Raw genomic sequence first — 72,089 nt, forward strand, 5'->3', positions numbered from 1 at the left:
GCAACACAGGAAAAAATAGATAAATGGGGCCTCATAAAGTTTAAATTTTTAGCTCTCAAAGGATTTTATCATAGAAATGAAATGACAACAACTTACACAATGGGAAAAAAATATTTGGAAAAATATTTGGAAACCACATTGTTAGAGGTTTGCAATATTAACAAGCTGTAGCTCAGTTTCCCCTGACATGCATTGGGAAAAAGGCAACCCCCTCCTCCATGTCTGAGGGTACTTCCCCACAGGTTAAAGAAAGGAACCTCAAAGAGTCAGGAGTAGAGGGAGATAGAGACCTTCACCATCTGCCTGTCAGAGAGAGATGGAGATCTTTACTACTCTAGCCAAATATCAGAGGGAGACTGAAAACGTTCACTGTTTACATACCAGAGGGAAATAAAGAAACCCTTGAAAACCCTACAGATCAAAAGAAACATGTGCTCCTGCAGCATTCCAAGAGACCCTGAACTCTCTATTCATTATCAGGAAAATTTTCACCTCTAAAGCTCCCTATTGGTCCCTGCACCTCACTCAGAACCTCAACCCCCTCCCACTAACTATCACTTTCCCACCTAGGAAAGTTCTGTATAAATTCAAGGCCCCCCTTCCAGGAGTGGCTGAAGTCTCTCTTCAGAACCCCATCATGCTGGTGAGGGGGACTGAAGTCTGTTCTTCAGACCTCTTCATTGGGAGAGCTTCTCAATAAATTCTTTTTCTGCCTGTGGTCAATCAGTCTCCATGTCCCAGTGAACACCATTTTTCTCCAACACACATATTTGATAAAGTTTAATATTTAGAATTTATAAACAAATCCTTTGACTTAACAACAGAGGAAGGACACCACCAAAAGTATAAAACAAGGAAAAGAGTTGACATCTTTCCAAAGAACATATAAAAATGGCTAAAATACACATAAAAAGATATTCAACATCATTAAATATAGGGAAATGCAAATCAAAACTACAGTGACATACATCATCTCACACCTATTAGAGTGACTGCTATTAAAAATTAACAAAATTACCTGTGTTTGGGAGGTTGCAGAGCAATAGGAATACTCATTCAATGCTGGTGGGATTATAAAATGGTTCAGCCACTGTGGGAGTCAGTTTGACAGTTCCTCATAAAGTTAAGTATAGAATTACCATATGACCCCTCAGTCTCCCTTGTAGGGAGCGCTGCAAAGCAGGGTCCCCAGAAACCTGCAAAGCAGCCTCCAAAGTTCACAGGAAGAATGTAGATAAAGAAGGAGGTGCCCCTGGGCAAAGTTATGTGCTGAACAAAATATGCTCTGTGTGGATAAGAATTCTAGGAGGACTGTTATCAGAGGGCTATTGAAAAGAAGAATAACTATTGTATTTGTAGTGGCCTAGAAACAAGAGCTTCCCATGAGAACTGCTGAATGTGCTGATGTCACTTAAGCTATAAAATAACATGCCTGATTAAACTGGGTACCCGAGGTAGCTGCAAGCTCCTGCAATCTCCTCATGGTCCACCTGGTTCCCACTATTTTGTGTCTTTCATTTCTTCATCCTCTCACCCCCTCCTTGCAACTGTGCAGACCCTGTTCAGCTGCGACTGCACTGCGGGGGTCGCAGCATTCACTAAGGAAATACCCAAAGAGATATTTGCACACAGCTATTCATAGCAGCATTATTCCTAATTGCCCTAATTCCAATATTATTTCTAATATTAAGCAACCAAAGTGCCCAACAATGGATGGATAAACAAAATATATACATACAATGGAATATTTTCTCAAGATTTATTATCATTGTTTTTATACCCCCCATACCACTTGCACTTGCTGTCAGCTCTCTGTGTCCATTTGCTGCACGTTCTTCTATGTCTGTCTTCTCAGCTTGTCCTCTCTTCTCCTCTTTTCTTTAGGAGGCACCAGGAACCAATCCCAGGACCTCTGATGTGGGAGAGAGGCATCCAATTGCTTGAGCCACCCCAGCTTCCTGATTTTGTCTCTCATTGTCTTTTCCTCTGTGTCTCCTTTCTTTGCTGTTGTTGTTGTGTCATCTTGTGTCATGTCTCCACACGGGCCAGCTCCACCACACAGGGCAACTCACCTTCACCAGGAGGCCCTGAGAACTGAATCCAGGATCTCCCATATGGTAGATGGGAGCCCAATCACTTGAGCCACACTCACTTCTCTATGATGGAAGAGCTTTAAATTTTAAAAACGAATGAAGTTCTGACACATGCAATAGCATGGATGAAACTTGAATACATCTCGTTGAGTGAAATAGCCAGACACAAAAGGACAAATATTGTAGGTTTTCACTGATATGAAATAATCAGAATAAGCAAACTTATAGAGTCAGAATCTAGAATAGCAGATAGGGCAGTGATAGGGAATGGGAAGTCAAGACTAAAAATGTACAGAGTTCCTAATTGGAATGGTAGGAATATATGGTAATAGATGGTGCTGAAGGGAGCACTACCTTGTGATCATAATTAAAAGCATTGAAGTATATATATATGAATGTGGCTAAAGGGGAATTATTAGATTGTACCTGTGGTAACAAATTTAAAAAAATGAACATGGAACTGCACTACAGAGAAAGTGAAGCTTAAGGTAAACCATGGGCTATAGTTAACAGTACAATTATAAATCTGTTTTCATCAGCTATAACAAATGCTGCATATCAATGCAAGCTGTTAACAATAGGGTGGTATATGGGAATCCTCTACTTCATGCAAGATTGGTCTGTAAACACACACCTTCTCTAATAAAGTTTAAAAAAATGGTTATTGACATGTGATGGGAGAAAAAAATTCATGGAAAATCAAGTAATTAATTTTAAAAAGTAGCAACAATATGATTATCAGCCTCACATCATTAATAATATGAGCAATTGGAGCTGTGCACAACTACCACTAGCTGCCCCAGAAAGCAGCGAGAGCCTTCTCGGTCTACAATGTGTATGAGCCCTGCAGTGCTGCAGGCACAAGTGTTACCCTACCACAGGCAGACAATGGTTGCTATTTCGCTGGGAACTGGTCCACATTAAAGCTTCTGGATTCTTGTTTTAGTGAAATGTTTTCCTTTATAGGAACCAATTGCATATTTACATCTTAAAATATTTATATTAACTAGAAAAAGAACAAACTTATCCCAAAGGAAGAAGAAAGTAGGGAATAACAAAGATTAGAGCAGAACAAAATGAAATTGAGAATTAAAAGCAAAAAACAAAAAACACAAAAAAAACCAACACTAGAAAAATTAGCCAAAAGCTGGTTTTTTGAGATTAATAAAATTGATATTCTAGATGAACTAAAGAAAAATGAGAGAGGATGCAAATAAATAAAATAAAAACCAAGAGAGGGACTATCATCACTGATCCCACAGAATTAAAGAGTATCATTAAAGAGGATACTTTGAAAAACTGTATGCCAATAAGATGGATAACTTAGATGAAATGGATAAATTTCTAGAAACACACAAGCATCCTACACTGACAAAAGAATAAATAGAAGAAATCAAGAGACCAAAATTGAATTGGCCATAAAAAATCACACCAAATCAAAAAAGCCAAGCACCAGTGACTTCCTGGGTGAATTCTACCATTATTCCAGGAAAATCTAAAACCTATTCTGCTTAAACCCTTCCCAAAAATTGAAGTGGAGGAACATTATCTAGCTTATTCTTTGATGTCAAAATTACTCTAATACCAAAGCAACATAAAGACCCCACAAGGAAAGACAACTGCGGATCAATCTCTCTAATGAGCTAAAATCCTCCAAAAGACGTTAATAATCCTATTTAACAACACATCAAACAAGCTACACACCATGAGCAAGTGGATTTTTAGAAAAGATTTATTTATTTACTTATTTTCCCCCTTCCCCTTCTCTCACCCGCTGGGTTTTTTGTTTCTTTGTTTTGTTTGTTTTTTGCTGTCTCTGTTGTCTTCTCTTCTCCCCTATCTCCTCTAGGATTCTATCCTGGAGACCTCTGATGGGTAGAGAGGTTCCCTGTCAATTGCACCACCTCAGTTCCTGGTTTGTGCTGCATTTCTCCTTGACTCTCCCCTTGTCTCTCTTTTGATGCATCATCATCTTGCTGCATGACTCACTTGTGCAGGGCACTGGCTCACCATATGGGCATTCCTGTGGGCACTCGTGTGGGCACTAGATCACCAGGCAGGCACTTGCTCTGGCACTGGCTTGCCACGTGGGCATGCTTTCACTTCTTCTTTTTACCGGGAGGCCCCAGGGATCTGCCCCACATCCTCCCTTATAGTAGGTGGAAACTCTATCACTTGAGCCACTTCCGCTTCCCATGATCAAGGCGAATTTATCCCTAGTATGCAAGGGTAGTTTAACGTAAGAAAATTAATCAAATTAATACACCACAGTAACAGATCCATAGAAAAAACTACAAAAATCATCTCTATTGTCACAGAAAAGGCATTTGACAAGGCACAGATCCTTTTTGGATAAAAAACACTTGGAATTATAGGAATAGAAGGAAACTTCCTAGACATGATGAATATATATGAAAAACCCACAATTAACATCATATTCAATGGTGAAATGAAAAAGACTTTTCCTCTAAGATCTGGAACAAAACTAGGACACCCACTGTCACTGCTCTAATTTAACATTTTTTATTAGAAGTGCTTGCAAGCATTTAGCCAAGAAAAAGAAATAAAAGTCATATAAATTGGAAAAGAAATAAAGCTTTCACTATTTGCTGATGACATGATATTGTATGTACAAAGCTGAATAAACACTGCAATCAAGTTGTTAAGAGCGTGTAAACAAGTTTAATAAAGTGGCAGGATAGAAGATCAAAACATAAAAATCAGTAGATTTTGTACGCTAAAAATGTGCAATCTGAGGTACCAGTCAAGAAAGAAAAATCCACTTAACAATAGCAACCTAAAAGAATCAAGTAGCCACCAGTAAGCTTATAAATGTAAAGGCCTTGTACACAGCAATCTCCACAACAGCATGAAAGGAAGTCGGGGTGCTCAGGAGGGCTGGGAAAACCCCTCCCTCCAGGGTGGGGCTCTGGGCCTTCCCCCTGCAGGACAGGTGGGGAGGAGAGCTCTGGGTGGGTCCCTGGCACCCTGGGGAGAAGGGGAGAAAGGGGTCTCAGGGCCAGCCCTTGAGGGCCCATCCCCTCCACAGCCCATTCCCAGCTCTGTTTGCCCACCTAGTCCTCTCCACCCCACAATCATGGTCCCAAAAGGGAGGTGTGATGAGTGGCCCACTCACAAATCCAGGCAGGGGACTAGCTGCATTAGGGCTGAGCAAGGCTTTCTCCCCACCTATTGGGAGATTATCATCAGTGGGCAGGGACACCTACACATGGTTATCAGAATAACACAGTACGAGGGAGCTGGGCAGGGGATGGGGAGACTGGGGGGCAGGACCCAGGAAGAGCCTCAGAAGCTGCTGTTGTCCAGAAGCTAAGAGAGAGGAAGCTCAGACCACGCCTCCAGGGACTGCAGCCTGGGGTGGTTCCTGGGGGTGTTTGGGCTGCTCAAGGCTGTGGGGTGTTCTGTGCTTTGAAGGGCAGAGGGATGGCCGTCATGGGGGTGAATGTTTCTCCTCTTCCAGCTCCGCACCAGGTCCAGAGCCAGACCTACAGCCAGACCTGGAGCTGGACTTCCCTGTAGCACCACCGCTGCCACCAGCTCCAGCTCCAGGTGCAGCTTCTGGGTTGAAGGTACCTCAAAATTCAGAGGCAGCTCCAGCAGCTGCTCAAGAGCTCAAGACTGAGGGGGTTTGGCCCCCTCTAAACCAAGCCCTCCCTGGAGAGATGAGAGGGAGACCCTCTTCCAGTGAGGGAGCAGGGCTCAGCATGGACCTATCGATAAGCTCAGGCCCTACAAGTTCCAAGGACAATGCTTCCTGGATTTAGGAGAGAAGACACAGGAATTAGTGGGGATGGAGGATTTGGGGGAGAAGTGGGAGGGCAACTGATTTCTGTATAAAAGTCAAAATAAATACTAACCACGTGGGTAGGGACATGATGAGTTTTATAAATAGCAAATTCTTGACCAGAATATGACATTAAATTTCTGTTTCTAGGATAGCCTGGAGGTGCAGTTTGGTTCTTCATTTCCTGTGTTAATTAAAGTGAGATACAGACTCATTCTTTCCTCCTTCAATCAAGTCTGAGGGGTGTCAGCTTTTTAACATGTGGCAAGTTCAAGGGCATCCATCCTTCTCTGGTGCTGAAGGACACACACAAGTCTCCCTGCAGCAGAGCGATGTGCATTTTACTACCGTCAAACTGGGCAAGGAGCAAGAGAGCCCATCAGAACCCCCGGGGTGAGGGGTGAGGGGTGAGGGGCATTCACCAGGCACCACAACCACCTCTGAAAAGTGGGTGTCTCAAAAACCCCATGTTCAAGGGCCGTGTCCTGAAGCATGGCAGTGCCTTCTTTCTGTTTGGAGAAAGAGGGAATCTGCTTCTCATGCTGAGGTTTCTTTTCACCTCTGCTTAGGAACCCTCAGTCTTCATGGTGAACTCTGGAGCCCATCAGCACTACATGGGGGAAATGTACAATGACCGAGACTTCCCACGTGGAGGGACAGGACTGGGGAAGCCTGATCACTGGCACATGGGCTGTGTGGGCAGGACTGCGCACCCTTGGCTCCCTCTGGAGTGAGGAGTTCTTAGGCTGCCTCCTCCTGGATCCTGGCCCCTGACCTCCGAATGTTGACCTGGTTGGGTGGACCCAGGGCAGACACTTGGGCACCTTCATGGCTCCAGCTGGGCCTCCTTTCATGAGCATCAGTGCTCCTGTGAACTGGCATTTGACTGGGGGGTGCAGGGAATTGGTGTCCTGGTCTAATGAGTGCAGTTTCTATGGGGTGATAGAAAAATCTGGTAGTGTATGTCAGTGACAATATTGTGTACACAAATGAACATCACTGAATTGTATATTTGAAAAAAAATAAATGGGAAATTTTAGGTTGTACGTATCTTACCATAATAAAAATTTCAAACATAGAACTGTACAACACAAACAGAGCCCTAAAGCAAACTACAGACTACACATAACAGGATAATTCTAGTAATATTGTTTCATTAGCTATAACAAAAATACAGCATTAAAGCAAAGAATTAATAATAGAGAAAACTGCCTGTGAGAGGGTTATATGGAACTCTGTAATTTAAGCATGATTTTTCTGAAAACCTTAAACTTCTCTAATAAAATATTTTAAAAAATAAAATGGAATTAAGATGCAAAGTAACAAGCAACATTAATTCATCAAGCAATGAATACTGTGGGGAAGTGGATGTGGCTCAAGTGATTGGGCTTCCACCTACCATACAGGAGGACCTGGGTTCCATCCCTGGGGCCTCCAGGTTAAGAAAAAAAAGCATGCTTGTGTGGCAGGCCAGTGTCCATGCAGTGAGCCAAGTGACCTTGCACTGAGCTGAGTGCCTGTCTGGTGAATCAAGTCCCCAGGCAGCAAGTCAGTTCCTATGCAAGGGAGACATGAAGCAAGATGATCACACAACAAAAGAGAAACAAGGGGAGAGTCAGGGTGAGACATAACAGAAACCAGGAATTTAGGTGGCGCAAGTGACAGGGAGACTCTCTCTACAGCAGAGGTCCCCAGGATGGGAATCCAAGAGGAGAAAAAAGGGAAGAGAAGACAAAAAGAGAAATAGATACAGAAGATCACACAGCAAAGGGACACAGCAAAAACAGCAGGGCTGGGGGAGGGGGAAGGAAAGGGGAAAAAAGGAATATTGTGGCCATGCCGTTTGCTGCAGATAAATCATTTGACACAACCCAATACCTTTTCATAACGAAATACAAAGACACAAGCCAGCAAAATGAAGGCTAAGTAACTAGCATCATTCTCGATGGTGAAAGACTGAGTTTTGCCAATAACATCAAGGCCCAATCCATGATGCTGTTTTTGCCACTGCTATTCCTCACTGTCAAGGATGTCCTAGCCAGAGTAATTAGGCAAGAAAAAGGAGGTAAAGGCATCCAAGTTGAAAAGGAAGAACAAAACTATCTCTATTTAGAAAGGACAGGATTTATATATAAAAATCCCTCTAGGACTCACAAAATACTGTTATAGCTAATAATGCCAGAAAGCTGCACAAAAGTCTGTTGTATTCCTATAACATTGAAGCAAACAATCTGAAAAGAAAGTTAATAAAGCAATTTCTTTTACAAGAGCATCAGAAAGAATAAAATACTTAGGAAGAAATTTAACCAAGGAGGTACAAGGTTTGTTACCTGAAAACTCCAAACCATTGATGAGACACATTCAGTGAGGGGGACCTGGGAAGCCATTTTAGGAATTAACATGAATGAAAACTTATTAATGAAGCTTTTGACTCATTATGGACAGGGCAAGAGTTGTCCCACGGCCACCGGAGCTTCCCAAGACAGTCCTGCAGAATGAAGCACTTGTCCACATGGGACAGGGCAACCAGGTCTCAGGGCCCACAGGGAGGCCTCTCCACTGGGTCTGAGGTTCAGTCAGGTCAAAATGATGGCTCAGTTGTCCTAAATGGTATTGCAGGGACAGATGGTGGACATAGTATGTCCTGCCATAACCCACTGAATGGACTGGGGAGAGTGTAAACTACAATGTAAACCATGATCTGTGTGGTGCAGCAGTGCTCCAAACTGTATTCACCAAATGCAATGAGTGTGTCACAATGATGAAAGAGGTGGTCAAGGTGGGAGGAGTGGGGTGAGGGGGAATGGGGTTATAGGGGAACCTCATATTTTTTTAATGTAACTTTTTTATGATCTAAGTATCTTAAAAAATACAGTTAAAATTGATGGGGTTGGGGAGTGGGGTATATGGGAACCTCACGTTTTTTAATGCAATGTTTTGTGTGGTCTCTTAACTTTAAAATAAAATAATTTTTAAAAAAAGATCCTCAGGAACCTCTCCTGGCAGCCAGGGTGCAGGAAAGGAACTGCTTGAGCTCACTGTTCAGCTGCGCACATGCGCCTCATTCAGGCTACCAACAGAATCTCAGAAATTAAATTTTTATAAATTTGCTATAAATTTGGAAGTTCAAAGAAAATGGAGCTAACTATCCAGTGCCTTGATGAGACTGCATGGAGATAACAAGAAGCAAAGTACTAGGTAAGTATACAAAAATCAATAGATTTCTCCTTCCCTGCAGTGAACAATGAAATAAAAAACAAACAAATCCATTTATACTTATAAAACCACATAATAAATTCCTTTGCTCAAACCTAAGAAAATAAGTACGTATTTTTCTCTCATAACCTATAAAAACTTGCAAGTAGTAAAAAGTTAAATAAATGGAGAAATATTCCTGTTTCATGGTAGGTAGAGTCGATATTTTTAAGATCTTATACAAAATCATAGAAAAATATTTTGTATATATTTTTGAACTTTTTCTGCTCCTACAAGAGCATGCAAAATGTTTAAGAAAACAAAACTGAGCAGTCCATACTGCCTGGTTCCAGTTCTTATTATAAATCTACAATAAGTAATACAGTTTGACTTTGGTACACAGAAAAAAATGGGGGAAAAAATAGAGCCCATATGTAGACCCATTAATATATACTCAAGTGAACATAATCCTATCAAAATATGGAAATGGAACAACTGGATGGCCATACTGAAAATAAAGAAAGACATAAATTTTACACCTTACACACAGATTCACCTAAAGTAGTTTATATGTTAATGTCTAAGAAGCAAAATGATTTAAAAAAATAAAATAAAAGTGTGGTTCCAACAGAAAAAATGACCTTGTGTTTGCTGATGAGTTTTTAAATGCAGCATCTAAAGAAAGAGTCATAAAAAGAAAAAAATGGTAATGGGACTTTATTTGAAAAATTAAAAGTTCTACTATGTGGAAGACACTGTTGATTGAATGAAGAGACCTCAATCCTGCACTGGGAGAAAGTTTTGTAAAACACATATATTTTGTACCAAAATATACAAAAGACCTATAGAGCTCAATAAAAAGAAAGCAAACCACACAACTAAGAAATTGGAAAATGACTGAACAGAACCCTCACCAAATTAGGTATATAATTGGCAAATAAGCACACATAAAGACACTTAACATCATTTGTCATTGAAAAGTAACTTAAAACAACAATGAGAGACACTATCCACCCACTGGAATGGCTAACATCCAAAGAACAGACAATCCAACTGCTAGCAATGATGTGGGACAACAGGAACTCTCCTTCCTCACTGGAGGGAATGCAAATGGCACAGCCCCTTTGGAAGACATTTTGGCATGATTAATAAAGTAAACATATCTCAGTATGTGACTCATTAATCACACTCCTAGGCATGTACCCATTTGTTGACAACATATGTCCACATAAGAAAAACTAGCACTGATATAGTTATAGCTATTTTTAGTTACAAAGCCACAAGCTAGGAGAAAGCAAGATGTCCTTCACTAAGTGAATGGATAACCAAACTGTGGTACAACTATGCCCATTTAGTTACTCAGCAATAAAAAGGAAAGTGTTATCCTGCCACAGAAGGACATGGATGCATGACAAATTCATATTGTTAAGAGAAAGAGGCTGCTCAGTTAGGGCTACGTAATGCATGATAAGGTCACATCTGCTTGTTGATGGGGTACGGTGTTAGGGACCTCTTTGCATACAACTAAACAATTTGCTCCAAAAGTTGTCAAATTAAAAAATTCAGATATCTGCTGAACTGTCATTTTGTCTTCCTTTAAGATCGGAATTGCAGTGGGGAAAAGAGATGATATTAAGTAGTTCCTCAAATCTCAAATGAGTTAGGCACTGGCCCAGCTGCTAGAGAGGCAAATAGACAGTTGAAGAAACAGAAATATTCTTGCCATCTTGTCTCTTACATTATTGCAAGATAAAGAAATACAAAAAACACTGTGGCAACTAGTTTGAGTTTCTTCAAGTTTCCAGAGTAAGAAAAATTCCAGGACTCTGGCTGGGCCTTTCTTAGTTGAGAAATGTGGGTCCATAGTTCCAAATCCTGTACTTTAATTATAGTACCAGAAGTTAGAAGAACTTGGTAGGGGGTCTTTTTCTTAATGAGGGTCTGTCACATTGATGGAGCATCATAACTTGCCAAAATGTTTCCATCATTCCAAATAGGAATGCTGTCAATTTTAAGCCTTTACTTCTCATTCTGTATACACACCACAGGAATGAATACATTCTGATGCTATGAGATTATTTATTGTATATTTTTCAAAAAGGTGAGACTACAATACTTGTCCTTTGTGTCTGGTTTATTTCACTCAAGAGGATGTCTTCCAAGTTCATCCATATTGTCATGCATATCATGAATTCATTTCTTTGTACAGCTGAATAATATCCATTGTATGTCTATACTGTTATACATTTTATTTCTCCATTCATCTATTGAGGGAAACTTGTGTTGCTTCCATCATTTGGCAATTGTGAATAGTGCTGCTATGAACATTGGTGTCCAAATATCTTTTTGAGATGCTGCTTTCAATTCTTTGGTGTATATACCTAGTAGTCCAGTTGCTGGATCATATGATAATTCTATACTTTGCTTTCAGAGGAGTCATCAATCTATTGTCCACGGTGGCTACACCACTTTGCATTGCTACCAGCAGTGAATGAGGGTTCCTTTTCCTCCACATCCCCTCCAACACTTGTACTTTCCATGGGGTTTAATAAAATAAGAGGTGGCCAATTCAGCTGTAAGAAGGATGCTCCCTGGAGGCTCCCTTCTGACAGCAGCCTAGGGAAGCAAGTGCTGAGAGGGCAGGGCCACATGGGGAAGGAGACTCAGTCATCAGTCACCTCCAGGAGAGACCCCCATCCAGGAAGACTTGGATTAGAGGGGGACCAATGTCTCCACAGGAAATCCATGAAATTTTCAGACACTACCAGTCCTAACAGATTTCCTCCAAGATCCTATGACTGTCATGCAGGTCAATTTGGTGAGATGCTGCAGAAGTCCAGTGCCCCTGCTTGCCTTGAGGAAAGGGGAACCCATGGGGGGGGGAGGTTTCCTGTGATGGCTGCAGCAGGATCCTGCTCCCCAAGGGCAGAAAGAAACACTTAGGAGAATGAGCCCACCAGGCTGTGGGTACAGGAGCCCTCTATTGGCATGACGCCCACCATTGTGCCCTGACATGCTCTGTGCAGGGGAGGGGTGAGGTCAGGGTACCACTTGATCCTCTGGGCTTGCTGTAGGCCCAGGTGGGGCACAGAGAGGCCAGAGCACAGGGGCTGGTCTCCTTTGCCTGACATCAGCCACATCCCTTTCATTAATGCACAGGACAATTAGCACTTTCTATTTATACAAAGAGCAAAGCTAGAGAGCCCTGTTGTATAGAGCCTTGCTGGTCTCCCCCACAACAGCCCAAGGACAGTCTTCCCTGGTGACATCAGGACAGCTTCCCTGAAGACCTCAGTACAGCCTCCTCTGGCTCTCCTTTCAGAGCTATGCTCCTTAGAAACAGTCCCATGCAGCCCCTCTCCAGACTTATTCATCTCTATTTCAGCCCTCTGTTTTTGAACTTGCTGAACCCAGCCAACCACTCCATTGGAACAACTCTCCTATGGGTATTCCAATTACTTTCAAATTCTCACATGCAAAGGCCACTCTTTTTTTTTTTTTTTTATCATTCTTGTACTTTCCTTCCTGATTTTTCAGCAGTTTTACACATTTGATTATGTTCTTCCCCTTCTGCTATCTTGGCTTCACCATATTTCCCTTTTGGGGCTCCATGCTAATTTTCTTTCATACATCTCAGTGTCTTCTTCCTCTGTTAACTGTTTACATGTTGATGTTCCACAAGGTCCAATCTTCTTCTCACTTTCCTTCTCATTCACCATAGTCTATTTCAGTGACCACATCCAAACCTATTGTTTTAAGCAGGATGCCAAGGACTCTTAACTTTTCATATCTAGCCCAGATCTTGTTCCTGAGTCACACATGTGAATTTCTCACTTGTCTTTCATAGATCCCTCAAACTAAGGCTGTTACCCCACAGTTCTACACTATTTTCTTTTTCAATATGAATGTCACCACACCCTGCCCAATTCTCTAAGCCAGAAACTGGACAATTTCCTTTATATTTCCCACTCTATCATTCTTAAATATAATTAGTCTGAAGATGTGTCAATACTACTTCCTAAATATATCTTCTCAATTCCACACCACCTTCCCATTTCTCACTGTAGACTTAGTCCAGTATTTCATCACTGATAGATTGGATTATTGTCACAAGCTTCCAAATATTTTTTCCACTTCTGGTCCAGCCTCCTTCAAATTTGTCTTCTACACTGTGGCTACGACATGTATAAAATTCAAAATACTTATCTAAAACCATTCAATTATTTATATAGTTTGCATAATAAAATTCAAATCCTTCCAGCATTTTAGAATAGAAATCTCCAAACTGGCCATGATCCACCTCTACGACTCATCTGTGAACCACCCAACAGAATTCTCTTACACTAAAGGTCAGCATATTCTAAAGTGTTCCAAGGAGCACTTCTTTCAGATATTAATAAAATTCTGGTCTAATAAGTTTATAAACATGGGGAAATGGACTTAAACACAGTGATGGGCAGATAACGTAAACTACAATGTAAACTATAATACACGTTAGTGGCAATGCTCCAAAATGTGTTCATCAATTGTAACAAATATACCACACCAATGTGGGAAAATGTGGAAAAGGTTGGGAGTGGGACATATCGGAATCCCCTCTATATTTTTTGTAATATTTATGTAGTCTAAGTATCTTTTTTTAAAATTTAAAATTATATTAAAAAAATAAACACAGTAATGGGCATTGGGGATATCTAAATAAAGAACAGAGAAGATAAAGTTTGAGCACTGAACTCCTGTTTTTCACTGAATAGCTACTAACATCTGAAGGCATTCAGTTTGGGAAAAGTTATTGAAAGCATTTGGGAAACCTTAAAGTTCCAACAATATGCTCTACTCTCCTACTTCTTCACCTCTGCCTGGTGAGCCATCCATTCATTCAGTCATTCATTTGCTCATACACTCCAAAACAATCATTGGAAATCAACTAGTATATGCTGTACATTCAGGGGAGAACACGTTCTTGGTGAGCCAGACTTTGTAAACATATGATTAAAACAGTCAGGATAAGTGCTCTGAATATTGGAGCATCATGTAAGGACCTGAGTTTGGGAGATCAATCGACAGCAAGCTTTCCCCCTCCTCCTTGACAGGGCTATCCCTCAGATAGGTGTCATTTTTTTTTTTTTACTTTAAATTGAATCTTAGGTGTTAAATGAGCATATATTTACAGGTGTCATATCTTTCCCTTAGGTTGATCCTTTCACTGTTATGAAATCTCCCTCTCTGTTTGTAGAGGTATAGGTAAAGTATATGTACATGTCATGAAAGTTAAGTTGATATCAAATGAAATATGATTTTATTATTTAGGATGTTGCATTTTAACCCAATGGAAAACACAGGAAAAGGAAATGACAGTATATCCATAAGGAAAAGGAAAGCAATCAATGTGGTACAATTCAAACATCCAATATATATAATAGTAGGAAAAAAGGGCTGTGTTAAAAATGAATTGTTACATTAGGGAAAACCTTCTGGATAGAGTTAAGAAATTCATAATAATAATAATTTGTAAGAGTGGCAGAATAAACTAGGCTGATGGTTCAGAAGTGATTGTGAGATTATTCTAGATAGATATTTTTCATTATGTTCATGTACCTAATCAAGAAAAGTAATATATTTTCATAAAATGCAGATTTCTGGTTCTCCACACTAAATCACAGATAAAAATATCTGGGTATAAGGTATAGAAAATAGTATTTTAAATATGTTCCCTTCAAGATTTTCATGTACAATAAAGATTGAACCTTTCTGTTGGGAGACAGTAATGAATTCAATAATTGAAAGGTTCAGAATCCCTGACATAAGTCATATATATTGGCTTCTTCATTTTTCACTGACCACTAAAATATTACATACCTGGACCACAGTTTAACCTCCTGCCACAATGTCTTTTTCAAGTGATACTTTATAATTATTCTTTTGTTTTTTATTTACCAAGAAAAGGTTTTTATTTGCTAAAAAAAAATTATCTTTATTATTGTTCTTTTTTTATTCATTGTCTCTCATAACAGTTATATGTTATTTAATTACCCCTGTAAAAGCTACCACTTTCAGCATTCTTGCATCAGGAAAACTTTTCTTAAGACTGGTATGTTTCCTTCTTTGTGAAAAACAAATATGTAATTGCTTTTTGGCCTGAGAAACTATTTAACAAAAATGATAAAAGGAGGGCTGCCCCGATGGAAGGGGCTGAGGGTCAGAACTGTGTACTCTCAGTTTCCTCCATGACTCCTGCATTAATTTCCTAGCTGCTGTAATGGATTCCATATAATGGGTTGGCTTACCAACAGGGATTTACAGACTCAAGGTTTCAGAGGCCAGAAGGCTTGCTTCCTCCTAGAGTCAGTACTTAGGACTCACCAGCAATCTTGGTGCTCCTTGGCTTTTCTGTCATGTGCTGATGCATTTGGCTTCCTCTTCTCCTTTCTCTTCTGGGTTCTGTTGATTTCCAGCTTTTGGCTGCTCCCAGAGCTTCCTTTCCACATCCATTTCCTTCACTTATAAGGACTTCAGCCACATTGGATTAAGGCCCATATATTCAAAGGTCCTATTTACAAAAGCGTTCATACCCACAGATAAGAGGTTGGAACCTGAACATACCTTTTGTGGGGGACATTATGCAATCCCCAACACCAATGATACCCTCTGACCACTCACCTTTCCAATGGGACCCAGAAAGCAATAAAAAAATCATTAAGTGAGAAATCACTTTGGAAATCAGTATTTCAAATGCCCACAATTCTCCCTTTGCTCTGAACACTAAGAAATTCAGTCAAATTTAACTCTCTTTGTGAGAATGTTTACTTTTGCCTTCTTTATGGCTTTAACTTCTTTAATGCTTTAGTTTCAAGAGAATTTCTTAATTATTTCTATAAATATGTATTTTGTTCCTATTCTAAAAAACCATTATGGAAAGATGGGGTAGAAATAGTCTGAATACATATGCATTATTATTATCTTTATTAAAATCTTGTGAACTCAAATGGCTTCCATTACTTTATAATTCTTCTGGGAAGATGGTAGACTAGCAAGGCAGAGGACTCTCTTCTCTTCCAGAAAAATAGCTAAAGGACAGGCAGAAATGGCCTGGAAAAAAATCTTTTAGGGTTCAGGATCCCAGGGGAAGGCTGGACACCACCCAGCAGAGAGAGAGGCAATGGAAAAGAACCATGGTGGCAAAACTGTGAGTACATGCTGCAGCTGCCAGTATCCACCCCCACCAAATAGACACTTTGAATTCTCAGGCCTCAGGGCCACTGGTTACAAAGGGGGACCCACCACCCAGAAGTCAGGAGAGAGCAACACAGCCTAAGACTGGCTGCTTTTGACCCACAACTTTGGTCTGCTGTGCCCTTGAGCTCCTGCAGGCTGGGTGGGGCCCTGCTATTGTTTGCCTGGGAGCCAGCACTGGACTAAAGAGATCTAAGACTAAGATCTGATCCTCTCAATTGCCCTCTCTATTGACTAGGACTGACTGTTTGAATTAGGAGGCTCTTAGCCTCCTGGCAGGATCCTCTTTCACAGTGATCTGGTCTGGCAGATGCAAACACACTCTGACCAGGCTTTGAACCAAAGGGCTGACAAAGAGTGCCATCTGCTGGTGGACCAAGAAAAGCATGTGGGGAGCACAGATGTAAATAAGCAAGAAAGGCAGTTTCTGGTGTTTACAGTCAGTCTCCCTCCCCAAGGCCCTAGGAAGCAGGTCTGCAATACATTACTCTGCTCAGGGCCTAGATCTGAGCAACTAATGGGGACAATCCTAAAGACCCAGAACAAGTTGAACCAAGAATCAAAGCCACCAGTAACACACAGCCTCCTGCCACTAAATCCCTATGCAAGGAAAGTGAGCATCTGAGTAAACTCGCCATCCAAATCAGATGCCTAGACATCAGCAAAAGTAACAAGTCACTCTGAGAAAAGAGAAGAAATGATCCAAGAAAAGGAATATATCAAAGTCTCCAGAAGAGACACAGGATTTCAGACAACTAACCAAGGAGATGCACACAAACTTCCAAAATCAAATTAATGAACTGAAAGATGATATGGATCGAAAGATAAAAGATATCAAGAAGACACCAAGTGAGCACAAAGAAGAATTTGAAAACTTGAATAGAAAAGTAACTGAACTCATGGGAATAAAAGACACAATAGTGGGATAAAAAACAAATTAGAGGAGAGCAGTTGTACCTCAAGTGGTTGAGGACCTACTTCCCATGTACAAGGTCCCAGGTTTGATCCCTGGCACCTTCTAAAAACAAACAAATGAAAAAATGAACTCTCACTGCAGAGCAGATGTAGCTTAAGGGTTGGGAACCTGCTTACACTATACAAGGTCCTGGGTTCAATTGCCAGTACCTCCTAAATAGGAAACAAACAAACAAACAAAAACAACAACAAAAAACATTAGAAGCATACAACAGCAAGTTTGAAATGACAGAAGAAACAATAAGTGATGCAGAAGACAGAACAGCAGAAATGGAAGAGAGAAGAGAACAGAAAGAGAAAAGAATGTGAAAAATTGAGCAAGGGCTCAGGGAGTTGAGTGATAACAGAAAACACAACCACATGCATGTCACGTCAGTTCCAGAAGGGGAAGAGAAAGGAAAGGGGCAGAAAGAGTATCTGAGGTAATAAGAGCTGAAAATTTCCCAACCCTCATGAAAGTAATGACCTTGCAGGTCCAGGAAGCACAGTGTACCCCAATCAGAATAAATGTGAATAGACCTACTCTAATAGGTCTATTCAGATTCATAGTAGGTCTAATAGGACTACTCCAACTGTCAAACATCAAAGATAAAGAGAAAATTCTGACAGCAGAACTGAAGAAGCAAATTATCATATACAATGGATGCCCAAAAAGATTTATTGTGGATTTCTCATCAGAACTTGGAGAAGAGAAGACAATTGCATGATATAATTAGGATACTAAAAGAGAAAAACTGCCAGCTGAGAAATCTTTATCCAGCAAAATTGGCCATCAAATATGAAGGTAAGTTTAAAATGCAAAGAAAACAGAAATTAAAAGACTTCATAAAAATGATTCCATTTTGCAGGAAATAATTAAAAGGAAGTCTTACAACCTGACAGAAAAAGACTGGAGACAGAGGTTTGGAGGAGATTATAGAAGAAAGAATAGCGGAAAGGATAAACAAAAGAGCAAAAATACAGACAGAAATATGACAGGACATATGAAAACCAAAGAATAAAGTGATAGAAGTAAATAATGCATTTACCATAATATCATTGAATGTGAATGGATTAAACTCCCCAATCAAAAGATACAGGCTGGGAAATAGACATGGTTCAACTGCTAGAGCATCTGTCTACCACATGGAGGGTCCAGGGCTCAATCCCCATGGCCTCCTGGCCTGTGTGGTAAGCAGGCCCACATGCAGTGCTGCCGTACTCAAGGAGTGCCCTGCTGTGTGGCGTGCCCCCACATAGGGGTGCCCCACATGCAAGGAGTGCACCCCACTAGGAGAGGTGCCCCATGTGAAAAAAAAGTGCAGCTCACCCAGGAGTGGCACTGAACATCGAGAGCTGACACAGCAAGAGGATGCAACAAAAAAAGAGACAATTTCCCTGTGCCACCAGATAATGCAAGCAGATGCAGAAGAATGCACAGCAAATGGATGCAGAGAGCATACAATGGAGGGGGAAGGGAATAGAAATAAAATAAATCTTTAAAAAAAAAAGATATAGCCTGACACAATGAATGGAAAAACATGAGCCATCCATGTGCTGCCTACAAGACACTCATCTTAGTTCCAGGGATAAAAACTGCTTGAAAATGAAATCTTTGAAAAAAATACTCCATGCAAACAGTAAACAAAAAAGATCATGTCCTCTACACAAGTAAAAGAAAAAACTTGCAAACTTTGATGAATGATTCTGCAGTTCTTTGGGATTTGAGGGTTCTATGACAAAGGAAATGAGGCCACTGCCTCTTGTGGTTTAGAAAAGCCTGAGAGAAGAGAGAGAAGAGGCAGGAGCAGGAGGGGGAGGAGAGGGAGCAGGAACGGAGAGAGGAGGGGAGAAATGAGGCATAAAGAATGGCAGGGAAGGTTCATGTGGTCAGAGAGAACCCTGCAAAGGCGCTAATAGAAAAGGGGAAGCTTAAGTGAGCTAGGAGAAAAACCCTCTGACCAGGTTCTGTACTAGAGCAGAAAAGAAAAATGCTTTAATTGGTTCTAGTAATGAAGACTAGCAAGAGACTTGCTCAATTGCAAAATTCCTTTTTCCTCCTAATTGACTCTTGAGTATGTCTGTGTTGGTAACACTTGTTTAACTTAATACCCTAGCTTTTAGCCATTTTTAGAACTAGAGAAACCTATTCCTTGAACAGGAACCAGTCAGGATTTTTGTGGCTTCTTTCCAATGTAGGCACACCTTCTCCTTTTGGATGGCATGGAACTCTACCATCAGCAGGTGACAACTCAGAACTGTGCAGGTGAGAGAGATAGAAGAAAGAAAGTGTTCCTTTCAAGCACCAAAGAGCATTATGATTATGAGAGTTTCTTTTTCCTCCACTTCACAGTATCTACATATTTTTTGTTAGGTGAAAGTGACATAACATAAAATTAACAATTTTAACAGTACATTCTGTGGCATTTAGTACATTCTCTATGTTGTGCATCAAATTTATTTAATTTCAGAACATTTTTATCCATTCTGAAGGAAATCTCATAGACCCAAAAGGAGTTACCCCACCTTCCCCACTCCCCTCAACCTCTGCCAGCCATTAATCATCGTTCTGTCTCCCTTTATTTGCATAGTATGGTGGGGGTGGGGGGTGCAGGAACCTCATATTTTTTAATGTAACATTTTTTTGTGCTCAAGGTAGCTTAAAAAAGGCAATTAAATTAAAAAATTTTTTTAAGTTTCCATTTATATGATAGTTTTTTGACATTACAGGAATAATGTGTTTGGAGTGATTACACAAGTCCTAAAAGATGAATTACTGACAGTTTGTCCCAAGTACTGGTCTAAAATATTCCAAGTGCTGATTCATTTATAACCATAGCATTTCATAGATTTTAATTTCCCTTTAAGATTTTCTGCTTTAAAATTCCTGTGTATCTTGGGAAACTACAACAATTCTGTCCATTTTAACTATTTTTATCATCTTGGGTCCTGGAATCATGACCTGTTAGCTGAAAAGGAGTCAGTAACCATCTGTTTACAATGAGACTCCCCGCTCCCCCCACCCAGCGCACCTCCTGCTGCCCTTTATTGCGCTGCACCCTGCGCTTCAGTCTTCTGTGATGTAGAAGAACATTTAACTCACATCAGGGGGGGAGGCTGGCAGCTTTTCCCGGAGGCGTCCCCACTACTGGCCAGGGGGTAGCCACGTGGCCGCCAGGGTCAGACGCTCCTCCCGGAGGACGCAGGTAGGGGCCCGCGAAGTCGCGCGGGACGGGAGCGCGCAGGAGCCCCAAGTACGCTGGGGCCCGCCTGGGGCCGCGGCGGGGGTGGGGCTCCTGGCAAGGGCAGGGCGGGCGCTCAGCCCCGCCGCTGGCCGCGCAGCCGCTTTCCCCACGGCTCAGCCCCGCCCCTGAGGCCCCGCCCAGCACGCGGCGCGGCGGCTGCACCTTTCAGAACCTCGGGTGTTTGGGTCTGGCCGCTGACCTGGTGCTTGGGCCAGGCCGAGGCGCCGCTCAGGGCCAGCCCCCTGTTTGCGGCCCCCCCGTGTGTGAGCCCACCCCCCTCCCACCCCCCCCGTGCGGGGCCCCCGTGACCCGCGGGGCCCCCGTCTGGCCCGCGGGGCAGCGAGCGCCGGCCCGGAACCCTCAGGCGGAGCGCGCGGCCCCTCCTCAGACGCCCGCCTGCGCCGGGCTCGGAGCCCGGTACTTGTGCAGACCCCACCTGGCGGGCGGGGAGCGCCCGCGGGCCTGTGAGCGGGGCGGGGCGCGGGGCTGCAGGGGCCGCCCGCAGCGCGGAAAAGCGGGCGAGCGGTCGTCCCCGCGCTGCGCTGAGGGCGCACCTGGCCCGCGCAGCCCACGAAGCTACAGCTCGCGGGAAGGTTGTGCGCGGAGCCCCCGCCGGTCCTGCCCTTTCTGCGCGGTTTGGGGCCAGGGGGTTGGGGGCTGCCTTCGCGGGGGGCTCGTGGGCGACAGGGGGCTCCGGGCCTGTTTCAGTCTTTGGCATTTTTCCAGACTCGGGTAACTTGTTTATTCTGTGAAAGTTAGTTGAATGAAATAACCTCGTTAGAGCTGCAGAGCTATTCACGCATGAACCACCTTCTCTTATCCAAGCCCCGGGTGATAGGCATTTGTATTTTTTTTCCAGTTTTGGCGGCCAAGAACTTGCTGTGGGAATCATGGTACAGCAAGTTGTCTTGGATAGATATCTCGGAGTGGAACTAGGAACAATGATGTAAGTTTATATTTTTAAGAAATTGACAAAAGGGTTCCCAAAGTAGCAGCACCATGTGGCATTCTCACTGGAAATGTAATGAGGACTCCAGGTTTTCCACATCTTCTTAAAAGTTGGTATTATTATCTTGATTTTAGCCATTTTACTATGTCTATATGATAAGTCATAGCAGATTTTAATTTGTGTTTCCCTAGTGATGAAAACAATTGAATGTTTCTTCTCCGGTGAAAGTGTTATTTACATAGTTTCCCATTTTTAAGTGCTGTTTGTCATTTTTTTAACAAATTTTTATCGATACGTATCAACAAACAAAGCATACAGTTCACCACACAATCAGTGGTATTGGGCACCATCACATAGTTGTGCATTCATCACCTCAATCTTATTAAAGCATTTTCTTAATTTCAATAATAATAAAAAAAGTAAATCCATCACTCCTCCATCTGTGCTTCCCCTACTGTTCACAGCTCCCATTTTTGGCTATTCTTCCACAAATGCTTTTTTCCTCCTATAAATTAATTTATATTTACATTTTATATAAGTGGAGTCATACAATATGTTATTCAATATATTTAGTTCACAGTAATGTTGTATTTACGGTATTGTCCTTTTGTGTTTGGCTTGCTTCACTCAATATAATGTTCTCCCGGTTCATTGATGTTGTCAAGTGTTTTTTTACTTCATTTCTTTTTTTTTTTAAGATTTATTTTTTATTTATTTCTCCCCCCTTCCCCACCCCACCACCAGTTGTCTGCTCTCTCTGTCCATTCACTGTGTGTTCTCCTTGTGCGAGCTTGTATTTTTCAGCGACACCCAGAATCTGTGTCTCATTTTGTTGCGTCATCTTGCTGCATGGGCTCTCCGTGTGTGTGGCGCCATTCCTGGGCAGACTGTGCTTTTTTCACGCTGGGTGGCTCTCCTTATGGGGTGCACTCTTTGTGCATGGGGCTCCCCTCTGTGGGGGACACCCCTGCATGGCACTTGCAAAAATCAGCACTGTGCATGGGCCAGCTCATCACACCAATCAGGAGGCCCTGGGTTTGAACCTTGGACCTCCCATAAAGTAGGCAGACACCCTATCCATTGGGCCAAATCCACTTGCCCATTTCTTCTTAAGAGCTGCATAATATTCCATCGTGGGAATAAAGCACTGTCCATTTGTCAGTTGATGGACACCTGGGTTGTTTCCAGCTTTTGACATCGTGAATAGAACTGCTATGAACATGGGTGTGCAGATGTATATTTGTTTCACTGCTTTCAGTTCTGGGTGTAGACCCAATAGTGATAGTGCTGGGTCACTGGCAAATCTATACTCAACTTCTTTAGGAACTGCCCAACAGTCCTTCACAGTGGCTGTACCATTTACATTCCCACCAAGTGTGAGTAAGAGTTCTTATCACTCCACATCCTCTCCAACATTTGTAGTTCTCTTTTTAATAGTGGCCATTCTGATAGGTGTGAAATGATATCTCTTAGTTATGATTTGCATTTCCCTAATCATTACTCATATTGAACATTTTTTCATGTGTTTTCTTGCCATGTGTATTTCTTCTTTGGACAAATGTCTATTCATGTCTTTTGCCCATTTTTTAATTGAGTCATTTGTTTTTTTATTATTGAGTTGTAACATCTCTTTACATATCATGGATATTAAACCCTTATTGGACATGTGATTTCCAAGCTTTCCTTCTGCTGAGGCAGCTGCTTTTTCACCATTTGACAAAGTCCTGTGAGGTGCACACATGTTTAATTTTGAGGAGGTCCCATTTATCTCTTTTTTCTTTTGTTTCATGTGCTTTGGGTGTAAGGTCTGAAAAGTCACCATGAACATTTAAGATGTTTCTCTACATTTTCTTCAAGCAGTTTTATGGTCCTTACTTTTATATTTAGGCCTCTGATCCATTTTTTTTTTTTTAATTTTTTTATTTTTTATTGACTTTGTAATAATATTACATTAAAAATATATATGTGAGGTCCCATTCAACCCCACCCCCCCCACCCCCCCTCTCCCCCACCCAACAACACTCGTTCCCACCTCTGATCCATTTTGAGTTGATTCTTGTATAGGATGTAAGATAGGGGTCCTGTTCCATTTTTTTGGTTATAGATATCCAGGTCTCCCAGCACCATTTATTGAAGGGACTTTTTCCCCATTAACATGGACTTGGTAGGTGTCTGAAGAACTAGTTGACCATGGAGGTGAGGGTGTATTTCTGGACTCTAAATTCTATTACACTGATCAATGAGTCTCTCTTTATGCCAGTGCCATGCTGTTTTGACCACAGTAGCTTTGTAATATGTTTCAAGGTCTGGCAGTGAAATTCTTCCCACTTTGCTCTTCTTTTTTAGAATGCTTTTGGTTACTTGGATGCATTTTCCCTTCCAAATGTATTTGGTAATTGCCTTTTCTATTTCTGTCAAGTAGGCTGTTGGAATTTTGATTGGTTTTACATTGAGTCTATAAATCAGTTTAGGTTGGATTGACATCTTTACGATATTTAGTCTTAGAGTACCACTGTTTTGTAGTTTTCCACGTATAGGTCCTGTACTTCTTTGACGAAGTTGCTCCCTACATATTGAGTCTTTTTGTTGCTATTGTAAGTGGAATCTTCCCCTGATTTCTCCTCAGATTGTGCAGTACTACAGTACAAGAACACTGATTTCTGCACATGGATCTTGTATTCTGCCGCTTTGCTGAACTCATTTATTAGCTCAAGTAGCTTTGTTGTAGACATTTCAGAATTTCCTAAATATAGGATCATGTCATCTGCAAATAGCACAAGTTTTATTGTACCCTCTTCCTATTTGGATGCCTTTAATTTTTTCTTCTTCTCTAATTGCTCTAACTAGAACTCGTAGTACAATGTTGAATAGCAATGGTGATAGTGAGCATCCTTGTTTTGTTCCTGATCTTAGATGGAAAGCTTTCAACATTTCCCCACTGAGTACAATGTTGGCTGAGGGTTTAACATATATGCCTTTTATCATATTGTGGCATTTTCCTTCTATTCATACCTTTTGAAGTATTTTTTACCAAGAAAGAATGCTGGATTCTGTCAAATAACTTTTCTGTGTCTATTGTGATCATCATGTGTTTTTTCCCTTCAATTTTTTTTAATGTGGTGTATTATGTTAGTTTTTTTATGTGGAGCTAGCTTTGCATACCAGGAACAAATTCCCCTTGGTCGTGATGTGTAAGTCTTTGATAATGTTGCTGGATTCAGTTTGTCAATATTTTGTTGAGAGAATTTTTGCATCTCTGTGTTCATTGAAGAGATGAGTCTGTACTTTTCTTTCCTTGTAGTGTCTTTCTCTGTCTTTGGTGTTAGGGTGATGTTGGCTTCATAAAAAGAGTGGGGTAATTTTCCCTCCTCTTCATCATGTTGGAAGAGTTTAAAAAGGATTGCTGGTAATTCTTTTTGAAATGCTTGGTAGAATTCATCTCTGAAGTCATCTGGTCCTGAGCTTTTCCTTGTTGGGAGGTGTTTGATGATGGATTTGGTCTCTTTAAACGTGGTTGGTTTGTTAATTCTTGTATTTCTTGTAGTGTCAGTGTAGGTTGGTTGTGCCTTTCTAGGAATTTTCCCATTTCTAGGTTGTCATTGTTGGCATACAGTTTCTCATAGTATCATCTTTTGATTCTTTTTATTTCTGTGGGGTCAGTCATTACTTCCCTCCTTTCATTTCTGATTGTATTTATTTGCCTGTTTTTCTCCTTTGGTAATATTGCTAGCGATTTGTCAATTTTACATATCTTCTCAAAGAACCAGCTTTTGGTTTTGATTTTCTCTATTTTCTTTTTGTTGTTGTTCTCAGTTTCATTTATTTCTGCTCTAATCTTTATTATTTCTTTCCTTCTGCTTGCTTTGAGGATTGGTTTGCTGTTCTTTCTCCAATTTCTCTAGGTGTTCAGTTAAGTCTTTGAGTTTAGCTCTTTCTACTTTTTTAATATAGGTGTTTAGGGCTATAAATTTCCCTCTCAAGACTGGCTTTGCTGTATCCCGTAAGTTTTGGTAATTTGTGTTCTCATTTTCATTTGTCTCAATACATTTACTGATTTCACTTGCAATTTCTTCTTTGATCCACTGATAATTTAAGAGTGTGTTATTTAGGCTCCACACAGTTGCAAAGTTACTTTTTTCCTGTCTGTTCTTGATTTCCAATTTTGTTCCATTATAATCTAAGAAGGTTCTTTGTATAACTTCAGTCTTTTCATATGTACTGAGACCTGCAGTATGCCCTACATGTAGTGTATCCTGGTGAAGGATCCATGGGCACGTGAGAAGAATGTATAACCTGCTGCATTTGGATGCAGCATTCTGTGTGTCTGTTAGGTCTAACTCATTTATTATTCTTTAAGTTCTCTGTTCCCTTGTTGATCTTCTGTCCAGTTGTTCTGTGTCATGATGTGAGTGGTATATTAGAGCCTCCAGTGATTATTGTAGAGATGCCTGTTTCTCCCTTCAGTTTTGACAGAGTTTGTCTTATGTATTTTGGGGCACCCTGGTTAGGTTCATTAATATATTTTCCTGGTGGGTTGTCCTTTTTATTAATATATAATGACTTTCTCTGACTCATAACTTTTTTTCACTTCAAGTCTGTTTTGTCCAATAATAATATAGCTGTCCCTGCTCTTTTTTGGTTACTATTTGCATGGAGTATCTTTTTCCAACCTTTTACTTATAGCTGGTTTGTATCCATGAGTCAGAGATGAGTCTCTTATAAGCAGCATATGGATGGCTCATGTGTTTATTATTCATTACACCTCCACTGAGGCTCAGGGCCCAGCTGACACATGAACTGTCCAGAGATTCAAGTCTTTTGGATGTATACCTACCAATTCCAGCATCAACTATAGGTTCAAATAAAAGAGATAGAAGAGGCATGTGTAGAGAAGTCACATTTGAGTCTAACTCTGTCACACTCAGGAGCACAGACTCCAAAGGAGGACCCAGTGGCCAGGCATCAATCTCTGGAGCTATCTGCCCTGACCATATGAGCTGGGTGTCTCTGAATCCCTCAGGTGTCCCACTATTCATGGTAGCATCTGCTTTGGCAGTCTATGACATCCTGCAGAGACATTTATAAGTGTAGCTCTCTGATGGCCTCCTGGCTTACTTTGAAGTCTCTTAGCCATATCAACTCATGTATCTTTACCTTTTCCCCCTTTAGTTCAAGGTCCTTTTCCAGTTGCATCATCAGCTGGTGCTTGATAGTAATCCCTCAGTGTCAGGGAGGATCATTCCTGGGAGTCATGTCCCACATTGGGGGAGAAGGTAATGCATTTATATGCTGAGTTTGGCTTAGAGAGAGGCCACATTTGAGTAACATGGAGGCTCTCAGGAAGTAACTCTTAAGTATCCTACATCACTAGGCTAAGTTGCAAATTTAAGAGCAAAAACACATAAGCATAGTCATCAATCTCAAGGATATATCAACGGACCATCCTTTTTCACTAGTCATTGCTCCTTGGTGGATTGTTGCTATAGCATTAGAGAATGTGGCAGAGCTCCCAAGGATAGGACTTCAATATTATTTCAGTTGTTATGTTACTCTACCCACTGTGGCAATGCCCCATGAACATTTGAACATATTTATATACCTTGTATATATCCCCAGGTGAGCTTCCTCCCATGTTCCCCCATCATGGACACCCCACACCAATGATCCTCCCCTACCATAGTTGTAACCCTTCTGTGATCTAAAACGTCTTCAAAAATGAAAACAAGAGTATTTTCAAATTCACTTAATAGGAAAATGAAGTCATAATGAAAGGTTTAAACATAAATAAAATACATAATAATTTAAGAAAACTAAAACTAAAAGAAGGTTTAAAAAGGGTATTTAAAATATGAAAAATTAAAAATTAAAAATTTTAAAAATTAAGTTTTGCCTTTCATCACCATAATATATGTTGTCCTATATGTACAGTTACATTTTCTTCCATTACTTCCCCAGTATTATACCTTTTTCATTTTGTCTTCAGAGAAGTTTTAGGTCACAGTAAAGTCACATATAGAATATACAGGACCTCATATATACCCAACATCCTCCCCTTTTTCCCCTTTCCTTGTTAAGAACTTTTTTACATGTGGATGGTACATTTGTTACAACTGATGTACAAGTATTAAAACATAGCTGCAAACTAAGGTCAGTGGTTTCTATTATGGTTTACATTTTAGACCAGATACTTTTATACATTTCTGATGAAATTTAACATGGCCTGTTTCTGTCATTGCAAGATCATACAGAACACTTCCTTTGCCCCCTAAATACCTACTCTTCCATTGATCCTTTCCTCCCTCTCCCTCCCCTCAGGACCCACTCTGATCACCAGGCTTCACTCCTTGAAGGACAAGATTCATAATTCTTGCAACAATGCTGATGGCTTGACACAGTAGTCTGTCCTCCCTTATTAGGAACCACCTGTACTCTCCAGAGACACCCTCCCCTGTGTTTGAGAACATATCAAGGCTCCCCTGTATGGAAGTTCAACTCCTTTCCACTCATTATATGGGTCTCCCTCCACTAATCCAACACACTATGACAACATCATCACTTGCACTTTCTCTAGAAGACTGCCCCAGGTGTGCCCTGTCCTAAATATACCTCCCTTCAACACCCTAAACCAGTAGCCCTTCCTTTTCTTATTGCCAAAACAATTTTCTCAGCATTGTAGTTTCAACCACATACCTACCAATCCCCAGTGTTCACCTGCTACCTTCCCCAACCGTTCCTCCCTTTCCATGGACCAACCAAGCCATCCTCCCTACCTAGCTCCCTGTCAAGCTTGCACCACCCAACCCAATAGTATCTCTACACCCTTGTCATATCCCTTCACTGCACAACTACTCACACCTTATAGATTTCACCCCTATGGGATTGGGTCACAACCTTCTATCCCTTTCTATTTCCTGTAAACCTATCTTCCAGACTCTAGCTCCCTGAGTTGGCTCACATAGCTTAATTCTTATCAAAGAGGTCATGTAATATTTGTCCTTCAATGCCTGGCTTGCTTCACTCAACATAAGGCCCTTCAGATAGATTCATGTTATCCCATGTGTTGTACTGTATTCCTTCTTACAGTTGAATAATATTCCATTGTATGTATAGACTATATTTTGATTATCCATTCATCTCTTAACGGACACTTATATTGATTCCAGTTTTGGCAATAGTGAACAATGCTGCTGTGAACATTGTTGTGCATAATCGGTTCTTGTCTTTGTTTTCAGTTCTTCTGGGTATATACCCAGCAGTGGAATTGATGGGTCTTATGACAGAACTACAGTTCGTTTTTTGAGGAAATCCCAAACTGTCATCCACAATGGCTGGGCCATTCTACATTCCCACTAGCAGTAGATGAGGGTGTCCATTACTCTGCATCCTCTCCAACACCTTAGTCCTCTGATTTCTTTAATGTCTGCCAGTGTAATGGAAGTAAGATGGTATCTCATTGTAGTTTTGATTTCCATTTCCCTAGTAGTGATGTTGAGCATCTTTTCATATGCTTTTTAGCCTTTTGTATTGCTTCTTTGGAGAAATGTCTGTTCAAATCACTTGCCCATTTTTTAAATGGGTTGTTTGTCTTTTTATTTTTGAGGTACAGAATTTCTTTACATGTGCAGGATATTAGGCCCCTGTCAGATATTTTGTTACCAAATACTTTCTACCATTGTTGAGGCTGTCTTTTCACTTTTGTCACAAACTCCTTTCCGGTGTAAATGGTTTTAATTTTGAGGAGGTCCCATTTATCTATGTTTTTCTTTTGTTTCTCATCCTTTGGATTTGAAGTTCATGAAGACATTTCCTATTACAAGGTCTGATAGAAGCTTCCTTACTTACCTTCCAAGGTCTTTATGGTCTTGGCTCTTATAATTAAATCTTTGATCCATCTTTAGTTAGTTTTTGTATAAGGTGTGAGATGGATATTCTTTTGGATGTTCATATCCAGTCTCGAAGCACCGTTTGTTGAAGAGGCCATTCTCTCCCAGTTGAGTGGGCTTGGTGGCTTTGCTGAGGATCAAATGACTGTATATGCCATGATCAATATCAGAACTCTCAGTTTTGTTCCATTAGTTATTAAGTCTGTTCTTGTGCCAGTACCATGCAGTTTTGACCATTGTAGCTTTGTAATACACTTTAAAGTCAGGTAGTGTGATTCCTCCAATTTCATCGTACTTTGTCAATATGTCTTTGAATATTCAGGGACTCTTGCCCTTCCAAATAAATTTCATGGTAAGTCTTTCCAATCCATTTAAAAAATGCTGTGTTGATTTTTATTGGGATTGCATTAAATCTGTAGATTAGTTTGGGTAGGATAGACATCTCAATGATATTTAGTCTTCTTATCCATGAGCAGGGAATATTCTTCCATTTATTTAAGTCTTCTTTGATTTCCTTTAACAATTCTTTGTAGTTGTCTGCGTATGTCATTTAGTTCTTTAGTTAAATTATTCCTAGGTATTTTGATTTTTTAGTTTCTATTGTAAATGGTTTTTTTTTTTAAATTTCCTGATCAGATTGCTCATTATTGGTGTAGAGGAATGCTACTTATTTTTTTCCTGTTGTTCTTATAACCTTTGACTTTACTGAATGCATAAGTTCTAGAAGCTTTGTTTCTGAGGGCTTTCTATGTATAGGACCATGTCATCTGTAAATAGTGAAACTTTTACTTCTTCCTTTCCAATTTTGATGCCTTTTACATCTTTTTCTGGCCTCAGTGATCATGCAAGTACTTGTAACACAGTGCTAAATAGGAGCAGTGACAGTGGGCATCCTTCTCTTGTGTCCAATCTTAGATGGAAAGCTTTTAGGATTTCACCATTGTCTTATGATTTAGCTGTGGGTTTTTCATAAATACCTTATATTATGTTGAGGAAGTTTCCTTCTATTCCTATCTTTTGGAGTGTTTTAATCAGGAAAGGGTGTGTTTTGTCAAATGCTTTTCCTGCATCTGTAGAGATGATCATGTGTTTTTTTCCCTTTGATCTCTTTAGGTGGTATATTTTATTGATTGATTTTCTCATGTTTAATGCTCCTTGCATACCCAGGATGAAAGCCATTTAGTCATGGTGTGTAATTTGCTTGATGTGTTGTTGAATATGATTAGCAAGTATTTTGTTGAAGATTTTAGCATCTGGTTCATTAGAGATTGGTCTGTAGTTTTCCTTTCTTGTAGCATCTTTGTTTGGGTTTGGTATTAGGGTAATGTTGGCATCCGAGACTGAGGTAGGCGATGTTCCTTCTACTTCTATTTTTTGAAAGAGTTTAAGCAGGATTTGTGTTCTTTCTGGAATGTTTGGTAGAATTCACATGTGAAACTGTCAGTTCCTGGGGTCTTCTTAGTTCAGAGGTTTTTGATGGCTGATTCTATCTCTTTACCTGTGATTGGTCTGTTGAGTTCATTTTTCTTCTTTCACCAGTGTAGACTACTTGTGTGTTTCTAGGAATTTGCTTATTTCCTCTAAATTATTCTTTTTGGCATATAATTTTTCAAAGTATCCTCTTATGATACACTTTGTTTCTGTGGGGCCAGTGGTGATTTCCCTCTCCTCATTTCTTATTTTATGTATTTGCATCTTCTTTTGTTTTCTTTGTTAGTGTAGCTAAGGCTTTGTCAATTTTATTGAACTCTAAGAACCAGGTTTTGGTTTTATTTTTTGTAGTCCTTTCTTATTTTCAATTTCATTTAGTTCTGCATTAATCTTCGTTATGTCCTCCATTGTAATTCCTTTGGGGTTAGCTTGTTGTTCATTTTCTAGTTTCTCCAGGTGTGCAGTTACATCTTTGATTTTAGCACTTCTTTTTAATATCCACACTTATGGCTATGAATTTTCCTCTCAGTACAGTTTTTGCTGCATCCCATAGGTTATGCTATGTTGTGTTATTTCATTCATTTCAAGGTAGTTACTGAATTCTTTGCAATTTTCTCTTTGAACCATTGATTGTCTAAGAGTGTATTGTTTGACTTCCATGTCTTTGTGCCTAATCTGCTTCTCTGCTCCTTGCTGATTTCCAGCTTCAGTCCATTGTGGTCAGATAAGTTACTTTGTGTAATTTAAATCTTTCTGAATTCATTGAGAGCTGTTCTGTTGCCTAGCATATAGTCTATCCTGGAAAATGATCCATGTGCTCTCAGAAAGATTGTATATGGCACAGTATTTGAGTGTAATGTTATGTGTATGTCAATTAGGTCCAGATCCTCTAATGTATTATTTAGGGTCATTGCTTCTTTATTGATTCTCATTGAGATGTTCTGCCTAATGGTAATAATGGTGTGTTAAAGTTCCCCAGAGTAATTGTAGAGGCATGTATTTCCCCACTTAGTTATTTCCCTTGTTTGTCTCATGTATTTTGAGGTTCCCTGGTTTGGAGCATAAATGTTTTTGATTGTTCTTTGTTCTTGATAGATTTCTCTCTTTTTTTAATATATAGTGTCATTTTTTTGTCTCTTATAATAGTTTTGCATGTAAAGTGTATTTTGTATGGTTTTTCTATAGCTACTCTCACCTTCTGATTATTGTTTGCATGTACAATTGTTTTCCATTCATTCACTTTCTGTCTCCTTGCATCCCTGGGTCCTTGATGAGTTTATTGTAGGCAGCATATGGATGGCTCATATTTCCTTATCCATTCTGCCAGTCTGTGTGTCTTGACTCTTTGAAAAGTTTAAGCCTTTAACATTAAATGTTATTACTGTCAGGGAATTACTTATATTAGCCACATTTTTTTAGACTTATATATGACATATGTTGTTTTTATTTCTCTTCTTATCTTTTTATTCTTACACCCTCCTCCACCTCTCTCCTTTTTTTTCCCTTTCATCCTAAAGAACTCCCTTTAGTTTTTTTAAAAGATTTATTTTTTATTTTATTTACCCTTTCCCCCCAACCACCCCATAGTCTGGTCTCTGTGTCCATTTGCTGCGTGTTCTTTGTCCACTTCTGTTGTTGTCAGTGGCATGGGAATCTGTGTTTCTTTTCATTGCAACATCTTATTGTATCAGCTCTCTATGTGTATGGTGCCATTCCTGGGCAGACTGCACTTTCTTTCACACTGGGTGGCTCTCCTTATGGGGCACACTCTTTGTGCCTAGGGCTCCCCTATGCAGGGAGCACCCCTGTGTGGCATGGCACTCCTTCCTTGTGTGCATCAGCACTGCATGTGGGCCAGCTCCACATGGGTCAAGGAGGCCCAGGGTTTGAACTGTGGCCCTCCCATGTGGTAGCAGATGCCCTATCCACTGGGCCAAGTTCGCTTCCCTCCTTTTAGTATTTCTTGAATGTCAGGTTTCTTATTGACAAATGCTGTTAATTTCTCTTTATCTGTTAATATATTGCTATCTCCTTCATTTTTTGAATGCCAGATTTGCTGGATAGAGAATTTTTGGCAGGAAGTTTTTTCTTTTAGCACCTTAACTCTGTCATACCACTGCCTTCTTGCCTGTATGGTTTCAGATGGGAAATCAGCACTTAATCTTTTTGAGCTACCCTTGTATGTGATGGATCTCTTTTCTCTTGCTACTTTCTGTCTTTGTCATGAGCTTTGGACAATTTGACAAGTATATGTCTTTGGTAGAGCTGTTCGGATTTATACTTTTTGGGTTGTGCTTTACTTTCTGGACATGTGCGTCCCTCTCCCTCAGTAGGGTTGGGAAGTTATCAGCTATCATTTCCTCCAGCACTGCTTTTGTCCCTTTTTCCTTCTCTTTTCCCTCTGGGATGCCTACAGTGCATATGTTTCTGCGATTCAAATCCTTAGGTCCCTGCTGGGATTTTTCTGTCTTTTCATACTTCTGTTTTGCTATCTGATTTCAGATATACTCCCTTCCTCCTCACTGATTCTTTCCTCTGTCTGTTCACATCTGCTGTTTTGTGGTTTCAGTGTATTTTTGATTTCCTGCATTGTGGCATTAATCAACATCATATCCATTATCTTTTTATGTATGTATGTTTTCAATTTATTCAGTATGTTCTCCCAGTGTCTTTTTTTTTTTAAAGATTTTTAAATTTATTTTTCTCCCATAGGTGTGTCAGTCTCTACATACCTTCTTCACCACTTTTCCTGGCAGTCCTCAAGGTTGTTTTTTTGGGGGAAGCAGGCTTGGCCCAATGAATAGGGCATCAGCCTACTGCATGGGAGGTCCACAGTTCAAACCCCAGGCCTCCTTGCCCCATGTGGTTATGACCCATGTACAGTACTGATACATGCAGGGATTGCCATACCAAGCAGGGGTGTCCCCTAAGTAGGGGAGCCCCATGTGCAGGGAGTGTGCCCCGTAAGGAGAGCTGCCCAGCTTGAAAGAAAGTGCACCTGCCCAAGAATGGTGCTGCACACACGGAGAGCTGACACAACAAGATGATGAATAAAAAAGAAACAGATTCCAGGTGACACTGATAAGGACAGAAGGGGACACAGAAGAACACACAGCAAATGGACACAGAGAGCAGACAACTGGGGGGAGGGGAAGGGGAGAGAAATTTTAAAAATGAATCTTTAAAAAAAGTTTTTCTAATATTTGGTCCTCTAGAATATCCTCTCAGTTGTCTCTGTTCCCTTGAAAAAAATGCTAGCCCATAGGAAAGGAAAGAGATAAGAGAAGAAGAATAGTAATAAAAATGCAGAAAAGGTAAAGAGGAACTGCATAAGAGCTAGGAAACTAATGAATATAAGTAAAAAACCATAAAAAATACAAAGGAATAAGAATAAAAAGAGTTTGAATAGAAAAAATTAAAGAAGAATGAAAATAGAAAAAAAAATAGAATGAATTAAAATGCCAAGCACATCAGAAGAAAGTAGAAGGAAAGAAAAAGGAAAGAGAGAAAAAATTAAGACCAAAGAAGAACTGGTAGAATGAAAGAAAAGCAATGGAAGTCAGAAGGCAGAAAAACAAAAGGAAGAGAAATAAAATAGGTTGAAAAATAAGTTTTTAAAAAAGGAACAAAAAAAGGGAAAAGAGCAAAGAAAACAAAAGAGTAAGAAAGAAGCCACCCCAGAAGAGCAGCCTTCCCTCTTAGGCCCCCAGAGACCTCATAGGCTGCTGGTGTTCATCAGTCAGTCACCTACAGCCTGCCTTCCACAGGTGATGTATTCAGTTTTACCTAGTAAAATAAAGGAAAAAGGAAAAAAAATCCAAGAAACCATTAAAGAAACAATAGAATCTCAGCCTTATGTCCCTATCATGAGGTGCTCGCAGTGTGCCTCCTCTCTCTGGATCCCTTCACTCAGGAGGCACCAGGGCTCGAACCAGGCACCCACATGCAAGGCAGGGGCTTCCCTCTTGTGCTACAGCAGCTCTGTGAGCCAAACAGGCTTTTGGAAGCTTGTCTGGCTCTTCCGGGCCCTGTTTCCCTTCAGAATTGGACTTTCTAACAGTTTTCAGGGGCTGGGCTAGTTGAGTGCCCATCCCTGCCCCTCCTTGATCAAGTTCCTCTCTCCCAGGGTGGCTGGGTGTGACAGCCTGCCTGAGCAGATTCCCTCTATGCTCTCCCCAGGGCCACCCCAGTGCTGGCTGGTGTCCTCCTGGAGATTCAAAGGGGGCTGACTTTTCCAAACTCACAGAAGGGAAACCACTCCCCACCCTGTGCCAGACCCCCTTCCTCCAGGGAATGCTCCCTCCCACTCAGCTGGCCTTTGAGATCCAGGGGGTCTATGGAGGCTATTTTCCTTGAGGGTGGGGCTTGCCCACCACCTTTTCCAACCACAGGGATGAGCACCTCACGGTTTTCCCTTGGGCTCTTTATCTCTTTGCCCAGCTCCCTCCTGAATGATGCCTGCTGCCTCCTGCTCCTTGGATTCCTAAAACAGCTCACTCAAGTTAGGCCCCTGCCCCCTCTCTGCCGTTTTTTTTCAAAAGAGATGAGCAGTACCCACTTCCATTGACACCATTTTCCAGATTAGTGCATCTACAAATTTTTAATGTGCTCAGTGAGTGAAAAGAAAACATGAGAATGATGTGTCCCCAAGTAGAGAATATCAATAAAGGGCTAGAAAGTATTCATTTAGTGGAAATAGAAATTTTGGAGTTGAAAAATAGAATATGAGAACTTCTCTAGAAGTGGTCAACAGGTGTTTCCCTGACTGTCGCAGTGTGGGCTCGCCCGGAGGGCCGCTGCAGGGGCGGTGTGGGCTCGGGTGGAGGGCTGCAACACACGGAGGGGCCTTCCGAGAAGGCGCTCCGGGGCCGGCAAGGTGCGGAGGACACACGGTAGGAAGAAGACTACCGAGGAGACCAGGATCTGTGTGCAAGTCTGACTTATTCAGGAAGTACAGCGGTTAATATAGGGTGAAGATGGGGGAGGGGCAGGGAGCATGGCCGGGGGTGGCAGACGGCTGATAGGTTCATGCAGGGGTGCATCACTGGTTGCGGGCAGAAGACGGGGTAGCCAGGGTTCTCGGCGGCAGCGAGGCAGGGCTGTCATGGCGTGGCGGTGGCCCTCGGGGGAGAGGCGGGGTTAGGCCACCGAGGGGGAAGCGGGTGCAGCTGGGCAGAGGGGCGGGCAGTAACTAACAGTTTCTGGGATGAGATGGGCCACTGCTCCACCCAAATGGGCTCCTCGGTATCCCATTCAAGAGGAGTGGGTGCTGGAGGTGTAATGCGAGCAGTGGCGTATATCATTGGGGGGGGAGCCGTGGATAGAATGGCTCCGCAGTTCAAGAGGACATCCCGGCCCCAGAGGATATTGTCGATGCCGGGCAGGACAAGGGGGCGGAAGGTGCCTTGGCGGCCTTCCTTGTCCTTCCAAATAAGATCTCAGCTGGTTTGGAATGAGGGAGCTGTTCCAGTGGCTCCAATGATGTGGGGGCCGGGGAACACACCCCAGTTGTGTGCGGCTGTTTCTGGGAAGCAGGATATTTCTGCCCCGGTGTACGCCCGAACCCCAAGCAGAGGGCCTTAACGCCCGTTCCCGCCACCCGGGTCTGACTCGCACCGGTGCCTGGAGACGAGCCGACCCTTGCTGTCGCCGTGCTCCCACATGGTGCCACCCTACACCTGACTAAAGATCTAAACAACTCCCTCAGCAGCCTGGAGTGTGCACCTTCCTATTTCAGTCCTTCCTCATCCAGATCATGTGCACTCCTGTGGCTGAGCGTGAGGGTCTCGTCCTCACTCGGGCCCAAGAGTTGGGGGGGCTTGCTCCTGCCAAACCACCGGCGGGGGGTGCCCCAAGAGGGAGCACCGGTTCTCCAGGCGTGGGGAACGCGCGGTTGGGGAAAAACCACGGAGACCGCTTGAGCGCAAGAACAGGTCTGCTTTATTACGGAAGTACACTTGGTTATATAGGGTTGGGTAGAGAGAGGAGTAAGATATAGGGAGGGCTAGCTGAGAGGTTTGGAATAGGGGAGGGGAAAGGGGGAGTGAGAGCTGGCCGGATGTTGGGCTAGGCGGGAGATAGAAAGGGGGAGGGCAGCGCCGGCCAGCTGCTAGCAGCAAAGGCCTAGTCAGGCGTGGTCACCTTATCTAGGCCCAGTGGGCAGAGGCGGTATCACTTCTTGCCGCACCGTTTGCTACTGTGGCAAGCCGGGCGCCCTTCCTCCCACATTTCCCCCTTTGTTTTTATTAAGCTCCTTCGAAAAGCTTGATTTGAGGAGGGAGGGGGACTGTGCCTGTCTTAGGTCGGGATTGCGCCCAGCCGGGCAATGCCCGTGCCACACAGGTGGCCAGTCTTACCCGTCATGGGGAAGCGCGGCAGCAAAAGGCCGTGTCCCTGCCTTAGGTTGACTGGCGGGCCGATCCCGTTGCCCGTCATTGGCTAACCAGTCCAGCACCTCGATGGAATGTTGGCGGCCTTAGATAAACAGGGCGGGGGAGGGGAAAGGATAAGGGTAAGGGGTTAGGATGGGCGGTGAGAAGGGGTAGGGGCAGGGGAGCTGGGGCTTGGGTGCGATGAGAGGCGGCTGGCCATTTGGGGAGGACGGCAATTAATGGAGACTCCTGGTGCGTCTTCGTCGGTGGTGCGGATTCGCTGGTACCGGACCTGGATGGGCTTACTAAGGACAGAGTTAACTTGATTTTTGACAAGCTGGACAGTTCACCTGATGATCCAGGGTCCTAGGGCTAATAGGAGGACAAGGGTGAGGAGCGGGCCTAGAAAGGGGAGAAAGTAAGAAAGGATTCCATTGGGCAGCCCCCAAGGGAAAGACCATCCGGCTTCACGTTCCTGCTTTCTCTTGCGGAGGCCCTCCCTAACTTGTACGAGGTTATCTCGAATGAGGCCAGAGTGGTTAGCATAGAAGCAGCATTCTTCTTCTAACGCTGTGCAGAGCCCCCCTTCTTTTAGGAGGAGGAGGTTTAGGCCCCTGTGGTTTTGGAGAACGACTTTAGACAGGGAGTTGAGAGATGTTTCAAGGTGGGCCATGGAAGTCTCAAGGCGGGCGATGTCTGCATCGACAGTTTGCCTAAGGGTTGAAAAGGAGTTATCTTGGAGGCTGAGAGCTGCAGCTCCAGTGGCTGCGCCGGCAAGACCTAGAAGGGTGGCAATTGTGATGGCGGTGAAGACTTCCTGTTTCTGCTCGTGCTGCGGGGAGCTGAAGTGCTGCCAGGAGTCAAAGAATTGGTTATCAGTATAAAAGAGAACGTGGGGGGCAATGAGTATGAGCACACAGGTGTCGCTGGTGGAGTTAAGGGTTTGAACATTGAGACATGGAGTGAGGCCAGAGGAAGAACATAGCTATTTGGTATTATTAAGGGGAATTAGGAACTTAGCGGCTGCATTAGGGGTGTGAGTTAGGCTACAGAGGGACTGCATGGAGGGGAGAACTTTGCCGCTGATTTTTATTATACAGAGTCCAGTCTGGGAAACTGATCGGAGGGTGAGTCCTCTTTTTTTTGGTTCAAATTGCAAGAGGTACCAGTGGAGTCTGGGGAGGCGAGATAGGCGCTGTTGGTAGCTAAGGCTTCATAGAAGGGAGCCGCGGTGGAGAAGCAGAGCCAGCAACGTTGTGTAAGGTTGGGCTGGGATAAGTTTAAGGAGATAAATGATGCGTTGAGGAGGGCTACAAGAGGGTTGGGGGGTGGCAGGGTTTGGCGGTGGGGAGGATACCTAGTGATGGAAGGATTTAAGGTGGTAGCAGGAGGAGAAGGAGAAACAGAGGGAGGAGGGGGAGGCCGTGTGTGGGGAGGATTGAGAACTTGATTTGGGCCCACGGCGGCGGATTGTGTGTGGATTGAATTTTTCTTTATAATGAAAAAGGCACCGTAATCATAGCTGCTCATGTAAAGTCGGGCTCCCCAGGTGCGGCCCTGTAGCCAGCCTGCATTTTTAGGGTTTCCGACAGTGAGTGTGATGCTGCCCTAGTGACCTTTATCTTTAAAAGAAAAGGAGAGATAGGGGTCCCTATTGGGAGCTCCCGACCATCCGTGGGCCATGGTTTTGCACCCCCAGGAGGGGCAGTAATAGTGCGCTGGGTCATGGCAGCCTCTGGCTGTGGAAGGACAAATATAGAAGCCTGAGACTTCATGATTATAGGGGCCATTAAGGCCTGTAAGTGAGCTGTACCAACACCAGTGAGTATTGTGTGTAATGTCTCGAAGGGAACCACCACTGGCGAAAGGAAGGTTGGCAAGATTACATATGTGCACTGTGAAGGAGGGAGCACCCGCAGTAATGTTATTAGCGAGGAGCTTTTCCTGCTGCCAAAGAGAGAGTGTCCAGTTAAAGGGCTGATGGCTTATACTAGCCTGGTCCGTAGTGGAGGGGAGCAGAGCTAACATGAAAAGCAGGCGAGAGTGTAGATTTTTAGGTTTTTTGTTTGAAGCTAAGGCGCGGACAGCAAGCTGTACTAGCTGTCCAAGGAGGAGGGTGTCATGAGCTAGATCTGCGGCCATATTTAGCCTCTCCATCCGATGGGCGAGTGCTCTCATCATTTGTCCTTGGAACCTGCTGCTGGCCGGTGGCGGGTTTGACGTTTTTTTTTCGGGGATCCAGAGCGGCTGGGAGGCATTTTCTGGAAAGACACAAGCAAACCCTCTGCCTTGGGTGAGAAGGGGACTGGGTCCCTGCCAATTGTTTGTTTCTGGGTCCTTCCAAAACACCATCGGGGCAACTGTTGGTGTGTAGGAGGGGCCCCAATGCTTATGGAGGGGGGAAAGACCGTTTTTATCAAAGGAGAGGAGGTTTATGTGAATGAGGCAGGCAGTGATAATGTCACCTGGTTGACTATGTGGGCGTAGATCCTTCTCTTATTGAATTTGTAGATCCTTCTCTTATTGAATTTGCACTTTGAGCTGGCGGTGGATGCATTCTACTATAGCCTGCCCCTGGGGGTTGTATGGAATGCCGAAGTGGTGAGTAATGTTGTAGAGCTGGAGAAATGCAGCGAATGAGGAGTTGCGATACTCAGGCCTATTATTGGTTTTTAAATCCCATGGGACTCTCATGAATAAGATGGCTTGCCGCAATGCTTTAATGCAATGCTTGGCTGTTTCCCCGGTAAGGGGACAGCGTAGCAAAGGTGAGAAAAGGTGTTGACTGTGACATGGACATACTTGAGGCGCCCAAATGACTGCACATGGGTGACGTCTATTTGCCATCGGGAGTTTGGCTTGAGGCCGCGGGGGTTGACCCCTTGTGGCTGCAACGGTTCAAGCGGCAAGAAGGGGGCGCATGTTTTACAGGCGCGCACCAAATGCTTGCAAGTTTCTTTGGGGAGGCCCGGCAAAAGATGTTGAAGTGAGGCCGCTGAAAAGTGGAACTTAGAATGGAGAAGTTTGGCTTGATTGACCAAGTCTCCGACAGTGGCTATTGTATGGGTGGAGACAGTTTGGTCGGCAGCAGAGTTACCTGCGGCTAGAGGCCCGGGCAGCCCTGAATGGCTGCGAATATGAGAAATGTACTATGGCTGTGTGCGGAGCTTGAGCTCTCGCTGCAAGGCATGGAGTGCTTGATCAATGGGCGTGTCATGTGGAAAGAAAACAGCGTGGGCAATAACTGAACAAACTTGCAGGGCGTACTATCAGTGAAGATGTTGATGGGCTCATTGCCGTGGTGTTGGAAGGCAGTGAGGATGGCTAGTAGCTCGCCCACCTGAACCGATCCGGGATGGGTTTGGCAGTAAACGGTTGGCAAGTCACGGCTGGGAGAGTAGGCAATATAAGTAAACTTGGTCTTAGAGGCATCTGTGAAGACAGTAGTGGAGTTGGAGAGAGGCTTGGAGCCAGGGAAAGGGTGGTATAGTGGGGAGAGGGGGAGCCTTGTGAGGCCCTGGGGCAACTTGTGTGTGTGTGGGGTAATGGCAGTCAAAGGTCCCGTGGAAGATTTCTAGAAGAATTTGAGCACGGGGGTTTTCGGAGAAAAGGGCAGTAGTGTGCTTGTCAGTAAGGCATACATATTCAGAATCAGAGACAATATTCAAGGACTCTTAAAACATTTGTAAAACTTTAATGATGGCTCAAAGCTCTGTGCATTGAGCAGATGAATAAGGAGTTGGCCAAACCTGTTCTTTTTGGAAAGTAACACATGCTGTTTTTTTTTTTTTATGCTGCTTTTTCATTACTATTACTATCAGTAAATACTGTACAAGATGGTTGGGCTATGCACATAGCCTTGAAAAGCACTGCAAAAGTTTATTGTTGGGTTCTTTACAGATAAAGGAATGCAGCTGGCTTGATTTGTCCAAGAAGACATTAAAGAAAGTCTTAGGAAGTTTTAAAACAAAGTGATAGCCATACAGCTGGACTTTAACTTTTTGCAACAAACTAGCAGTATTTGGGATTGCTGCATACTACAGAGTTGTTACTTTAATCTATGATAAGAGGTTGTTTCTGTGACACATACTCTTTTATAATAATTAAAACTATAATTAACCACATTGTACTTTTTTTTTAATATTATGCTGAAATATTGGTAACTTTATACACTTTTAAGCATTCATAGAAACCTTTTATCCATACGACTTTAATTAATAGAGGGTTTAAGGGAAGAAAAAGTTGTTAATTTTATAACACTGTAAAACACCTTTATTTGGCTTATAACATATTAAATGAACTTAATTATTACTTTAATTTTTCTTTCAAGGTAAAAGAACAAATCTGCTACAATTAGTTTGGAACAAAAGGCCACTGTTCAGGATTAGGTCTTGAGAAAGCAGTTTTGAACGTTATGTTCCTTTAAGAGATAAAGCTTTCCTTCTTGGAACACCGAGGAAACGATAAGCACAAGAAACATAAGACAGACTCTCTTTGTATACTGACTGAGGATAAGAACTTTTATCAAAACAGATTAATGGTGAGAGGCCTTGAGAAAGAACAAAAAAATTAACTTTGCATCAGCTTACTACTCGAAGACTCATTAAATTTTATTTAACTTTAACTGTAAAAATTCCTTTTCCACCAACTTTCTGCAGTTTCAGCATTCACTCAGGTTCCGTCTTATACTCTACTTTTTCCAATAGTCAATTATTTTATTTCAGGACAAAATTATTTTCTGTTTCCTTAATAATAAAAACACATTCCATATAGCCTACATCAAAGTTATCAAGCAAACCTCTTATAACAATACTGTGAACATTAAACAAGCTTGTTAAAATAATGAACTTTTCTTTAAATACTTAGTAGCATGCAATATTAGAAACAGTTTCCTAGAAGTAAGTTGGCAGGGGAGGCTGGTTGCTGCCAATCTTTCCTGTTATAAAATTACCTTTTATTATTATCATCATCAATTCAGTTTTATATATATTTAAGAATGACCTTTTGGAATTAGCCATTTAATACTTTAATGTAAACAATGCTTTATTAAACCTTTTATTTATAACCATATAGACTATTGAAGACAAATTTTATGTTTATAGAACACATTCCCTTACTTAAAGTTATCACAATACCTTTTACAGCTTGCTATCTGCAAATTAAGTTTCAAGAGTTTATGAAAATTAGCCATCCTACTTTAGGACAAAATACACCTTTTTGCAAAACTTATTACATTTCAGTTAGCATTTTCACAAACTTTTAACCTTTTTTAATATTCATTTAAGCTTTACATTCTTTATATTATCCTGTGAAGAAAAATAAGTTATTCATTTTAATCTGGGCAAGAACAACCTTTTATGAACACGTACAGTTAATCTTGTCAATCAAGACTTACAATTTCTATTATTGTAGATATCTTATTAACATTTAAGCTCATGTATTGATATAATAAACTTAAGTATTAATATAAGCGCTTATTTAATTTTTGGCCATTTGGATAGAGCTCTTTTATAAATTTTTATTAATTTATATTCACCATCCGGAGGTATCAAAATATACACTGACATTGAACGAACAGACAAACACAGAACAATCACAACACAGTAACAGAAACATACAGTTTACAATTAACTCATAATTCTTACTTTCTTGGTATAGCTGCTTTTAAGTTCTTATTAAGATTTCCTCTGGAATCTATGTTGCCTGTAACATGCAAGCTTGTGCTCGGAAACATTCCTCTCAGTTATCAGCAATCAGCTAAAATAACCCGAGCAGCAGTTAGGCAGACCATTAGCACACATTTTTGGATAATTACTGTAAGACTATACTGAGACTTGAAGTTCTGGAGATAATTATTGATTTAAAACTGAAAATTCCTTTTAGACCTTGATAAAAATTTTGTACTCATTTTATTATCTTGGTTAAATAAGTCTAATTAGAATTAGCATGGAAATAAAACAAACACAAATGTTGCCACGTTTTTCTCTCATAGCTACATTGTCATGTAGATAGTAGGGAGCTTGAGGAGTTGTGAAAAGGGTGGGCGGGCATTTGTTGGAACAGAGTTGATTGCCTTATAAGCTTGTGTGGATTTTCGGGCTTGTGGCTGGCCTTGTTGATAGGCGGGGCCAATTTCAGATAGGTATCAGGGTCCGAGAGATTGGCAGTGAAAGCCAGGGGTTGAAGGGGGCTAGTAGATCCTAGTAAGCCTGGAGCTGCTGCCCGAAACTTTGCATTGGTGGCAGGCTAGTAGGCCAGCAAGCGCCCAAACTTGCGGGGCCTGCTGGCTGGAGAAAGAGACTCCCATTTAGAAGAGTAGAAAGGGGAGGGGGAGAGCGAATAGGAACGCGAGGAAAAGGACGAAAGTGACTAGAGGGCGGGAACTGCCGAAGAGGAGAGCTAGGAACAACACGCAGAGAGGTGAGAGAAGGAGACAGGGGAAAAGCTGGCTGGGGTTCATGGGTGTCTGGTCTACCAGAGTTGACATGTGGCGAGCCATGGATTAAAAGGGAGCAAGAGGTCCCAGTATTTTTGGAGCTGCCGCAGGGAAACGCGGACTCCATTGGTATCGAGCAGGGCAGCAAGGGCCCTGACTTGTGGCGCCTGACGCGTTGATAAAGAGGCACCCGTGTCGGGATAGGAGTGGGACGACGGCGAGGGGTCCCTACCTGGAGAACGAGGATGGGCCGTCCGATTCACAGCAGCAGCAGCAGCAGCAGAGAAGGGCCGGGGGAGGAGCTTCCACGTTGGGTGCCAGTTGTGGCTGAGCGTGAGGGTCTCGTCCTCACTCGGGCCCAAGAGTCGGGGGGGCTTGCTCCTGCCAAACCACCGGCGGGGGGTGCCCCAAGAGGGAGCACCGGTTCTCCAGGTGTGGGGAACGCGCGGTTGGGGAAAAACCACGGAGACCGCTTGAGCGCAAGAACAGGTCTGCTTTATTACGGAAGTACACTTGGTTATATAGGGTTGGGTAGAGGGAGGAGTAAGATATAGGGAGGGCTAGCTGAGAGGTTTGGAATAGGGGAGGGGAAAGGGGGAGTGAGAGCTGGCCGGATGTTGGGCTAGGCGGGAGATAGAAAGGGGGAGGGCAGCGCCGGCCAGCCGCTAGCAGCAAAGGCCTAGTCAGGCGTGGTCACCTTATCTAGGCCCAGTGGGCAGAGGCGGTATCACTTCTTGCCGCACCGTTTGCTACTGTGGCAAGCCGGGTGCCCTTCCTCCCACACACTCCAAAAGATGTAGCAGTGAGACCTCGTTTTCTTATTAATTTTACTGGTCACTAGTGATGTTGGGTGAATTTTCATACCCTTGCTCATGCTTAACTCACTGCAGATCCTGTGATTTAGGGTATAAAGAGGAGGGGACTTGATCAATTATTGTGTTTTCAGAGACCTCTGCTTCCTTCTGAGAACCAAAAAATGCTCCCAGCCTAAATGAAAATACAACAATGGAGAAACAGCTCCATACTCAAAGATATTCCACATCCTGGCCTCTGCATCCCCATGAGATTTACAGGGAATATTGCCCTCCATTAACAGGGAGAATTACAACTCAAATTTCTCCAAACCCCAATATCCCTCAGAGAATCCCACATATTCCTACCCAAGTCAGCCAGATCTCAATGAAAGCCCTCCTCATGTTATATAAATTAGTCTACTCCAGTCTCACAAGGGAGAAAGGTGATTGTTTCCTCTATTAAAAACACTTATTGAAGCCATTTAAATTGGAGAATTGGTTTTTCCATTTCTGTAAACAAAAATGGCTGCTGGGATTTTTATAACTATTATATTGAATTTGTAGTTCCCTGTGGGTAGTATTGATATTAGAACAATACAGTCTTATCATCGTTGAACAATAAATGTCTTGCCATATGTTTAGGTCTTGTTTAGTTTCATTCAGTTATGTTTTGCTAGTGTTCATGTGTTTTATCCTTTTATTAAATTTATTTTAGCTATTTTATTTGTTAGCAGCTGATATTGAGTGGACTAATTTTTTTGTTGTGCTGCATAAATAAAATTGACTTTGTGTATTTATCTCCTATGATGCAAGTTTGCTTAATGCCTTTATTGTTTCATTAGTGTTGTTGTGGCTTCTTTGGAATTATGTATTTAAAGGAGTATGTCATCTATAGGGATAGCTTTCCTTCTTCCATTCCAATATGGATGACTTTATTTCTTTTTCTTATCCAATTGCTCTGGCTTGAACTTCTAGTACAATATTGAAAATCAGTGATGAAAGTGAGTTAACTCATCTTGTTCATGAACTGTTGGGAAGGATTTTCAGTATTTCACTATTGCGTGTGATGTTAGCTGTGGATTTTTTAAATGCAGCTGTGAACAGAGTAGAATGACTTCCACAAATGACCATCCATGTAGTGAGCAGCAGAAAGTCCCCATATTATATCCTGTGAGTGCATTTCTGAAATCCTGGAATGTGAGTTATTTGTAGAATACCTACATTTTTGTGGTTTGAAGAACTTAGTTCTCACTAATGTCCATATGTTCAAGGTTTAATAATAAGATCATGATAGACTATGCCTGAAATATTTTCATGTGTTCTTAAATTTTAAAAATTCAATAAACCCTATTAAATGAATTTTTCTTTCTATGGGTTATTTATAAAATAGTATTTTAATTGGAGTAAGAACAAGTATTAGCCAGAATCCTTGAGGACATGTGTGTGTCTGATGATAGGTATCAAGTCATATGGTGGTAATATTGTAGTCCAGATAGAAATGATGCTGAACCTATTTGATTATGAATCTAAACCAATAAAAAATTTTCTAAATTTGCTGAATATGAACCATGATTGCTAACACCAAATATGTATGAAAATAGATTGATTTAAAACTAAATAGAAAATAACTGTAGTCATAAAGTATAAGAAACTAAAATCTAATGATTGTAGGAATACAATGCATTAAATATACAAAAACAAGATAATTCAGAAATGAAATATAGCATAACTTATTGAAATGACATACATATTGTTTTTGAATATATATAGACTTTTATAGATCATTGATTTTGGAAATCTATAGACGTATAGAGAATGACTAGATTTTGGCAACATGGTAATGTTTCTCAAGAGAGGAGTAGATGTAAAAGGAACATTCAGTAGTCAGATGGAGGAAAAAAATAGACAAGAGAAGGTGTGGTAGAGGTAATGAACTGAGTGAAGACCCTTCTTGGAAGAGTAGTGGAAGTACAGAATCTGAAAATATCAGGAAGAAAGCTTCCATAATTTAAAATATTTCATAAAACATGTAGAAAGAGAAACAGAGCTGTATTGTTAGAAAGCTATTTTCAGCCTCACTTCTGTCTATAAAGTTTATTTAATCATATGAAAAGCAGAGAAAAAACATAATTTTCAAGTATCAAAGTAATATAGGGAGAAAAGGAGTAGGTGCAGAGTAATCCACAACAAATGAATGAAAATTCTTTGTCATGATCTATATTATGTAGTGAAATATACTTTCTGAAAAGTAGAGAACAGGCATTAAGAAAATGAAATAATACATGGTAAGATATCATAAATTAAAAAAACTCAAAAAATGAATGAGAAGAAATAAGAAAAATGGAAATACAGCTCAAAATTGAAGTATAATCTCTAAGAAATAGGGTGACAAGATAATGCTTAAGTAGATAGAAACAGTGAAAAGCTGAAAGGGCTGAAAAATTAAATGGAGAATGTTAAAGATTAAAGAAAAACAGTCAAAAGTTGAGGAATGGTTCAGATGATCCACTAGCTGAACCCTGGGTGCCTGATGCAGGAAGTGGGCGGGGCCATCCCCAGTCTGGAGGCCTTGGGTGGGCCCTGTGGTCTGGGTGGGGCCTGCATGTGGGCAGTGCTGGAAGCTGCCCCACTCCCTCCCATGATGCTCAGCTGCAGGCCTTGGTAGATTGTGTCCAGGCTCCTTCAGCCTGGCCTTTGGTGATGGCTGTGACTCCTCAGGTGCTAGGCTGCCTTGAGCTCTGTACCCTGGGGCATTTGTGGGAGGTGTTAGTCCTGTGCACTGGGGAGGGTGCAGACCTGTGCTGAGTCTCATCCTTTAATACTAGACCTCCTGCTACTGGAGCAGAAGGTGGTGCATTCATCTGGGTGGACCTGGGGGACTCTAGAGCACTGATTTGTCAGTTAAAGAAAGTCCATGAACTGGGTTTCCACAGAGCTGTTAAACAGATGAATGAGCTCCAGGATGACTGTGTGCTCCCCCTTGTTGAGGGCAGTCCTGGTTTATGTCCTTTGCCCTGCCTTTTCATGTCACCCCCTCTCACTAAGAGTATCCTGATATGACTTTATGTTACATGGTCAGGCTATTAGGTCTATTTTGGACATTTCTTTAAGAAAGGTTGACTTAATGACTGAATAACTTAAGTTAAAAAAAAACTTGCAAAACATAGGGTGTACAATGAGACACAGGCATATATACTTGTGTCCGGATGGCTTATCCAGGAAGGAGGTGTGTGAAATTGGTAAGTGGGTGTCTGGGCAGTGATAGAACTGAGGGCACAGGGGCTGGATGAGAGGGAGGCTTACCTTTCATTGTGTAGCTTTTTCAACATTTGATTTTTATTAAAATGAGTGTTTTTCCTACAAAATACACAATAATAAGATTCTGGGAAGGGACCATTATAGGCATTTGTCCTGTTACATGAGTTTGCCTTCTAGGACACCTCTAGTCAGCTGGACAATCCCAGGCAATAGGACAAAATTTTGTTTTTATGTTCATGAGAAATATTGGTATGTGGTTTCCAGTCTTTTAATATATTTTTCTGGTTTTGCCATTGGGGTAATGTTGGCCTCATCTAGTGAGTTAGGAAGTGTTCCCTCTGCATTGTTTCTGAAAGAGATTGTGAGGATTTGGTTTCATTTTTCCTTTAATGTTTGGTAGAATTTGCTATTGAACTATCTGAACCAGGTCCTTTGTTTTTTGGAATGTTATTAATGATTCAAATTTTTCATGGTTATAGGGCTATTCTGATGATATATTCTTGTGTGAGTTTTGATAATTTACATCTTTCAAGAACTTTTGAGTCATTACATCTAAGTTACCAAATTATTGGGCATAACGATATTCATAGTCTTGTTTGATTATCCTTTTAATGTCTGTGGAAGCAGTAGTGATGACCCCTCTTCCATTCCTGGTATTAGTAATTTTTATCTTCTCTATTTTATGTTTGGTTAGCCTAGCTAGAGATTTACCAGTTTGATTAGATATTTTCAAACAACAAACTAAGGCTTTAGTTTGGGCATATATTTTCATTTATATGTCATTAATGTGCAGGAGTGCACTTGCTGGGCCAGATGATAAGTTTATGTTTAGTTGTATTGATGTGGGCTATGGGTGGCAGGCTCTTTGTCTCCAGAGATAACCTAAACTATCTGTGACTTGTGGGTGTGGGATGATGAAAGGTTGCAGTCCTGCCCTTGGTGAGCAGGAGACAGTTTAACAATGCAAGGTCTATAAACTTTAAGTATTCAGGGGAAATGCAAAGTAAATATGCTAAAAGCTTATTGAATGCCTAGGTCCATGCTAAAATCTTACTAAGATGTGGAAAAATATGCTAATTCAAGCCTATTGAGAACTGAAACAAAAGGACCATTTGGCCTTTCCTCTCTGTATAAAAGGGACTAAAAAATCTTGTTCGGGGCTCGGGATTCAAACAGAAAGTTCCTGAGTCTGGCCAGCCGTCAGTAAATATTTTTCCTTCTCAAAATCATTCCTGAATCCTGGCCTCTCTATACTCAAGTAATTGAACTTCTCTCAAATTCTACAACATTTTTGGCGACCCAGATGGGACATCAAATGAAGGCCAGAGACGGTAGCATTTTGCTGCCCCTTCCAAATCCCCGAGGAAGCCGGGAGGACTTGGGTGAACCCCAAATCTGGGCGCCCCTGGATTAAATTTAATCCAGAAAAGATGTGGGCTCCACCAGAATCTTCCTGACAAAAATCGAGGGCAATGGAAGGTCTGAAGAGAAAGATTCTGGGAACAAAAAAGAACTCTGAACATGGAAGAAGGTAAGACTCCCCGGGTGAGCACAGTCTGGAAGGCCCTAGCTTTAATTGCTAGGAAGGGGAGGCTGATCACCTCCCAAGAGAACCCTAGTAGCCCCAGAAAATTGGGGGGAAGCCATTCTCTCTAGGCTTGGGAAAAGGAGAAAAACTGGGGAAAAGCCCTGGTGTTTTGGGTTTGTCTAACTGCATGTTAGAATCTGGTACTAGTCTTATATCCACTAAAGGAGTGGAGTCTTGATTTTAATAGGAAGGGTTGTTTATAGGTTCGAGTCCTAATGTCCTGGAGAAAAACTGGGAAAAAGCCCTGGTGTTTTGGGTTTGTCTAGTCTTATATCCACTAAAGGAGTGGAGTCTTGATTTTAGTAAAAAGGGCTATTTATGGGTTCAAGTCCTAATGTCCTGGAAATTGGTCTAGATTTAGAAAAACAAAACTTGGTTACAGGAAAATGTATCGGCTTTTCTGGTGGAGCTTGGTCTGGGTGTAAAGTTTAAACAGTGGAAAAAGTCTAGCTGAAATCTTTTGTTATGGTGCTAAATTGTGAATGAATTTGCTTTATACCAAATGTTAAGTGTTCTGAGGTTTGTGATGGCTGTGGGGGCAGCCATGGTGAAAATATATATAAACTTGTGGGTCAGATTAGTGACCTTTGTGTTTCTGTCTGTGTCAGCTCAATGCTAGTGTTGGAATTGTGTCCTTATGTAAAGTAGAATTACAGCTGAGCTGGAGCCCTCCCTTGCCATTGGCAAGGGGGTGAAGTGATTATGGGGCAAAACTGAGGAGTCTGGATGTTTGCGGAGTCTAGATGTTTGTGCATGCTCTGCTGTCTTGTCTCTGGTCTGGCCCTTTGCCGGGGCTTGGAGGCCATCTGTGTCCACGCCATGCACCCAAGTTTGTTGGGGCTGCCCCAGTCAGGGTGGCTGGGTCCCCTGGAGAGTTGCTGAATTTGAGTAGGTTCTGTCTGCCCATTTTGGCCTGAAAGCTGGAAAGGGGGGAGCAGCTTGCCCCTTTCCAGTGAGTCCACACCTTCTATTCATAAGCTGCATTCCTGTTTGATTGTTGTGCACCCAACTGCTGTGAAGGGGGTAAAAAGCAGAATCAGAATAAATGCAGTAAAATTCCCTCCCTAGGGTGTCAAAGCCAAAATACCTTTGCATTCTGCCCAGGTTCTTAGAAGGTATTGTAGTAACTTTAAGTAAGAGAATGTGTTCTTTGAAGGTAAAATTTGTCTTAAGGGTATAAATAATTATAAAAGTTTTACAAAGCATTGTTTAAATTAAGGTATTTAAATGGCTAATTGCAGAAAGTCATTATTTAACAAAAACTGAATTGATAATAATAATAATAAAAGGCAATTTTATAACAAACTTATTTGGCAGCCAGTCTCCCCTGCCAACTTGCTTCCAAAAAAACTGTTTCTTGTATTACATGCTACTAAGTATTTAAAGTGAAGAAAAGTTCATTATTTTAACAAGCTTGTTTAGTATTAATGGCAATTATATGTTGTAAGAAGTTTGCCTGGTAACTTAGTATGTGGGATATATGGAGTGTGTTTTTATTGTTAAGGAAACAGAAGATGATTTTGTCCTAAGATAAAATGATTGATTATTGGAAAGAGTAGAGTGTGGGACAGAACCTGAATGAATACTGAAAGTGTAGAAGGTTTGTGGAAGGAAAATTTTTATGATTAAAATTAAGTAAGATCAATATACAAAGAAAATCTTTTATCAAATAGCTTCTTGTGCTTTAACCTCATCATTTCCTCATTGTTTGAAGAAGTCTTACCTCTTTTAAAAGAACATTTATGTTCTAGAAATCAAATCCTGAAAAGTAGCTTTTTATTTCAAACTAACTGCAAGAAATTTATTCTTTTACTTTAAAGGAAAAATTAAAGTAATGGTTAAGTTCATTTAATATGTTATAAGTCAAATGAAAAGTATTTAAAGGTGTTATAAAATTAATAGGTTTTTAAAAAAATTAATATAAAGTGTAACTAAGAGTTAAAAAAATTTATAAATGCATTTATATTATAAAACAGTGGAAAGACAATAACTGAAATTATAGCTGGGTGAATTTAACCTGAAACTATTATTTAAGTGTAAATTCTAAACTAACCTTTCCTTTGTTTATGGTTACTTCATGCCTAACCTCACCCTTTGCCTTTTCCTATGGTTATTTCATAATTGAGAAGAGCTGGGACATTACTGTCTCCTCTCCTGGTATTAGTAACCCTTTCTCTCATGAATTCAAGTGTAAACTAAATAAATTGCTGCCTGATGGAATAAGGTTAAATGACCACTGGAGTTTTATTATCTCCAAAAATCAGAAAGGGGGGTGGAGGGGGAGAAGTCTCCTGCCTTGACGGTCAGTGTTCCTAAGAGTGGCAATTCATGAGAGAAACCAGTCTGTCTCCCTTAGGCTTCAAATAGCTTCAGTAAATATATATAAAATTAATCTTGTTGCTTATCTAAAATTCTGCTAAATTCAAAGTAAAATATAAAGTTCTGAAACAAAAAAATAGTGCTAAAGCATTGAGAACATTTTGGTTACAATCCATTAAGAAAGAAAATTCTTGTGTAAAACTGCATAGTCATAGTATAAAACTGCACAGTCATAGTGCAAATTAAAGAGTTCCAAGAGTCTTTGAAATGTTTTGCAGTCACACTTGTTTTGTAAGAATTAGTTTAAAGTACTAAAGTTATGTTGTTGTGTCAAACTATTCATGTCTGCCTATTTGCTCAAATTGTTGAGGTTAAATGTGCAGTTATAAGTAATATATATTTTGGGACCCCAAATTAAGCTAAACAGTATATAAAATAATGCAAATTATAAATAATATCAATGAGTTTTGTTTCTGTGTCTAACTCTTTGTGTCTGCCCATTTGCTCAGTGTATGTCTTCATACATCAGGATAATAATATCAAATTAACAAATGAAAATTCTTAAAAGAGCTCTATTCAAATTGTTAATTAAATATGCAGTTATATATGTAAATAAATATTCTTAAAGCCCAAATTAAACTAAGCAGGATGAAAAAGTCATAGAAATCTGATTATAGAAACAATTGGGAAAGGGCCTTCTCTTTGCAAGAGCTTTAAAGGCAAGACTAGGTGTGGCAGATTAAACCTATCTACTAGGCTAGGGAATTAAGAATCAGTTTGCCCTGTAATTTCCCAGTTTAAACCTTTTGTCAGCCATAAAATGTAAAAAGACAAAGATTAGGTTAATTTTCACATAAGAAAAATGTTGATGTAACCTGGTGGCCTGCTGCCTCAGTCTCCCACTCCTGGGTTGGACAGCAGTGGAGGAGACCAGTTTAGGCTAGTCCTGTGGGCAGTGGAAGAATGCCCAAGAAGGAGCTAAGTCGGTGCCATTTCAGCACTAAATTCTATTCCTTATTTGACAAAGGGGAGCAGGTAAAAACTAAAATGGTTGGAATGTGATAGAGGAAGCAGTTAAATCACAAACTTTTGCATGGGAAAGTTAAATCTCAGATAAGATGTAACTTCTTAAGTATCCAATCTATGGAAAAACAGAGGAAGAGCTTGCATGCTAGGCTTAGGGGTATAAATTGTGTCATTTTTCTTTGTTCGGGGCACCAGCCATATCTGGCTCTGCGCCCCTTCTTGCAAGATTGAAAATAAATTATTTTCTTCTCCACAATCTGGTGAGCCTTATTTTCTTCCAGAAGATTTCTTTCCAACAAAATAAAGGTAATTAGTGGCTCTATTAACAAATTTCAGTTAGTAAAGGAAAGTCCATAAAAACTATGTAGAGATCTTTCCTGGGTTATGATTTAAAAAAATTAAGTAATTGTGTAATGTGTTTTAAAACCTGGTAGTCAGTATGCTTTTAAATTATTAATTTTCATAACTTAAAGAAAAGAAGTTTTTAGCTTCCTGTAAGGGAAAAAGAGAACATTCCTTGCATAAACTATTATGGTTTCAATTTTATTTAACTTGAGTGTAATCTCCCATAGTTAATTTATAAACTAAATTAACATTATATATACAAAATCTTTAGAGTAATGAAAATTATAAGTTCACATTGGTGAAATTAGGCTAAAGGAAAAAGATTGTAGATATGCTCTCTTAAATAAATAGAGTAAATTTCTTTGGTAATTGTAATTTAATAAGTTTATTTAAACATGAGGTGTCTAAGTCAATGTGGTTATAGTCAGTTATAAGGAGGTTGTAAAACATCTGCCAAACTGAAAATGTTTAAATAGTTCTAGTTCTAGAAGTCATTGTCAACTAAAACTTAGACTGGTATTGGTAGCAGAAATAACTTAATGATAATAAAACCTGTCTGAAGGCCACCACAAAGTACATATATAAGTAAATGGTAATAAAAAGTTATCTTGATTCTATTGGAAATCTTCTGTTTTCATTTTAACAATGAAAAATAATATTTTTCTTCTATTACTAAAGTACCTACTGTTATCTTCATAGTAAAATTGTGTAAGTGAACAGTCATTTGATATATGTGTTGCATTAAGTTGTTTAAAATATATATGAAAACAAGGAATAAACTTTAACATTGTCAAACTCTTGTGCATTCAAACCAGGCCTTGAATACATTACAGGTGGCCTCTCCATGTGAGTTATTGGCTAGGCTGGTCACTGACCCCTCAATTAAAAATATTTGCTATCAGCCTCTGGTTCTGCTCCTGAAGTCGATGGAAACTACGTTGCAGTTTCAAGCTCCTGCAGCAGCCAATAATGACTCGCTACAGCCAAGTGTACAATGGATATCGCCTCCAGACTGGCACTGTTCCATAGTGCCAGAGAGCACTATGCCCCAGGCTAGGAGAATACTGGAAATTCTCTCTAAGATCAAGGATGCTGTGACATGCTCACTGCATTGAAGAACATGCTAAGTGGAGCCATGATACCAGGATACAGTAAGTGAAACTTAAACACAATTGGCATTATGGCCTGCTCTCATGGAGAGATAACATGTAAAGTATTACAAACCTGAAACTCAAAACTAATAATTGCAACTCTGAATCCTTATGCATTAAGTAATACATTAGTTAATATTAAGTGCTATACTTTTTTTTTAAGATTTTATTTTTATTTATTTAATTCCCCTCCCCTCTCCCAGTTGTCTGTTTTCTGTGTCTTTTTGCTGCATCTTGTTTCTTTGCATCTTGTTTCTTTGTCTGCTTCTGTTGTCGTCAGCGGCACAGGAAGTGTGGGCAGCGCCATTCCTCAGCAGGCTGCTCCCTCCGCGCTGGGCGGCTCTCCTTATGGGTACACTCCTTGTGCGTGGGGCTCCCCTATGCGGGGGACACCCCTGCATGGCACAGCACTCCCTGTGCGCATCAGCACTGCGCATGGGCCAGCTCCACACGGGTCAAGGAGGCCCTGGGGCTTGAACCGCGGACCTCCCATGTGGTAGACGGACGCCCTAACCACTGGGCCAAGTCCGTTTCCCGAAGTGCTATACTTTTATCCTGTACTAAATATATGCCTAATAATTACAACGTTATCTTTTCTATTTTGGATCAAGTGCAGAAGTATATTAGACATGTTAAATTCCTGGTAAAATCATTTTATAAACAGTTAAAAACATGTCTATAGAATAAGGTGGCAGTCTCAGCCATTCTCAGTCAACTTCTATATTCTACTGTACTCTGCTGTGTAGCAAAGGTGAGCCTTGCTTGCTGATGGTGAATCACCTATTGAACAAGTCAAAATTGCTAGAAATTGTACAATTAAAACCAAGGTGTAAAAAAAAAAAAAACAAAAAACCTTTATTATGTAGTTCTGATCACACCCACAGGTGAAAACAAAGAGAATTTCCAACTTAGTGTTCTAATCCTGAGTGAAGCCAGTTGCCCAAGGAGTGCCAGTTCACCAGGAGCATCTGACAGAGCGAATGAGTGCCAATCATTGAACAGCTTGGAATGTGTCTTCAGACAAAGCTAAGTGTCTGTTGCAATTTCTCTCTAAAGATGAATAACTTAAAAAAGAATATATATGCTGTTCCCACCAGCTTTGAAGGAGTGCCATCTTTATAGGCACCTAACCTTGTCTACCTCTGTAATCCAATCTGTCCTCTTTTAAAAATGGGTATTCCAAATTTTTAATTAAGTTTGTTTCTTTCAGAGTAAACATTCTTATTAACCATATGAAAACTTCATCCAACTTCGTACAGAATGCCAGATCCATCTTCCTCCAGTTAGAATAAATTAAGAGTTTTACACCTTATTAGGCAATGACTACAGCCCATGGCCAGCAGGAAGCAGTTACAGAAAAGAGATCCGTCTCCCTTTGGCACCCCTTTTAAATTAAAGGTGTAAGCTCTTCAAGGGTAAAATAAAATTAATAGATGGATCTGGAACCTGACTGGAAATCCATGTGAGCACCGGTGGCCACAGGATGACTGCAGGAGGCCCCCACCCCAGGATTCTGCTGTCCAGAATGAAAACTTCTAAACTCTTAAAAAAACAGTCGTGGATGCTACACTAAAGATTGATAAATAATCAATCAAAACAACAAACAGCCATCCACCTCATAGCTCCAACAATAATTATGCCAAAGCTTAGCAAGTTAAACTTTGGCAAAGGGGGGAAATGATGTGGACTATGGGTGGCAGGTTCTTTGTCTCCAGAGGTAACCTAAACTATCTGTGACTTGTGGGTGTGGGATGATGAAAGGTTGCAGTCCTGCCCTTGGTGAGCAGGAGACAGTTTAACAATGCAAGGTCTATAAACTTTAAGTATTCAGGGGAAATGCAAAGTAAATATGCTAAAAGCTTATTGAATGCCTGAGGTCCATGCTACAAGCTTACTAAGATGTGGAAATATATGCTAATTCAAGCCTATTGAGAACTGCAACAAAAGGACCATTTGGCCTTTCCTCTCTGTATAAAAGGGACTAAAAAATCTTGTTCGGGGCTCGGGATTCAAACAGAAAGTTCCCGAGTCCAGCCGGCTCTCAATAAACATTTTTCCTTTTCAAAATCATTCCTGAGTCCTGTCCTCTCTATACTCAAGTAATTGAACTTCTCTCAAATTCTACAAGAGTATAAGAAACTGCTAATTTTCAGAGTGACTGTACCATTTTACATTCCCTCATGCAGTGTATGAGAGATTCAGTTTTTCTGCATTCTGACCAGCATTTGGTATTGTCACCTTATGTTTTAGTTGTTTTAATAGTGTGTAGTTACATATCATAATGGTGTAGTTTGCATTTCCCTAATGGCTAATTATATCCAGCATCTCTTCCTGTACTTATTTCCCATCCATTCATCTAGTACTGTGAAATGTTTGCTCATATATAGTGCCCGTTTTCTAATAGGATTGTTTTTTTTTTAATTTTTTTATTTCCCTTCCCCCCTTGCAGCTTTCTTGCTGTGTCCATTCTCTGCACACTCTTCTGTAATTTTTTTTTTGCTTGTCTCCCTCCTTTGCTGTGTGACCTGGCCGAGTCAGCTCTCCACAGTGCCTGTGGGACAGGCTGTGATCCACAGCCTGTGGGCAAGCCTGTCTTCACAAGGAGGCCCTGGGTTCACATCCCAGAACCCAGGACCTCCCATATGGTAGATGGGAGCCCAACTGATTGAGCCACAGCCGCTTCCCAGGATTTTTTCATGGTTGAATTTTGAGAATTTTGGAAATTCTTTTGATTTATTCTAGATATCTGGGTTTTTTTTTGGTATTAGGCCCAGGGGTTGAAACTAGGACCTCATTAGTGGGAAGCCAGTCTTCTACCACCAAGCCACATGGGCTCCCCTGAAATTTTTTTGTTTGCTTGTTTTTTGTTTTTATTTTAGTAAGTACTTGGATCTGAACCCAGAACCTCTTGTGGGAAGCAGGCGCTCAACTGCTTGAGCCACATCCACTCCCAATATTGTAGATAGCTGTTCTATATATCAGTTTCAGATTGTCTAGGTATGTGTTCTTTCTTAGTCATAGTTAAGTTTACAAATATTATTCCCTGTCTGTAGTTTGCCTTTATAGTTTCTTTTTTTCAGATCTGTAGTTTTAAAATTTGGTGAAGAACCATGTATCATTTTTATTTTTTATGGATCTCATTCAATGCACTCTCTCTTCAGAATCTGTTTCCATGTTTTCACATATCAACTAGTTTTGATGATACCCCAGTCTTTCTCTTGCCTAACATCACAACTCCATTGATAATTCTGCTTCAATGTCACAATTTAAAAAAACATTTTATTTTAATTATTTTTAAAGGAGCTTTAGTTGCCATAGATGTTCCATCAAAAATATAGAGGGTTCCCATATACCCTACTTCTTCCCCCTAACACACTTTTCCCTGTGAACATCATCCTTCATTAGTGTGGTCCATTTGTTTCATGGGATGAGCACATATTGAAGCATTGCTGTTAAGCATGGTCTATAGTTTGCATGATGTTTCACACTTTGCACAGCACATTTTTATAAGTTTTGAGAAAATGTATAATGACTTGTATCTGTTATTGCAGTATGCAAAATTATTCCAGTGTTTGAAAAATGCCCCCTGTTACACCTATTCTTCCCTCTCCCTCCCCTCAGAACCTCTTGTGTCCACTGTCTTTGTATCACTGTTACAAGTTCTTCCATTATTAGGATAATAGTCTACTTAATCCATAGTTGCATTCCTCCTATTTGTTCATTCCTCTGTCTTTTGGAGTTGGGATTGTGTCACTTTCTTACCCCACAGTAATCCAGCAACAGCTACTTCAAATATGTGTAAAACCTGACCACCTGGTTTCCCTAACTGCTGCTGCTCTGTCTAACCCACCATATCACTTGCCTGGACTACTGTGGTAGCTCCCTAACTGGTCTGCCTTTAGACCTATTTGCTGCTGTGGTCCCTTTTTACCTAGCAGTCCGAGTGATCCTGTTAAAACCTAAGGCAAGCCTTGGTCCTTGTTTTTCTTCACTGAAAGCCGCGTGCCTTCCCAGCTTATGGTAAAATGCAAGAGTATTATACTGGACTACAAGAACCTCCACAATGTGTGACCCAAGTTTTAAAAGCAGTTTTATTGAGATATAGTTACATACCATATAATCTATCCAAGGTGTACTTTAGTATAATTACAGATTTGTGCATTCCTCACCACAATCAAGTTTAGGATATTTTCATCTCTCCTAGAAGGAAAGCCATAATATACTCCTTAGAAGGCACCTCTCAATCCCTCTGTCATTCCCCAGCCCTACATAACTACTATAAATTTCATCTCTATAAATTTATACAGTTTATATTAATGAAATCATAGAATATGTGGTACTTTGCATCTAGTTTCTTTCACTTAGCATAATGCTTTCTTAAATTACTACAATTTTTAATGTCTATATATACTCATAGTGGAAACAATTAAAAACAACAGCTGGGGGGGTACTGGGCTCTTGGCCGGGGGGTCACTGTTGTGGGCCCTGGGAGAGCAGCGGCAATCCTCCAGGTGCAACGGCAAGAACCAGGAAGTAAGGAGGGCCCAACAGTGGGCTCTTGATACTAATGGCTACACTTTTGAGCCTATGCACCTGCAATAAGAACAAGGCCTAGAGTAGCATTGTGCCTGGGGGTTTCCTCCTGACAGCCTTCATGTTACTCAAATGTGGCCACTCTCACAGCCAAACTCAGCGTGTAGATGTGATGCATTCCCCCCAGCGTGGGACACGACACCCGGGGATGAGCCTCCCTGGCACCGAGGGATCACTACCACATACCAGCCGAAGAAGCAACTAGAAAATGACCTTGAATTAAAGATTCAATGCGGAACAGCAGAATATACCTGTCTACATATAATAACATGACTTCGGGAAGCGGTTTGACCTAATGTAAGGGGGAAATGGAAAGGAGAAATGAGATTATAAGGCTGTGAGTCTCTAAAAAAGAGTCTGGAGGTTGTCAGAAGGAATACCCCTATGTACAACTGAACAGAGTCTAAGAGACAGATAAGGTAGATACAACCCCAGGTATTGGTTCTTTTGAGGGATAAAGAGACCCACGGGTTCTATGGTCATGGCAGAAGGGGTTCACTGCCATGACAGATGGCCCTGCTTTGGAGCTGGTGTTTCTGCGTGATGGAAATGGACTCAGAGGGGATCTCTTTTCACAAGACTTGCATGCTACTTTATTGGAATTGTAGTTGGTGCTGAGTTTAAGATATATGTAGGGGATTTGAATCTCTGGACTGATAATATGACACCCAGGCCCAGAGCCTCAACAGACTTCAGCTCCTACACTTTGACTTATTGGACTTACTCCACTCAGCTAACATGGAGTTGAAGAAGGTCAACCACCACAACATGGAGCCTAGAGTGTCTACAACTAGAAGCGGGAAGAGTGCATCCAGTACCCATGTGGAATCTAAGCCCTCACTTGACATAGGTGTGCAATGGACACAACCAATCCAATGTCCACAGAGAAAATGTGAAATGGGTGTGGGAACGGGAGCCATGGGGGCTGCTGGGTGTGGGGAATGGGAGGAAGAGATGAGATGTGGAGGCGTTTTCAGGTCGTGGAGTTGTCCTGGATAGTGCTTCACGGACAATTACGGGACACTGTAGATCCCCCCAGGGCCCACTGGATGGAACGTGAGAGAGTCTGGGCTATGATGTGGACCATTGACTATGGGGTGCAGTGATGCTCAGAGATGAACTTACCAGGTGCAATGGATGTATCACGATGATGGGAGAGAGAGTTGCTGTGGGGGGAGTGGGGGGCGGGGGCGGTGGGGTTGAATGGGACCTCATATATTTTTTTAATGTAATTAAAAATAATAATAAATATTTAAAAAAATAAAAAAAAATTACTACAATTTTTTAAATGATGGAAGTTATATGTTTACAGAAAATTCATGTAAAAAATACAATGTTCCCATATATCCTTCTACTGTTGACTCTGCATTAGTGTGTCAGCTTTGTGAGGATTGATGAAAGAATATAAGATATTACTAATAACTATAATCCTTAGTTTACATTAGGTGTGTTTTATCCATCTACCTTACTATTATTAATGATGTGTAATAGTGTCATCCATTTGTTGTAATTCATGAAGGAGCAATCTTATATTTGTTAACCTCAGTCCATCATTCATAACAGGTTCACTTAGTTAAACAATCCCATCTTTAGGCTTCTAGCTTTCCCTCTAGTAATGTACATGACCTTAAACAAAGTCTCTCAACCACATTCACAGACATATAATTCACAATAAGATCCTGCCATCACCACTATCCTTCCCAAACATTTACAATCAACCTAAATAGAAATTCTGCACAATTTAAGTATCAGCTTTCCATTCTCTACCCCATGCTATCCCTTGGTAACTTAGATTCTAGATTCTAAATCTGTGATTTTGCTTCTTAACTTAGTTCATATCAATGAGATCATACAATATTTGTCCTTTTGTGTCTGTCTTATTTTACCAAATGTAATGTCCTGATGGTTTATCCATGTTGATGCATGCATAAGGACTTCATTCGTTCTTAGAGCTGAATAATATTCCATCATATGTATTCACCACATTTTGTTTATCCATTCATCTGCTGGTAGTTATTTGACTTATCCCTTTTCTTTATTGTGCTCTGAACATTGACATACAAATACCTGTCTGAATCCTTGCTTTCAATTCTTTTGGATATATATCCAGAATTGGGATTGCCAGTTCATTTGGTAATTTTAGTTTAACTTTTTGAGTTACTGCCAAGCTGTTTTCCACAGCCAATGCACTATTTTACATTCCTACCAACAGTGTACAAGGTTTCCTATTTCTATGCATCCTTACCAGCACTTGCTATTTTCCAATTTTAAAAATAATAACCTTTTGAATGGGTGTGAAGGATAGCTCATCATGCTTTGATATGCCTTTCCCTAATGGCTAGTGGACTTGAGCAGCTTTTCATATGCTTATTTACCATTTGTATATCTTCTTTATAGAAATGTCTATTTAAATACTTTGCACATTTTTAATGGGTTTATTTCCATGCCCACCTCCCTTGGAGGTAATGCAGTGATCAAGCTGTCTTCCTTCTCTACTTGTCACTGGCTATTTCCACATCAAGGAAATAGCCCCTCACCACTTGGCTGCTTCCTCCTCCTCCTTTGATCCCCAGCTCCAGTCTTGTCTTCTCTGACTTAGGTAACTTTTTTTTTTTTTTTTGAGGTACCAGGACTGGGCATTGAACCTGGGACCTTGTATGTGGGAAGCTGGCACTGAACCGCTGGGCCATATAGGCTACCTTGAGTTGGTTTATTCATTTGTTTGCTTGTTTGTTTTTAGGAGGCACCAGGAACCAAACCTGGGACATCCTATGTGGGCAGCAGGTTGAACTTCATCCACTCCCAGCATCTTTCTTACCTGCTCTGTTATCCTATCACTGACCCCTCTTCTTCAAGTTGTATTTGCTGATTCTTTATCTCTTGCTCACTGGATTGTAAATCACTCCCATAAGGTTTACATTCATCTCTCCCTGCCCTTTGCCTAGCACAGGGTCACATAAACAGTCACCATGCACTCACTTTATTTAATAGAGTGTAAAGAGTGGAGACGGTGGCTCTTTCCACCATCTCTATGATGACCCTCCTGGCTGGGTAGGTGGTTTCAGACCATCATATTTGCAGCCCTTGGGTATAGTTGAGGCTCACCATGGGCTTTGAGGGCAGCCCAAGTTGGATGGAATTGTGACTCTTGTGAAGTCATTTCCACAGTGGTTTACCTTAAGTCAGACTTCCCAGTACTTGGATTCTGACATGTACTTGGTGGGCACTTCAGGAAAAATACTTTGAGATCTTTGTACCTATCCCTCATCTGTAAAATGATGATTAAAAAACATACCTAATTTTTAGACTTTGTTTTATAACTGAAATCTAATTTTAGCTTGCCTGACTCCCCAGATAGTCTCCTTCCAGCCCTGTTCCCCAGAAAGTAGAGTAATGGACTCTTGTGTCCCATGCTTTTTAAAAATTTTTTTAAAAAATTTATTAAAGTATGCCACTCATACATAAGCATACATAGACATTACGTGTATAATAATAGTTTTGAATTTACAAAACAAACATATATAACATCATACAGGACTCTCATACCTCACCCTATCACCAATGCCTTGAATTATTAAACATTTTTAACTAATTAAAGAGCATTGTCACAATATTAACTACTAACCAAAGTATTTTCCCACAAACCACCCTATTATTATCTTTATATCATTTATATATGATCATAAATAATAAGTATGGTAACAATTGTGAAGTTAGAAAGCAAACGTGTAACATCATTCAGGGGTCCCGTACATCACCCCTCCACCAACACCTTGCATTTTTGTGAGATGTTTCTTACAAACTATGAAAGATTATTGTCAAAATCTTATTGTCCTTATCTTACATTTGGTGTATTTTTCCCTCAACCCACCCTATTATTATTTTTAAAGTATATTTTTATGGCAAAAGTTGTAAACTTATAACACAATCATGCACATGTACAGAATTCCCAAACAACACCCCTCTATCTGAGCATTTGTTACAAGATAATATCATCTGATTGTTACCATGACCATAGTATACATTTGGCACACATTTTCCATACTGCCCCATTATCAATACAGTACATCTTTGGCATAGATTCAATAATATATTACTGCTAACCAGCGTCCATAGGTCACTTCAGTTGTATTTTCCCCATGCTTCTCCACATTCCCACCACCTTACAGTAGTGATGTACATTTGCTTTAGCTAAGAAAGGACACTCTTACATCTGTACCATCAAACACAATTCTCATCTACTTCTTGGTTTACCATACTATTCAGTTCCTAGATTATTCTTTAGCATTCTGTCAATTGGCATTTCATATCCAGACTACTATTTTCAGCCACATCTCCATTTATAAACTAGCTTTTACACCCTATGTGTTACCATGCACTCTATACATTTCCACACTTTCACAGCAAAACTAATTAAAACTTCTATGTATATTAACAATCCATCTCAATCCTCCTCTTATCTCCTTTAAGAATCCACCACTTACCACCAAGTCTTGAAGATACTTTCCTACCATTTCTTCTAGAAGTTTTATGGTTCTTGCTTTTATTTTCAGGTTTTTGGCCCATTTTGAGTTAATTTTTGGATAAGGTGTGAGGTAGGGGTCCTCTTTCCTTCTTTGGGCTATGGATATCCAGTTCTTTCAGCAGCGTTTGTTGAATGGACTATTCTGCCCAAGCTGTTTGGGATTGACAAGGTAGTCAAAAATGGCTTGACCATACATATGAGGGTCTGTTTCTTAGCTGTCAAATTGATTCCATTGGTTTATGTGTCTCTCTTTACAGCAGTACCATGCTTTTTTAAAACCACTATAGCTAGGAAATATTTAAAGTCTGGAGGTCAGAGTTCACTTTTCCTTTCTAAGATGTTTCTGGCTATTCAGGATCCCTTACACTTCCAAATAAATTTGATAATTGTGTTTTCAATTTTTAAAAATTCTGGTGGAATTTTCATCAGGCTTGCATTAAATCTGTATGTCAATTTAAGTAGAATTGACACCTTAATGATATTTAGTCTTCCAATGCATGAGCAAGGAATAGTCTTTTGGTTATTTAGAACTTTTTTTATTTTTTTTTAACATTGAGTTGCAGTTTTATGAATACAAGTGCCTAATATATTGGTTAAGTTTTTTCTTGATTTTTTGAGTTTTATTTGCCATATTTCATTTTCACCATTCTTTTCCTCTTTTAGTTACTTTTATTGATATAATCTTCATTTCTAGACTCTCTTCCAGGCCTCTCTCTCCTGTCTTTTCTTGTCAGGGTCTAGCATACCCTTTAGTATTTCTTGAAAATCTTGTCTCTTCATTAGAAATTCTCTCGTTTCTGTTTATCTGTGAATATTCTAATCTCACCCTCAGTTTTGAAAGATGGTCTTGCTGGATATAAGATCCTTGCCTGGAAGTTTTTCTCTTGTATCTTAAATATATCAGGCCACTGTTTTATTGCCTCCCTGGTTTCTGAAGAGAAATCAGCACTTAATCTTATTGGGTATCCCTTATATTATGCATTGCTTTTCTCTTGTTGGTCACAGAATTCTCTTTGTCTTTGGCATCAGATATTCTGGTTAGTATGTGTCTCAGAGTTGGTTGATTCAGATTTTTTGGATGGGAGTACATTGTGCTTCTTGGACATGGATATCTATGTCCTTCAATAGGGTTGGGAAATTTTCTACCATTATTTCTTCAAATATTCCTTCTGCCCCTTTTCCCTTCTTTTCTCCTCTGGGTCACCGTGACATGTATGTTTGCACATCTTTTGCTATCATTTAGTTCTCTGATTCCTTGTTCAATTATCCATTCCTCATCTGTTATTTTGTATGTTCTCTTTCAGAGTCCATTTCTTCCTGCTTACCAATCCTTTCTTCTGCCTCCTCAAATCTGCTTTATATGATTCCAATATTTTTAAATTTCATTGATTGCACCTTTAATTCTGAGATCTGCTAATTTGCTATGTATGCTTTCAAATTCTTCTTTGTGCTCCTCCAATGCCTTCTTAATATCCTTAATCTCTTTAAGCATCTCATTGAATTTATTAAGGAGATTTTTTTGAACTTCTATGATTAGTTGTCTCAACTCCTTTCTGTTATTTGGAACATTATCTTGTTCCTTTAACTGGACCATATCTTCCTGTTCCTTGGTGTGGATTATAATTTTTTGTTGGTGTCTTGGCATGTGGAGTAGTAGAGTATTTATTTTGGGTGTAGTTTTTCTCTTTAGCTTATGGCTTCCTGCCCTTTCTCCTTTGCTGGTGGTGCAGTAGGAGCCAAGGATGTAGTTGGTGCTCTAAGCTGTGGAGGCTTAAGCTGCCCTCATTACCCAGGGACCTATGAAGCTTCTCTCAACTTTCTCCTTTGCCAGGGGTATGGACAGAGTCACAGGTGTGTGGAATAATTCAAGTCATGCAGACCTAGACTCTCTGGCTGCCCAGAGAGACTGTTGAAGTTTCACGCTCCTTTCACCCCTGCCTGGGGCAGGGATGGCGCTGCAGGCATGGGCAGCAATCTATACATTGCAGGTACAAGATGACCACAGTTGTCCTGGTAGACTTCTGATTATTCAGTCCATGTCAGCTAAAGGTTCCTGCAGTTACCTGGATAGCTGGTGCAGGGCCCACCAGGTTCCTCCCTGCCAAGGGTGGGGCTGAAGCCTAGGATAAGACTGCAGGCTGATCTGGGTGAAAGAAACAGGTCCCTATGTTCACCATGATTTTCAGTCAGCCTGGCTTCCTCTCATTCTGGGGGTGGTGTTAAAATGGTGGCCACCAGCCTCTTTCCAACTTGGACAGGTTCATACTTTAGCTGTTCTTAGGGCTAGACTCTAGCAAGCTGAGCTTACTAATCAGTAGCTGAAATCAGTGGCCAACTCTCTTCCTCCCCATTTTTTGGGAAAATGGAGCTTCCATTTCTAACCAGAGGATAGCTTTTGGGGCAGCTTGTGCTGCCATAGTAGGATATTCAGTGGCATCTCAACTTGGCTGGCAATTTCCCAAAGAGGCTAATGCAGGTCCCCCAGCTTCCTCCCTGCTGGAGGTGAGGCTGGGTCCTATGCTAGAGCTGCAGTCTGATCTGGATGGAAAGGTGCTGGTCCCTACCAGCACTGGGGTTTTTATTCTGTCCTTCTTCCCCTTGTGCCTGACATGGAGTTAAGATGGCGACTCCCAGCCTCTTTCTGAATTGGTCAGGTTCAAACTTTAGCTGTTCTTAGTATTATACACTGTAGCCCTCTGAATTTACTCATCAGTAGCTGAAGTTGGTACCCAACTACCTTTTCCTTCCCCATTTTTGGGAAGTGGAGCTTCCTATTCCAGCTGCAGAATAGCTCCCGAGGTGGCTTGTGCCTCCAGTGGAGGAAGGGCACCAGCCTCCAGGGCATGGGGTGCTCTACTTCTGAATCTTCTTTGCAGATGGGCAGTTTCCTTCCTTCCATTCTTTCAAGAATGTTACAGGATGCTCTTCTGGCTTCCTGGAGCACCCAAACAGGTGCTTAAGATAGTGCTGTGTGATTACTAAGTGCCCTGTAGCAGGAGCTGACTCTAGAACTCCTTAATCTGCCGCCCTCTTGCTAGTTGTCCTTGAATTTTAGATATTTTATATATAGGTCTAAAGTTTCCTTTTACATTTTTGTTGCTGTTTATGTTTCTTTGTTGAGAACTATCTTTTCTTTCATTCCAAGAGGATTTACCTTTCTCATGGAGCAGAGACTGCTTTGTCACATAATTCCTTCTGTGGTTCATTTGGGACTGTATTGGCTGATTGTTTTTTCCCCTGGAGAACAGATGAGATTTTTCTAGTTCTTTTTATGTTATGTTGTATAATTTGGGATGATATCTTGGTTGTGTGTGCTTATTATATAGTTAGAGACTTCTGAAAGATTTTTTGGCTAGTTAGTTCCTTGCTATTCCATATGAATTTGAGGATCTCCTTTTTCCATTCCAAAATAAAAGGTTGCAGAGATTTTGTAGGTATTGCATTTATTTATTTTTTCTTCATTTTTTTGTCTTTATTTTTTTAATGTTACAGTAAAAAAAAATGAGGTCCCCATATACCCTCCACCCCCTCACCCCACTTCTCCCCCCATAACAGCAACCTCCTCCATCATCATGAGACATTCATTGCACTTGGTGAATACATCTCTGAGCACTGCTGCACCTCATGGTCAATGGTCCACATCATAGCCCACACTCTCCCACAATCCACCCAGTGGACCATGGGAGAATATACAATGTCTGGTAACTGTCCCTGCAGCACCACCCTGGACAACTCCAACCCCTGAAAATGCCCCCATATCACATCTCTTCCTCCCACTCCCTGTCCCCAGCAGCCACCATGGCCACTTTCTCCACACCAATGCCACATTTTCTTCAATTACTAATCACAGTAGTTCATGAATAGAATATCAGTAAGTTCACTCTAATCCATACTCTATTCCTCCATCATGTGGACCTTAGAATTGTTATGTCCACTCCACATCTATATCAAGAGGTGGCATAGATTCCACATGGATGCTGGGTGCAATTATGCTTTCAGTTGTAGGCACTCTTGGCTCCCTGATGTGGTGATGGACCTTCTTCACCTCCATGTTAGCTGAGTTGGGTAAGTCCAATAAACTAGAGTGTAGGAGTTGGAAGTCTGTTGAGGCTCAGGGCCTGGCTATCACATGGTCAGTCCAGAGATTCAGGTCCCCTGGGTATACACTAAACCCCAGCACCAACTACAGGTCTGGTAAAAGTAACAGGAGAGGCTTGTGGACAAAGGTCAGATCTGAGTCCAGCTCCATCACACAAACACAAACTCCAAAGTAGGGCCAACTGACATGGCACTGAACTCTGTCTGCCATGACCCTAGAACCTGTTGGTCCCTGTAGCCCTCAGAAGAACCAATATCTGGGGTTGTATCTACTTTATCTGTCTCTGGGGCTCTGCTCAGGTGTGCATAAGGGTGACCACTCTGATGATCTCCCTGCTCTTTTTGGAGACTCATAGCCATATAAACTCATTTGTCCTTTCCATTTCCTCCCTTTATTCAGGTTAAAAAGCATTTTTAACTCCTGATATTATATGTAGACTGAGATATTCTGCTGTTCCGAGTTGACCTTTTATTCAAGGTCATTTTCTAGTTACATCATCAGCTGGTCCTTGGTAGTAATCCCTCCGTGGAAGAAGTTGCCTTGCCAGTTTGCATACAGGGCAAGACTTATTGAAGTGATGGAAGGCAAAACATCAAAAATAAAGCTTTTGCATTTTTAGATTTTTTATACCCCAATGTATTTTTACCTCAATTTTTCTAAATTAATATGTATTCTATATCTAACCTTTAAACTCATCGCTATATTCCATTTTATTGTTAATGGAAGCTGGCAATATTAGGGCTTCATTTTTTAAGAAGTTTTAGATCACAGAAAGGTTAACAATGGCAGGGGAGGAATACTGGTGTGGGAAGGTATTGACAGGGGACCCATGGTTGGCAGGGAGTTCTCCAGGGCATATATCCAGGGTACATAAAAATGTTTGGATATTTTCATAGTGGTTGCAATTAAAAACAACTGAGGGAGTGCTGAGTTCCTAGCCAGGGGAGCTCTATCACAGTCCCTAAAGGAATAGCAACAATCCCCCAAGTGCAAAGGCAAAGAGCAAAAAAGAAGGAATGTTCAACAATGAGCCCTTGATACTAATGACTATGCTTGTAAGCCTGTGTACCTGAAATAAGAACAGGGCCTAGCACTGCAGGGTGACTAAGAGTTACCTCCTGAGAGCCTCCATGTTGCTCAAATGTGGCCAGTCTTGAAGCCAAACTCAGCATGTAAATGTACTGCCTTCCCCCCAGTGTGGGTATTGCATTTAATCTGTAGATCACTTCAGATAATACTGATATTGTAACAATATTAAATCTGAAACAAGGACATGGTATCTTGCCATTTATTTAGATCATCTTTAATTAATTAATTAAAATTAATTAGGTCATAATTTAGGTCAAATTTAATTAAGTGCTATGCGTTTTCGTATATAGGTCATTCATCTCTATTTAAATTCATTATCAGGTATTTTATTCTTTTAGAGGCTATAGTGAATGGAATGTTTTAAAAGATATTTTTCATTTTTTCAAATGTACTTAGGTTACAGAAAATGTTACACAAAAAATATAAGTGATTTCCAAATACCCCATTCCACACACCTCCCACCCTTCCCCACATTAACAACTTCTTTCATTAATGTGGTACATTCATTGCAATTGATGAACACATTTGGAGTATTGTCACAAAGCATGGATTATAGTTTACATTCTTCCTACTCACTCTCATTCAAATCTTTAGGATATATAGTGGCCTGTATCTGTTTTTGCAGTGTCAGTAAAGACAATTCCATGTTCCAAAAATGCCCCCATCTTACACCTCTTTTTCACTTTCTCTGCCTTCAGCAACTCCAGCAGCCACTGTGTCCACATCAATGATGTAATTTCTTCCATTGCTGGAATACCAGTAAGTTCATAGTAGAATATTAGTAAGTCCACTCTCATCCATATTTTATTCCCCAATCCTGAGGATTCTGGGATGGGGATACCTACTCCACCTCTAATTGAGAGGAGGCTTCAATCCCATATGGCTGATGGATGGGACTCTCTTGCTTGCAGTTGTAGACTCTCTCAGTTCTTGCTATGGTGGTTATGATGTGGATTATGGGTGGGAGGTTCTTTGTCTCTTCAGAGATGACCTAAGCTGTGACTTGTGGGTGTGAGATGGTAAGAGGCTGCAGTCCTGCCCTTGGTGACCTTGGCAAAAACTCCAGTCCCAGGAAACAGTTTAACAATGCAAGGTCTATAAACTTTAAGTATTCAGGGGAAATGCAAACAAAATATGCTTAAAGTTTATCTAGAATGTATGAAGTCCATGCTAAAAGCTTACCTAAGATGTAAAAGATATATATGCTAATTCAAGCCTATTGAGAACTGAAACAAAGGGACCATTTAACCTTTCCTCTCTGTATAAAAGAAACTCAAAAGTCTTGTTCAGGGCTCAGGATTGAAACAGAAAGCTCCCAAGTCTGGCCTGCCATCAATAACCCATATTTCCTTCTTGAAATCATTCCTGAGTCCTGGCCTCTCTACACGTGAATAATTGAACCTCTCTCAAATTCTACATTTTTGGCAACCATGAAGGGATTGCAAACAAAGGCCAGAGATGGTAGCATTTTGCTGCCCCTCCCAAATCCCCAAGGAAGCCAGGAGGACTTGGGTGAACCCCAAATCTGGGTGCCCTGGATTAAATTTAATCCAGAAAAGATGTGGGCTCCACCAGAATCTTCTGAACAAAAATCAAGGGCAGTGGAAGGTCCCAAGAGAAAGATTCTGGGAACAAAAAAGAACTCCGAACATGGAGGAAGGTAAGAACTCCCCAGGTGAGCACAGTCTAGAAAGCCCTAGCTTTAATTGCTAGGAAGGGGAGGCTGATCACCTCCTGAGAGAACCCTAGTAGCCCCAGAAAATTGGGGGGAAGCTGTTCTCTCTAGGTCTGGAAAAAGGAGAAAAACTGGGAAAAAGCCCTGGTGTTTTGGGTTTGTCTAACTGCATGTTAGAATCTGGTACTGGTCTCACATCCACTGAAGGAGTGGAGGCTTGATTATAATAGGAAGGGCTGTTTCTAGGTTCGAGTCCTAATGTCCTGGAAATTGGTCTGGATTTAAAAAAAACAAAACTTGTTACAGGAAAATGGATCAGCTTTTCTAGTGGAGCTTGGTCTGGGTATAAAGTTAAACAGTGGAAAAAGTCTAGCTGGAATCTTTTGTTATGGTGCTGAATTGTGAATGAATTTACTTGTTAAGTGTTCTAAGGTTTGTGATGGCTGTAGGGGCAGCCATGCTGAAAAATATATATATATAGAACTTGTGGGTTAGATTAGTGACTTTTGTGCTTCTGTCTGTGTCAGCTCAATGCTAGTGTTGGAGTTGTGAGGTTATGTAAAGTAGTGAAATTTAACTGAGCTAGAGCCCTCCCTTGCCATTGGCAAGGGGGTGAAATGATTATGGGGCAAAACTGAGGAGTCTGGATGTTTGCAGAGTCTAGATGTTTGTGCATGCTCTGCTGTCTTGTCTCTGGTGTGCCCCTTTGCTGGGGCTTAGAGGCCATATGTGTCCATGCCACACACCCAAGTTTGTTGGGGCTGCCCCAGTCAGGGTGGCTGGGTCCCCGGGAGAGTTGCCGAATTTGAGTAGGTTCTGTCTGCCCATTTTGGCAGAAAGCTGGGAAGGGGCGGAGCAGCTTGCCCCTTATCAGTGAGTCCACACCTTCTATTCATAAGCCTTATTCCTATTTGATTTTTGTGCACCCAGCTGCCTGGAAGGGGGAGGGGGGAGTGAAGGGGGTGAAAAGCAGAATCAAAATAAATGGAGTAAAATTCCCACCTTAGGGTGTCAAGGCCAAAATCTCTCTCTCTGTAAGACTGTAGAAATACTTTGGAATGTTTTAGAACTGTAAAACTGTCTGAAGAAAAGAGGCTATGGCTTGAAACAATGGACCACTAATCACTTGATAGCCTTTTCTAGGGTCTGGCTGGGAACTTCAGGGTTGTGAAACTACAGAGGAAGAAAAAAAAAAAGGAATGAATTGCCACTTTAAAATATATGTTTGGCTTTTGTCAGTTGCTGGTGCCTAAGAATTTACAGTAAAAAGGTAGTTTAAAATGAATCTTTAAATGCCAATACTCTCTTGCTGGTGAATTAAATGCATAACTTGCAGATGAGAATTTGTTCCATTACTAAGAAAAGGCAAGACTTCAAAGAATTGTTATTAATAAAATTCTTGTAGCTTAATTAATAGTATCCAATTCACCTTAAAAAATTAATAAAAACTGTAACTGAGTTAAAATCATTTATAAATGCATTTATATTATAAAACAGCAGAAAGATAATAACTGAAATTATAGCTGGGTGAATTTAGCCTGAAACTATTATTTAAGTGTAAATTCTAAACTAACCTTTCCTTTGTTTATGGTTACTTCAAGCCTAACCTCACCCCTTGCCTTTGCCTATGCTTATTTCATAATAGCTTCTGCCCCTACAGTCCAGAGAAGAGCTGGGACATCCCTGTCTCCCATCCTGGTATTAGTAACCCTTTCTCTCATGAATAAATTGCTGCCTGATGGAATAAGGTTAAATGACCACTGGAGTTTTATTATCTCCAAAAACTGGGTAAAATAAAAAAGGGTGGGGGGAGAAGTCTCCTGCCTTGACAGTCAGTGTTCCTAAGAGTGGCAATTCTTGAGAGAAAACAGTCTGTCTCCCTGAGGCTTCAAATAGCCTCACTAAATATACATAAAATTAATCTTGTTGCTTATCCAAAATTCTGCTAAATTCAAAGTAAAATATAAAGTTCTGAAACAAAAAATGGTGCTAAAGCATTGAGAACATTTTGGTTAGTCCATTAATTAAGAAA

General features: G+C 40.9%; 1 long non-coding RNA gene across 1 annotated transcript; it reads left to right on the forward strand.

Moving 5' to 3' along the window:
* The first annotated feature begins 20,401 nt into the window (after positions 1-20,401).
* Positions 20,402-55,975, forward strand: LOC131274919 (uncharacterized). Its single transcript, XR_009182207.1, has 3 exons — positions 20,402-20,486; positions 21,385-21,471; positions 54,961-55,975. It is a non-coding gene; the product is annotated as an uncharacterized lncRNA (long non-coding RNA).
* The last annotated feature ends 16,114 nt before the right edge of the window (positions 55,976-72,089 follow it).

This window comes from Dasypus novemcinctus, chromosome 21, assembly GCF_030445035.2.
Source record: "Dasypus novemcinctus isolate mDasNov1 chromosome 21, mDasNov1.1.hap2, whole genome shotgun sequence".
Taxonomy (NCBI): Eukaryota; Metazoa; Chordata; class Mammalia; order Cingulata; family Dasypodidae; genus Dasypus; species Dasypus novemcinctus.